This window comes from Choloepus didactylus, chromosome 5, assembly GCF_015220235.1.
Source record: "Choloepus didactylus isolate mChoDid1 chromosome 5, mChoDid1.pri, whole genome shotgun sequence".
Lineage (NCBI taxonomy): Eukaryota > Metazoa > Chordata > Mammalia > Pilosa > Megalonychidae > Choloepus > Choloepus didactylus.
Window position 1 is genome coordinate 100,722,879 of NC_051311.1, and position 72,089 is coordinate 100,794,967.

General features: G+C 35.0%; 2 long non-coding RNA genes across 2 annotated transcripts in view; both read left to right on the forward strand.

The window, feature by feature from the left end:
• Positions 1-327, forward strand: part of LOC119535091 — a 9,875-nt gene extending 9,548 nt beyond the window's left edge. Inside the window, exon 2 of the long non-coding RNA XR_005217163.1 lies at positions 265-327. This is a non-coding gene — a long non-coding RNA (uncharacterized LOC119535091). The remainder of the gene's footprint in view (positions 1-264) is intronic.
• A 33,061-nt stretch (positions 328-33,388) lies between these two features.
• LOC119535092 lies at positions 33,389-58,690 on the forward strand. The gene is made up of 3 exons (XR_005217164.1): positions 33,389-33,444; positions 34,075-34,129; positions 58,411-58,690. It is a non-coding gene; the product is annotated as an uncharacterized LOC119535092 (long non-coding RNA).
• Positions 58,691-72,089: the final 13,399 nt, after the last annotated feature.

A 72,089-nucleotide genomic window follows, 5' to 3' on the forward strand; every position in this document is an offset into this window, starting at 1 on the left:
AAAGATCAGGATATGGAGCCAGAATAATATGAAGTCCAAGCTCCAGTCACTAGCTTTGTGATCATGAGAAAATCTAGGGTCTGAGTTTCATTTTACTCATTTTTAGAATGAGAATTTTATGTGGAATAAGGAGAATAAACACTTTTTATATAGCCCAGAATAAACTGAAAAGTGCTGCAAAAATGAAAGCTGATAGGTTTTCAAAGGATGGGTATGGTGATTCTATTAATTTGTTATGATTAGAAATATATTCTTTTCTCACAGGTGTGCATGCATTTGCCAAAGAAGTGATGCTGGAGGTTGGATGAATTGCACCTGCAGGAAGCATAAAAATTGGCATTTCCAGAGAAGGAAATGTGGGAAAAGGCATGGGTATTGCTAAGTGCCCATTAAAGTTTGAGAAACATGGAGTGATTGTATTTGGCTACAGAATGTGAACCACAAAAACAGGATTAGTGGAAATCAAGTTGTAAAGACAGGCTGAGGTGGTGATGCCAGGGCCTTACAGACATGATAAAGCAATGAGAATGCAATTTTAAATATCATATGTAACTGTGAAATGGTTTGTGACATCGCCTATTCTGAATAAATGGAAGGCACACCTGATGACAGCACTAAGGGTGAACTGGAGGACAGAGCAAATAGAGGGTGGAGCAGACTGCAATCATCTGGGTGAATTTGAAATCAAGTATGATCAGTATAATCAGACAGTGACAGCGTGAGAGACACCGATGACTCTGGTTCCAAATCATTAGCTAAGACATCCCTCACTCCAGACCTCTGCACCTCTGTATTTTGCCACCAAATACAAACTTCCAACTGCTGGTCCTAAAAGCATCTCAAATTCAACAAATTAAATGTATTATCTTCTCTAGATTTGCTTCTCCTCCATGCAACTCTCTCCCCCATCTGAACCCTCCTCTCTCATTTAGGCCATGTCTTAAATTTAGGCCTTCGCCATCACCTTCCTACATTACTGCAAGTGCTTCCCTGCTTCCAGGCTCTCATCTCTCCACACCTCCCCTCTCCCCACCTCTCTCTCTCACCAGGTTTATTGAGATACAATTTATAAACAGTAAAATTGACTCCTTTTAAAAGGTCTGCAGTTCAATGAGTTTTGACAACCAAAGATAGCCACACGATCACCTCAGAAAATACAGTAAATTTCTATCAACCAGAAAGTTCGCCCATACTCCTTTGTAGTCAGCCCCACCCCTTATCCCGTCCCTGGCTTCATCTACTTTTACTAGGTCAGCAGCATTGCTGCCAAAGTGCACTTTCTAAAATGCAAATCTCTTTGCTTAGGAGTCTTTCAATGACTTCCCGTTACATAAAGATTATAGTCCCACCCCTTAGTATGTACGCTAAGAGTCTTCATGATCTGATTCCATGCTCCTCTCCAGTCTCATATTTTCCCTCCTCCATAATGTACTACCACTTTCAAACTTTAAAAATTTTTCCATTTTATCTTTCCTTTTTTTTTTACCTCTATCTCTTTTTAAATAAATATTAGATGTTCTGTGATATATATGTCTCTTACTGCAGTGTACCTTTAAATCAAGCTATACATCTTCATGTATGAGAGTGACTCCCATTTTCTCCTTTCCTGTCCTTTGTAAGTTATTGTTATATAAATTATTTCTACATATATTATTTCTATGTATATTATTTCTACATATTATTTCTATGATTATTTCTCCATATATTAACCTAAGTCCTATTATTTTTGCTTTGAACAATTATCTTTTAAAGACAATTTTTAAAATTATAAGACCATTTATGATTATATGCACATTTTCCATCCAGTGCTCACCATTCCTTTCTGTATTTGGTGTCATTTTCCTTCAACCTGAACAATTATTTTTACATTTCTTGTAGTGTAGATCAACTAAAAAATTCTCTCACTATTGCTTATCTTAAAATGTCAATTTTGCATTAATTTTTGAAGGATAGTTCTCTAAATATAGAATTCTAAGTTGAAAGCTATTTTTCTCTTTTGTCCCTTTAAAGATGACATGATGACACCCCTACCCCACCCTTTAGGTGAGGGGCTTTGCATTGTTTCTGATGGGAAATCAGTGGTATTTTTTTCTTCAGGATGCTTCTGCGATTTCCCCTTTATGATTGGCTATCAACAATTTGAATATAATGTGCCTTGGTTCAGTTTTCCTGTGTGTTTATTCTGCTTGTGTTTACTGTGGTCCTTGGATAGGTGGGTTCATATTTTTCATCAAATTTGGAAACCTCTAAGCTAATGCTGCCTCAAATATTATTTCTTCCCCCACCTCCACTATATTTTGGACTACAATTATACACACATTAAAGCACTTTATAACATCCTGCTTTTCATGGAGGCTCAGATTTTTTTCCCCCTTTCCTTTTCTCTCCATGCTTCTGTTTGCATAGCTTCTATTTTCTTTCCCTCAGGTTCACAGATTTTTTTCATGCCACATTTTTAAGTCATATATGCTACATAGAGAATAAAAATGAGAAGAATCAATTATGGAGGTAGGAGGAAGTACAAACCCTAGTGGTGGTTTTACATAATCTGTGTATTGTATATTCTTCAGAAACGTCAAATCTATGACCTCTTTTCATATTGCATTATTGGAACAGCTGGCTGTAGTTGAGTTCTTCTACATTCCAAATGCTTTCTGACTACTAAAGCTCTGGGGAGAAGCTAGAATGGCACAGCACTGAACACATATTTGTTTTAATAGTGACAGCCACACAAAGCCAGAAGAGGAGATGGGAGACAAGGTACTGCTTGTTAGTGACAGCAGCTGTTAAGAAAGGCAACATTGTGAGGAAATAGGTCAAACTTTATGGGAAAATGTTAGCATGTCCAATTCCAGTTTAACTTAAGCACTGGGATGCCTTGCACCCTGAAAGGTATGGTATTTACTTCCTAGTAATTGCCATCAAAGGTTTGCTAAAAAACCATATGCTATACATTAAAGAACTACATGTTTCAGTATTGCATTATTTTCCTTACATAAAAGAGGGTACAAGATTATGCAACTGTATTTTTATTCTATATATTTATTTATGGTCTTTAATTAGTTATTGTATTATGACAAGCTCACAAGATAAATAATGAAAAAGCCTTCCAGGAATCTCTCAAGGATTTCAATCTGATTGTTGTAAGGATGTTTTACAGCATCTTTAAGTTTTATCCATATGTGTTTGGTGAGGCTATAGAATTCATCTAAATAACACCACAGTATATATCTACATCAATTTTAGTTCTGTTTTTAATGAACTTCCAGACTTGCTAACAGATCTTAACAAAATTATACCCAAACAAAATAAATAAACTTTTTCTCTCCAATTATAGCCTTAAGAGCTTATGTTAACTCTAAATAAAAATTGCTGGTGTATAACTTGCAAGTTCCAAATTAAATAGAAATTCTTAGCAGAAAAAGAAATCCAGAATAACCCAACTTTATCCTGTTATTAAGAGAAGTACATATTGTAGACATACATATTCTTCAGTGTTTGGAGTTGAAATTTTTAAATGTAAATTAAGTGCAAAGAAACATGCAGCTAAATTTGAAAGCTGTCCTTGAATCAGAATAATCATTTTATGCCTTAGCTAAGCCTTAAACTTGGGAGGGCCTGTAGTAGATTTCCGTATGCCTGGTTTCTTTCAGATTCCTTATCAACAGTTCAATGTTCTTTTCTCCATGCATTTTCATAAGGTTATGTTTAAGTAAATAGTACTATTTATTTAATACTGTAATGGGTGGTAGGAGTTTTTATAAACACATTAAATAATATTACACTTCAAAAATATTCATTATTCTCATTTGGTGTTATACTGCTACTGTGTTATTAAGCTGGAATCATTAAGTAAGAAAACAAAAGATATTTAAATCTTCCAGGTCCAGGGACACCTCACCATTATTATATTTATGGTTCTGGCATCAATTTTTTTTTGGGTTTTTTTTTTTTTTTTTTTTTTTTTCCCATCTTCTGGAACAAGCCTATCTTTCTTTTCTTTTCTTTTTTTTTTTTAATTCATTTTATTGAGATATATTCACATACCACACAGTCATACAAAACAAATCGTACATTTGATTGTTCACAGTACCATTACATAGTTGTACATTTATTACCAAAATCAATCCCCAACACCCTCATTACCACACACACAAAAATAACCAGAATAATAATTAAAGTGAAAAAGAGCAACTAAAGTAAAAAAGAACACTGGGCACCCTTGTCTGTTTGTTTGTTTCCTTCACCCACCTTTCCACTCATCCATCCACAAACTAGACAAACAGGAGTGTGATACCTATGGCCCCCCCAATCCCACTGTCCCCCCTCATAAGCCACATTTTTATACAATTGTCTTCAAGATTCATGGGTTCTGGGTTGTAGTTTGATAGTTTCAGGTATCCACCACCAGCTACCCCAATTCATTATAACCTAAAAAGGGTTGTCTATATTGTGCATAAGAGTGCCCACCAGAGTGACCTCTCGGCTCCTTTTGGAATCTCTCTGCCACTGAAGCTTATTTCATTTCCTTTCACATCCCCCTTTTGGTCAAGAAGATGTTCTCCATCCCACGATGCCAGGTCTAGATTCCTCCCCGGGAGTCATATTCCACGGCTGGCATCAATTTTAACTATTACTTTTGTTCTTTCATAGAGAAGACATTTTGCGCATGTAAAACTTATTTTTAAATTTTCTACGACTCCATCTAAAATAAAGTCAATGTGAAATAGAGATTAAATAGTACTGCGATGAGATTTTAAAATATGAATCTCATACATTTAAAAACAATAAAACTCAATACACAAAAGGAAATAGTAAACAAAGATAAATATTTATAATTTTTCTAGAAAGCAAATACAAACCAATAGCAAGAAATATCCTTGGCTTTTATTTTTTTTTTTTTTTTTTTTTTTTGCCTTGTCTGTGGAAAGTAAAAATTATCTAATCAGTTTGCTAAACAATGATGACAATAAAGATTAAGTTACCTGTTCAAATAAGGAGCAATTTTTCCAGATTTAGCATTTTATATAAAGCCAAAGTACTGTAATAGCTATGAAATGTCACTGTTGAAAAATGATCTGGAATACCTGCTCAGCAGACAATTTTTAAAGCAAGCCAAATCAATTAGAGCAGAGTGAATTAAATTGTTACTACTTTTAGCAGTAGTGAAATGAACTATACATTTTCGTTTAACATGGCTTGTCTTTAGTTATCCATGAGGTTTAAATTTTCCAAAAATTCTCAATGGAAAATAAACATAATAATGATATTAAGGAAAGGTCAAATTTTTAACTTTTTTTGATTTTAGCATGAATGATTTCACAAAATCTTATCTATCAGTCACTCAAAAAAAGGGAGCTATGTCAGGGTGAAGTACACATCATCCCAAGGAAGCCAACTAGCAAAATGTATACACCAGCTAAATGCAGAGTAAGTATAAAGTAGAATTCTGAGTAGGCTTGAAACAGAGGTAAATTTTCCTCTTGATCTCAGCAGCCCACTGGGCGCAGCTGAGATCAGCTCCCTTTTAGATGAATTGATTAAAGAGGAGGAAAATAACAAAAGAAAACAATATTTCCTAAAAGGGCATAGTTGCCCTTATTCTATCCTATTCCATCACATCCTGACATGGATGGGGATTTCCATTCCATCCATTTTTCTTCCCTTTATATTCTCTCATCTAAAGCTGATGGTTTATACTCATGGAGTTACATTGATCTCAAAAGAAAATTTTTCCACATATCATCACAAAAACCATTAAGAGCATACTATATTTTTAATTTATAGCTATTTCTAAATACTCGTGGTCAACTTAAAAAATACAGAAATAGAAACCTCCTCAACACCACTAATTTTGTTTGCCCTATTTTGATAAATTTTCCTCTTAAATCTGAGAATCACTTAGGAGTGCTTTTATAAATTCCGTATGGATGATGTTTTTAGATGTTTTTAGTCAGTTAGATCCAGTATTTTAAATATGATTAGAGGATGCAGCTTGCGAAGTCAACAGGTTTCTTTTCCCATTAAGGTTTAATATATATTCAGATACATGTCTATTTTTGTAAATATCTGCAGACATAATGTCTATATTTGGAAGATGGAAATTCATTTTTCTATATATTTCTATTTAATTGACTTTGATGATTAAGTTCCTTAGTGCCCTTAGTTATTTTGGCAACTACATCTAAAAGAGTTATGTTTATTACATAAAGTTCTCCTCTCTAATAGATTTGCCTCATTTATTTAGCTGCTACATGGCTTCGTGTGTTCAGGCTTAAGTATGGCTGTTAGGACTTTTTCATAAATTTTTCCCTTTATCATTTATAATATTCCTCTTTTAACATTAATACATATCTTATTCAATATTAATTTTGTGACTCAATCTTATCATTGTTTACTATTTTTCTGGAATCTCTTTGCCTGGCTTTATTAAAAAAAATAAGCACATGTAAGCAACTAAGACTTTTCAAAGTCAAGCTGAAATACTCTATGTGTTAATGAAAAAAATATCAGTCCATTCACATTCAGAATGACTACATTTAATTTTATTTTTTATTTCGTTTTTTATTTAAAAAATACTTTTCTAATTTGCTAAAGATCTTCTTTCCATCCTTTTCATCTTGATCTAATGAACTTTTATATTCTATTAATAGTTCTTGTCCCTAGTGCTCATAATCAGGTATTTTTCTATTTATAAAAACAAGGTACTCATTCTTGTCTGCTGCCAAGCTGCTTTTCCTCTTTCTGCTTCCCCCACCTACCCCAAAGTCCCTTTAGAGTAACTTCACTTATGGTCTCTTCTTTCTTCTTTCCTCTCAATCACTGGAGGTGCTTAGAACATTTTAACTACCCCCTACCACCCCATCCCCAACATTCGTTTTGCTGAATTAGTTTATTAGTCTCCTGTTGGAAAGCTTTCTATTTTAAGAATTCTTAAGTAAACATTTATATTCCACATTCCCAGGTAGCTGTTTTTTTTTTTTTTTTTCAATCCAATTCATTAGGTCAATCTTCCAATTATCTAATTATTTATTTATCTGTTACAAGGTTAATGACATACCATGCATTCTTCTCTTCTTCAATCTCCTATTTTATGGTTTCTTCTATAATTCTTTGTTGTTTTGTTGGAGTCCTTTTTCAAGTATTGTCTTCAGAAATTGAAGGTGGGTGATACCTTCTAGAATCTTTGCAATACATCAACATCTATCTTTGATTCTTCAGATGAGTGATATTTTTGCCCAATATAGGAATTTGAAGTAGCTGTCATTTTTTTTCCACAGACAATACTCTTTTAGTTTCTATTGTGCAATAAGAGAATACCAAAGAAATACATAACGTATTTCTTCTTTTTCTTAGAGTTAATTAATTGTACCAGGATATGTACGGATAAATGTGTTTCTCTTGACTTGAATTACAGAACTGATTCAAGAAAATTTTCTTTGGTTATTTAATGACTGCTTTTTTCTTTTTCTTCTTCTATAACTCTTTTTACGCCTATTAAAGGCCTCCTATATCTGCTTTCTAATCTCATTTTTTCCCTGTTCCATTCCATCTCGTTATGATATTGTTTTCTTCTCTGAAATATTCCCTTCACTTGATCTTATTGGTCATATATTTAATTCTTAAGACTGATCATCCATTTTCTACTCAACTGATCTACTTTGAATTTTTTAAAATTGAAAAATTATGGCTTTTATTTTAGGAAAGGTTTTTGTGAAGTGGGTCTAAATATTTTAAAGTGCTCAAAAATATTTTATTCACATCATCATCTGTGTCTCCCAGTAGCTTTAATTCTTTGATAGAACTCATTGATCTAGTAAGTTGATCAGGTGTATCTGGTTGATATTCATTTCATATAACTATTGTATCCCATTAAATGTTTCTATCTCTGTTTGTCAAATTGTAATCTGGTTTTGGAGTACCATAACTCCAAATAGTGGTAGACAAAATTGGTCTTTGTCCCAATGAATGATGCAGGTCAGCCACCAGACTCCTGCAGAAGCACCAAAAGGAGGCCTTTGTACTCCCTCATCTCTTGGCCTCTTTCTAGGTCTTAGGAATAGAGAGGACTTGGACTGCACCCATACAGGCCTGTCTTAGCTTCTCAGCTTCCTGGGTGTCAAGGAGACCACTCCTACTCACATGAGACCTATATTGACCTCACCCTTTAGCATCCATGAACTTGCCACACTCTGGTCATCATACCAGAGCTACCCAATGCTGGTGTCTAGACTCTTGACCAGCCCATTGGGACTCAAAGAAAACCAAGGCCTCATTCCTACTTAGCTACCTGACAGCTCCAGTAGTTACTCTTGCTTTAAAGAGGCAGATGGGTTGGAGTCAGGGATAGAGGCAGGGTAAAATACATCCCAATGGACATTTCCACAGAAACCTTCTTTGATTAATTTTTAGAATAGCTTTTCTAACATAACTATGCACATATTTGTGGTGTCATAATATTTACAAACTTATTACAAACCAAATCCAAGCTACTGAATCACAGGCATCCAGAACACTTGAAGTAGATTCCCTGATTTTGAGTTAAACATCAGTCTGTCCAATAGACGAACTTATAGCAGTTATGATAAAGTCACCTAAAATTTATAAATGAAAAAATTGTTAACCATTTAAGGGAAATGGACATTTTAAATTCAAAGGAACTTTTTTATTACAGTATTTGTTTCCAAGTAAAACCATTCCTAAAAGGGTGTTGGGCATGAAGAAATAATTTTGTTTCACACTTACACATGACTTTAGCAGGTACAGGCAAGCTGGGATGCAGAATACCACACCTTGACTTTGAACAATAGTTAGCACATGTTTGCCAGCAATAGACCTCAGCACACACTGACAGACCACAGAACCCATGGCAAGTAGATGCAGCTGAAGCAAGGATTTAATTATGGGAGAAGGAGAAACTAAAAAGGCCTTTTAGGTATTAATGAGCAAAGCATTATTTACTGCCTTTAAACAGTATGGCAATTGGTCTGTATTTAATTCTTCATGCCAATGGGGAGATGGTAATTAAGTTTCAAAAATTATGGAGGTGAGAGAAAGAAACCACAAATATGACCCTATGACCGTGGCTGCAACTATTGCAAATTACTAAACTACATAAAAAGGCAATAAATGCTCTTCTCTGAGAAAGCAAGGTTTATCTACATGTAAACGGATACTTTCCCCAAATACAATAAATGAACAGTGCCAAGTTTTTCCCAACAACCTAAGTTCTGAGGTCATGGAATTTGGACAACTAGAATAAACAGCCTGGCATCCTGGTAAGACTAAACAAAAGAATATGTTCTGTATCTGCATTTCTTCTTTCCAATACCATGGAATTTTTATTGTGATCATTGGAAAACCTTTTGGGAGCAAAATACAATTTTGACAGGTATAACTGCAATTCAGATCAGGGTTGGCTTTTTTTGTTTGTTTGTTTTAATTTTTATTGGGTATAGGACCCGTGCTGTGATAATCTTATTTGTCCTATCAACTCCTTCATTCTTAAAACATAAGGCTCAAAAGAGATTTGGATCACCACTAAGAAGACTTTATCAGTAAGGCCGTTCTGGAACAAAGTTCTGTTTTTTTTTATGGTTCCTGGGCTGTAGAAACCCATCCTGCAGGAGGGACCCAGGTAACTGGGAACAGATGAGTCAGGGGTGGGGTTTCAGAGCAGAGGAATACTAGCAGTTTCTCATGGACCCATTTTTTTTTCAATTTGAAAAATATATAATTACAAAAATTTCTTCCAGTTTATGTTTTCTTCATGAAAACTTGAAATAAATCATTTCCATTTTTTCTTAATTATAAAATAAATTATCTAAAATGAATTGATATTTTGTGGGGGAAAAGAAAAGTGACAGAGAGAAATTTGGATTTGAACAAAGCTAAGCTGTGAGTTCCTGGAGGAAGTATACTTGCTCAAGAGTCAGTCCAGGTTGCTGCTAAAGGATCACCAACATTACCCATGGGTGACGGGTACTAGCTTTCCTTCAGATCAATTCTTCCTTCTTCCTCTGCTCTGCTTTGCATCTCTGCGGATGACCTTTAGAGCCTCTATTTTTCAGGCCCTATGTCAGCAGCCTTTATGCTGGTTTCCGCAGCGGGAAGCACTGGTAGAAGAGAGGGTGGGAGGGAGGAAGGCATTGGGGCGTTTTTCCTTCTGTCTGTTCCAGGGGCTTCCTAGCTGTAGCTATCTCCTCTCAGTCACTACAGTCATAGATCCAGGTTCCATCATTTTCTATCATTACAGAATAATTGATAGGTTATCTCAGACAATGATTCAAGCTTGTTCTTAGAGTTAACTTAATTGATCTGATATACTTTATTGTCTTCTATTTTAAAAAAATATCTAAACTGCCCACTTAACATCCTAAGAAGGTGGCAAGGGAGTCTATGTTTGATTTGAACAGCCTCATGAATTTGGGAGCAGTACTGTCTGATGGACTATTGATATATCCCCTGTGGTATTCTGGATCATTACTCCCAATGCTTCACACTCTGTGTGACTTTGGGAGTGTAAAGTGCTAAATGCTAAACTAAACATTCCTTATTCATTGACTTTGGGCTTTGGAGTGTGACTTGCTTTGACTTGTGGAAAGAGTGGTCATGATGCAAGCCCAGGTTTTAAGTGAGCATTCACGGTTTGGCATGGCCTCTTGAACTCCCGAGAGGAGCATGTCCCAGCGTCCGGCTGCTGCTTCAGTCTAGGATCCAGAAAAAAGAAATCTGAAATAGACCTGTAACTAACTAGAAGTGTGGAGTCCAGCCTGGGCCAACTGTGCTCCGCTTGGATTAGCCAAACCACAGCTGACTGACTTGCAGACCTAAGAGCATGTTGAAAGCCACTGAGATTTTGAGGTAATTTGCTATGTAGTGCAATGCACATCCTGAACAGTATAGTCACTACACTTGTCGACCATGGCTTTGTGGTTAAGCCCAGTGGATTAAGAAAACAAAATGATTGGGAATGTTTGAGGAGAAACTCTCTTCCCAGTCATCCCTGTTCCCAAAGCACCACTTGTCTTACTCCTTATCTTTCCCAGTAGGTGAAATGGGAGCCTGATTAGTGGGTTGCAGCCATTGATCTAGTTGTCTTTATTCAATGGAAAAAATCTATGAAAACCCCTACACAAAGTGTATCTAGTCTCTTTTGTTTTTTCTTTCTACCTGGCCAGTTAGGGGCAGCTGTTAGACAAGTTTGTCCTTGTTGCAGACTCAAAGTTCCCCCCGAGTAGGTTGTTTCATGGCCTCTGCTAGAAGCTAGGGAGGTGGCAAGCCAATTTTTCTCTAATGCCCAGATTTGTCTTCCCACCAATATTAGTCTCATTTTGAATCTCCATCTTGTAGCTGTTTTCTCATTTTTTCAATCGTTTCAGAAATTAGGTATGGAAGATGGAAGCTATTTATTAAACCCCTCAAGGGCTCCAAGAAACCAACATACTAATTGTGGATTGGATTGAGGGAAGGGGACTGAGCTCTGCTTTGATGACAATTAAAGTTTGTTTGATGGTATATAATCACAAATTCTTACTTTTTTTTCCAAACTGCCAAACCTAATTTCTTTTCTCTATCTTGCCCTACTTCTTGGAGACACTGCCCAGTTTTAGTTGAGAGGCCTTGATAAACATCAGATTTAGGGATATCACTCTGATTAACCATGCCCTAGAGTTATTTTTGCTTCCAAAGCTTTCTTTGATGTGTATTATACCAGGAACAGATGAACAAACCACATTTGGAATTGTTAAACTATTTCTCAAAATATTTTTCAAATTTTTAAAAACCAAAATGCATTCTCATAAACACTTTTCCCATTAAAGCAGTGTGTGTTCTCAGGAAACTCTTTCCATATGGTTCTGATTCATTTACACTTAACTCATCAAAAAGTTGTTTGGAGAAGAAAGAAACAACAACATGATTGCCCAGGAAATTGTTTTGATCCTTTTATCTTAAAAACAGGATGTTGTCCAAAGTAAACAAAATCCAAAGTGGACAGTTGTTTGAATTCTCTTCTGTTGTTCTAAGCTTTAGAACACTTAAGCATTCACATTACCATTCCCAGCCAAAATGCCACTGATGTATTTATAAATGTGTATTGTTGTCTAGAAAAATGTGAAGATATAGTTGATGCTCCATCTAACTCTGCTATAATAACCCCATGCTGAAAATGTAGGCTATTAAAATTTTGAATATTAGTAAAACCAGGTTCAGGATGACATTCCATGAATATTGGAATAGAAACACTGGTACAACTAGGTTCTACAGAGATTTGGAGTTGAACAGAAGGTAATCTTTGCCAAAATTATACTTACTATATATATAATATTTAATTGAGACTGAGTTAAGGTTTACTAGTGAACAAAATATGTCTTTAAGGACTTTAGCTCCCTTGAGCAACTCATAACTTGAGAATGTAAATGTTATTGAATAAGAAGTCTATATAAGACATAAACATTGGAAGATAGGCAAAACTGTGATATAATATATATCCAGAATCAATTATGATTTTAATACATTTCTGATATATGGTATCTTCTAAGTAGGTCATGTTTCAGCTTTCTTTGTGAATCCTCACAAAGAAATGTACATTATCATCACTATAATATTTTATGGATTGATTGTTATACGCTACTTAAATTTGTTATAGTGTGTACTGTCTTACCTTTTCAGAACTTTTGATTCTCAAATTAGAATAAGTTGTTTTAGCATAGATTTTAATATTTAATCCCAATTAAATAAGCCTGAGTATATAAATTTAAACCTTTAGATATAAATTGAATCAGTTCAGATATCAGTTAGATATAAATTGAATCCATTGACAATATCCAGATATTATAACACAGTACAGGCATATTACATGTAGGATATTTTTTTTTTATAATCAGGGAATTAGTAATTATATTCCTCCAGATGCTTTTTATCAATGGAGTAAGAACACCCACAGATTTGATATAGAAGCCAATGAATGAAAATTACCTCCTCCTCTGTCTCTAGATAAGTAATTTTGAGTAAAATATGTCTATAAATAAAATTTTGCCTTCCAACAGATTTCCACAGTAAAATAGAACTAAAAAATGGTTTTTACAAGTATAAATTATTGAATAATTTGGCACATTCCCAATACCTAAATTATCTCAGATTAGAAATACTGTCTTCATTTTATAGAAAGAAAAACTGAGGATCAGAGCTAACCTCACAAAGCTAGTAAGCAACAAGGTTTGCATTCAAAATGGTTCTGGCTTGTTCCAATAGTATTTTCCACTATAATATTCTTTCTCTCAAGTCTCTTAATAATAATCTGATAAAATTTTCTCTCTTGATGGGACTACTGCCTATTTTTAAAAATTACTCATAGATAAAATTCAATAATACAAATATGTTTGTAAGAGATTTTTTTAATTTAAAGAACTTTTATACTTACTTATTAATAATATATAACAAGATTGACAAATCATAGCAGGTGGTCCAAATCTAGCCCTTAGCCTCTTTTTTTGTACAGGCTGAAAGCTAAAAATGGTTTTCATATTTTTAAATGACTGAAAAAATCAATAGAATAATATTTTGTGATGTTAAAAAATTATGTAGAATTTAAATTTCAGCATCTATCCATAAAGTTTTGTTGGTAGACATCACATTCATTTGGTCATTGTCCATGCCTCCTGCTATAATGGCAGTGTCGAGTAATTGTGACATAGACACTAAAATATTTACTATCTGGCCCTTTATGGAAAAAGTTTGCTGACCCTTAATATATATTAATATAGTTATAAAATAATAGCAAAGGATCACAGTTTAAATAATGTGAACTAATTTATTTTCCTATTTTAAATGGTAAGAATAAAATTCCAAAGAATGGTCTAATTCGAATAAAACGGTAATTAAACAAAAAAATAATTACATAAGTCTCTAAGACAGTATGACATTATATGCTATTTAAATTTGTTATAGTGTGTACTGTCTTACATTTTTAGAACTTTTGATTCTCAGACATACTATATGATATAATGGTAGACTGGGTACCTTCCCAGAGAAAAATACTAATTTGGATACCCAAAAAGGTAAACCCCTCTTAGATTCAATAATAGGAAAAATGCCTTGAACCTATCTAATACAAAGGAATTCTAAGAAAATAAAATTGTCTTTAATAAGTTTTAAAATGTCAGACAAGATTTAGATTGAGCAGAAATCAAATATGTGAAATTAATGAGAAAAATATAAAAGAATAATAGACAGTACTCCAATTAGAAAATAAATACTGTGATCTTTTTTTTTTTATTATTGTATTAAAAAAACAGGTTCCTGCAGTAGGTCATCTTGCAAAAATGAAAATAATTTAATAGAAAATACTATTTTTTTGGTTAAATTGTATGCACACCAGCTTTCACAACTTCTTTGGATTATCATGATACACTACTACAAATAGTGGATGCCATATAATTCTTAGCATGAAACTATCAACTTTCACCCTCTAACTTTTATTTAGAAACCACAAATATTTACAGTTAAAATGTATGAACTGATCTAAAATCTGCTATAGTGATTTATCTAAAATTCTAGGAGGAGGCAAACATATAGCTAATGATATCAAAATACAGTGGGGTATGTTAACTTCATTTTCTATGGCTACTTGTCTGTCTACCTGTGCCCTCATATAAACTTGATTCCACTATAGCTCAGAGGCAGCTAATGATTAATTTTATCCCCTAAAAGGTTTAGATACATTTAGATCAACAAAAGTCAGACATATAGGGTTGTGATTATATTAGAATGAAAAATAAAAAGTGGTCAAAACAAATCACTGCCACACATTCATACAATGGAACTATATAGAGACAAATCTAGAAGGATAACATTAAATTGAAAGAATAAAGCAAAATGAATAATTTTTGGCATTTATGAGCATGTTCCATAATTTATAGTTACCTCCATGTAAAGCATGCCATAGTATAAGAGAATCCCATGTTTTAGAGGATTTTGTGTGTGTATGTGTGTGTGTTGGGGGGAGCATATTTCATCATACAAGAATTAAAGGAATTTTAAAACTTTTTACAGTGTAAAACATATTTTCCTCATGTTAATGCATTTATACTATATTTCTTCAATAGGAAATAACTTCTAGACATATAATATCATCCAATAATCCTGAAAAACAGTATAACAACACTTACATAAAAGAAAATGTATTTTTAATGAATATGGTATATAACAGATATCAACAAATACGCTGATAACTGAAGTCTTATTTGTAGTACTGTAAAGTAATTATCAGTACTATTTTTCATCAATACTGGCAACAAAAAGAAAATCAAAATATAAAATAAATATTAAAACCAAAATAGTACAAAATGGAGCAGTAAATATGTCAGTAAAAGTGGCCAAAAGCAACAAAATAAATTAAATTTGAACGAATTTCTTTACAGAACATAAACGATATATGTTGAAAAATATGTCAGTAAAAATAAGCACAAACCACATAGAATAAGCCTGAACATCTCCAAATGACATGGTCATACATGAAGTAAAAACAAATAATTCATTAAATATTCACAGCAAGAAACAAGAAAAATAAATGAATTATAATAGAAACTAGTTTAAACCTAATGCTAGCACAGTGCTCCATCATTTTTGCACTATGGATTATGGTTCTATTAAACTGACCTCTAAAGCTATCATAGTGTAGAACCTACTTCTCCTCAGTTGATGTGAGATAATAATCATTTTTCCATGCTTATCTTTCCCCTAAGTTTATACTCTTCCTCTTTCTTTCTACTCTTTGTAATTCACATAGAGTCAGATTATCTATGACATTTATATATTCAGCAATCATTGTTTCACTGAGTGCCTTTTCTAGCCAAAATAAAGCAGAAGAGTTAGAAAATGTAGGACCTTCTTACAATTTAGGAGCTTAGGATATGATTGAGGATACGACAAACAGTAAGTACCTTAAAAAGTTGCTGAAGGCAAGGAAAACAATGCATACCATTATACAAATAATACAAGGTAATTTATATATAAATAATAATGCAACACAAATAGGGTATTATGAGAAACTACATGCACACACGATATAACAATCTAGAAATACCTTGCATTTGAGATTTGAGTTTCATTTTTTCATTAAATGTTTCTGGACACTTACTTTGTCCTCATGGAATGTGAAATATATTACATGAAATAGGAAAAACACATATAATTTATAAACTACATATTTGTGGAAGGAATAAATATTATGAACAAAAAATAAAGCAGAGTAATGAGATAGGATGTGACTGTGGTGGGAGTGGGGGCTCATATTAAGTTAGAAAGGTGATATTTGAGCAAAGACTTGATTGATGAGCTACAGCCAACTGTTGAAAGCTCTGGAGGAAGAGGATTCCAGGTAAATGAATAGCCTGTGTAAAGGCACTATACAGGAATGAACTTGCCACATCTGAAAAACAGCAAAAAGGCCAGGGAATTAAAAAAAAGGAAGGGAGTAAAACAGAACATTAGAAGTGGTAATTGTAGGAAAGCAAGGATGAAAATCACATGGTCAGTTAGATCTCAATGGACCAAAAACAGATGAGGTTGTCTTAAAATTCAGTGGTTGACAACTGAGCTCCTGAGTGGTCAAAGTCAGGATACAGCTGGAAAATACAGGCTTGTCGGTGGATTGAAGGGATATGTGCAGCAAAGGAAGGAATCAACAGTTTTTGTAGTTTTTTGAGCTCAATAACTGGTGAATGAAGATGTTTCCCTTTATTGATATCTGGAAGAATAGGCAGGGGGTGGGTTTGTTTGGACAAAGAAATAAAAAATCTAATTTTAGACATGCAAAATTCAGGATGCCCAATGGATATGCAAGTGCAGATATATATTAGACGGTTGGATATACGAATCTGAGTTCAGGGAAGAGGTTAGAAGAGTAGAGATGGTATTTAAAACCATGGGGAGTAACTCAGGATTAGTACAGATGGAGAAGAGACGAGAGCACAGGCTGAACTCCAACACTTAGTGGTAAGGTGGAAGAGCTACAGCCAGAAAAGGAGAATGTGATCAGTGAGTTAATTGCTTTATGATTGTTTCTGCCTTTCTTGTTTCATAATAAACACATTTAAAGCTCTAAATTTCCCTCTCAGGACTACTTTATATTGTCTCACAGATAATGATATGTCATTTGTTTATTATCATCCAGTTTTAAGTAGGTTGTATTTTCCCTTTTCTTTTTAACCCAAAGTTTAAATAAAACTGTAATTTAAATTTCAGAATGGTGGTTTATTGACATTTCACTGTGTAATTGACTTCCAGTTGTGCTATATTAGGTTAAAGAACATATGTGGTATGATACTGATTGTCTAGGATTTATTGAGACTTTTTGTGACCTAGTAGCACAGTCAAGTTTTATAAATATCTAATATATGCATAAAAAATTGTGGTTTTGCTTTGTTATATAAAGCATATGATACAGATCTAAAAGCTCAAGCTTATTAATTCTATTATTTTATCTCCTCTATCTCTATAAACTTTATATCTTCTTGAGCTCTCAGTTTTCTCAAGTGTTTGCTAATGCTAACAACCCCAATTGTTGACTTATATGTTTTTGTCTGAATTATATTAGTTGTTGGTTTATATATTTTGAAACTACATTTAAGTTGATGATGAATATATCCTCTATATTTTTACCCTATTCTCCTTTTAACAGTGTATCATGATCCTGTTTTATTTTTGTTTGTTTTGTTTTGTTTTGTTTTTGTTTTTTTGTTTTTTGTTTTTGTATTTTTGGCTTGGTTTGGTTTTTTTTGGCCTTGAATTCTCATGTGGGATATTAAGTTTCAACCCTTGCTTCTTTCAGTTCTCACTACACTGGCTTACCTTTTCCACTCTTTCGTGTTCAACCTTTCTCCACACTTTGTTTACAAATAATATCTCTTATACATAGCAGACAACTCTATTTTTTTTTAAATTCAGTGTATCTAATTTTTAATTAATGAATTTAACCCACATATGTGTATTGTCATTACTTCAGGTGATTGCTTATTTCTACCACTCTCATATTTTGCATTTACTGCATTTTCCATCTTTTTTTTCCCCTCCTTTCCTGTTTCCAATAAGGAAATAAAATTTCCCTCTGCCACTTAAATTTACTTGGTATTTATGGTATTACTCAGAATGTTTTAAAATTTTATCATCTATGTTTTCCCACAATTATTTTAGCATTCATGTTTCTTTTCTCTCTCCATTTCCATTACCATGTTTATATTTTCTAGAGATTTTATGGGTAATTACAAACTAATCATATGACCAGATTTACAATTTGAATTTGATATTGATTTATTGCTAAACTTTAATTTTTAGAGCAGTTTTCAATTTACAGAAAAATTGCAAAGACAGTAAAGAGCATTTCCGTATACCCCACACCCAGTTTCCCCTATTTTTAACATATTAGTATGGCATATTTTTTTACAGTTAATGAACCAATATCAAACACTATTATGAACTGAAGTCCACAGTTTATTCAGATTTCCACAGTTTTTATCTGATTTGCTTTTTATGTTCCAGGATCTTAACCAGGATACCACATTGCATTTAGTTGTCATGTCTGCTTAGGCTCTTTTTGGCTCTAACAGTGTTTCAGATTTTCCTTGTTTTCGATGACAATAATTTTGAGGAAGACTGGTCAGGAGTTTTGTCGACCGTCTCTTAATCAGGATTTGTCTTCTGTTTTTCTCATGGTTATGCTGAGGTTATAGGATTTTGGTTGGCAAAATATAAAGTGCCATTTTATCACATTACTAAAGATACATGCTAAAGGCATGACTCACCACTAATGATGGTAATCTTAATCACCTGGGTGAGCCAGTATTTGTTACGTTTGTCCACTGTAAAGTTATTTTTCCCAATTTCCATACTGTACTCTTTGGAAGAAAGTTGTTATGTGTAGCTCATACATAAGGAGTGGGTAGTAATATTCCACCTCATAGGGATGAGTATCTATCTAAGTTATGTGGAATTCTTCTGCAAGGGAGATGTTGCTTCTCCCCCATTTATTTATTCAGTCATTTATTTATATCAGAATGGACTCATGGATATCTAATTTATACATTCTGGTATAACCAAATTATGTAACTATCCCTTTTTTTTTTTCCATCTTTAGGCATTGAGAGCTCTTTCATTTGGCTCCCCTATCCCTTTCATGTGCTTCCATTACTGTAATGGAGTTGTTTCTTTTTTTTTTTTTTTTTAATCTTCCTTAATTTCTGGGTAGATGTGCTCACTGCTACTCAGATGTCATTGCTTGTAGACACTCTCAGCTGACAGAACAAGGAAATAAATGTTTGTATGCTAAGCCTTGTATATACACATACATATTTCTATATGCAACCATCTGTATCTATATTAAAATGAGCATGAGTTCATCCTGACGTCTGCAACTCTAATCCATTACCACATGGACCATTCTAACTTCCTCCTTTTGCTTCTGTAACATGAGTGTAGTCCTTTTTTTTAATAGAGAATAATCTGGGCATATTTCCCAGTGGTTACTCTTCCCTCTCCCCTGCCAGAGCCAAGAGGAGATCTTATGTGATTCTTCAATGTGAGAACCTGGTGGGATTCCTAGGGATAAAACCCACAAAAGCAGAGGGGTTACCCCTAAGACTACAACTCCAAGGAATTTCTAATTCTCAAGCTAGTCCACACTTAGCTTCTAAAATCAATAATCTAAGCTTCCAGTTTAGGAAATTAGAGAAAAAAAGTGAAATTTAAGCCTAAAGCAAGAGGAATAAAGAAATAATATTCTTGCAGATTTCATTAAAACTGAAATCAGCCTCTAGCAAGTCATCAAAATTACCATTAAGTATTCCTGGCAGTTTATGGATCAAGGAGCTTCTGTGTGAAATAAGCAAAAACCTAGCATTGACTCTCTCTATTCACCTGTTGCTTCAGATTTCAGGATGGCAGTTAACTCAGCAAACTTAGTCCTCTTTTAAGTCTAAGTAATTGATTTTCAGCTCATTTAGCTTTCTGTGTGTGTGTGTGTGTGTGTGTGTGTGTGTGTGTGTGTGTGTATGTGAGGACTGGAGTGACAACTTCACATATTCTACATTTTGGAGCTGAAATCAGAACTGATTTATTTTTAATGACAATTAAATTGATCAGGCTGTTTTTAGTTGACCCAATTTACTGAGTCTAGTAAATTAAACTAGAGAAATTCTTTGCTCTTCTTCAAAATCTAAGCATTTTAAATAACAAGAGAGTCAGAGAAAGAAAGAATCACTTCTTAACTGCTTCAAGTTCAGTTTCAAGAGGGGTAAAACCGTAGTGTGTCTTGCTTTCCCCTTTCAAATAGCCAAAAATATCTTGATAAATGTTCATGTAGCCTCTGCAAGAGGAGAGAATAACAAATGTTACCTAATTGTTAAGGAGTGCCCGAAGTTAAAAAGGTCTCTACATTGCATTTTACTTTAGCAACCAAGAATGAATTAACAGTATTTTAAGTTTCTATTAGAGTCTCTTGATGAATATAAAAAGGGATACAAGTAATAGCATACAACAAAAGTCCATATAAACTTGTTTTTGTCCATCTTTCTCATTCTTCTACATTTCTTACATCAACTTCAAAGATTTTTTTTAACTGACAAATCCTTTCTTCCAAAAGTCATCCCACACAGCAGATTCCAGTTTGCTTTTTTTCCCCATCCTCACTCCCCCTTTGCCTTGTGTCCCTATTATACCTTAGTCCTGTCCGTAGTACTTTCATTTTTTCCAACAAATGATAATTTTACTTTTCCATTTCTATTTCTTCCAATTTGGGGAGTGTTTCAGTTTGCTAAAACTGCCAGAATGCAATATACCAGAAATAGGTTGGCTTTTACAATGGGGATTTATTAGTTTACAAATTTACAGTTCTAAGGCCATGAAAATGTCCAAATTAAGGCATCAAGAGAAAGGTAGGCCGCTGGCATCCTGGATCCCTCTATCACATGGGAAGACACAGGGCTGGCATCTATCTGCTTGTCCTTCTCTTCCAGGTTTTGTCGCTTTCATCTCCTGGTTCCAGTGGCCTCCTCTCTCCGCTTCCATGGATCCTCTCTTAACATCTCCTGGGCTTTTCTCTCTAAGCTCTCTTGTCTTTTTCTGCCTTTTATCCTCTCATAAAGGACTCCAATAAAGGATTCAGACCCACCTTGAATTGGGTGGGTCACATCTCAATTGAAACAACCTAACCAAAATCTCCCACCCACAATAGGTTTGCACCCACAAGAAGAGATTAAAAAGACATGGCCTTTTCTGGGGTACATAACAGCTTTAAGCCAGCAGGGAGTAACAAGGAGCCCCCAAACCATTACTGTATTTTCTATTTCTTTATATTCTTTAAGGAAGTTAATTCTACTCTTTAAATAATAATGACATAATTTTACAACCATAAATCAGCAAATAATATTTCAGTGTCAATATCAATAGTTCCATGATGAAAATTGAGGCTCAACTTGACAGTATTAAATTACTCCAGGAAATAAATCAATTCACCTAGTTACCTAGAATACAGTTTAGGGACCTTTTTCTGGCTTACCTTTTAGGAAGAATGTGACTCAACAGAATCCATCTGTTCTGTTATACTCAAATAGGACAACTGGGAAATCACTCTTGCATTTTTCAATATCAAATTGACAACATGATTTTTGTTTATCCTGCATCTTTTGCTCTGGTTTCTTGATCCTGTATCCATTGTTGTCTCCACCTATATGCCAGTTTCTCCTGTAGTCTCCAACAGAAGCAAAATGTATGGCAATTACCTCTGATTTGGCACCCACATGTTTCTGCTCCAATTTCTGTAGTATCTAAATTTCAATTCTCCTTGGGCTTTAGTGAGCCCTAGATGACTGCATATAGTCCTTAAGCAGACTTTGAATACACTCCACATTTGTCCAGTACCCAGGATTGAGTTTCTGTTTACATTTTTCCCCATGGTACCATCTAATACATCGGCTTCCCTTTTCTAATAGTCCTGGAACCCCTCCTTGACATTCCACTCATTTTTGAATCATTGGTGCCCTGATTGGCTTTGGCAAATTGCTTTCTATGGAAATAAAAATGGTTCTGGATCAAGAGCCATCCTGCCAGATTTCCGCATATTTACTTTGACCCGTACCGTACTACCATGCCTCGGGCTATATATAAAGTATTTCTACAATGCTCCATTTTGTTGCTTTCTGTGGGCTTAGACAAAATGCTTTTATGTGCCAGAGGCAAAACTGAAGTCCCTTTATAATTTTGATCGTACCCAAAAATTTGTTATAATTGATTTTCTAGAAATCCCTAGCTTCAGGAGAGAAATACTGTCATATAATAATTCTAAAGTCCAGGGAGTAATCTAACTTATCAATAGCAGAATATTGATTAAAGTATTACTTAGAAATCATACTGGAAATCATACAGCCATTACAAGTTATATAGCATATTAATTGCCATTGAAAGAGTCACAATACATGGTTAAATGATAAAAGCAGATTACAAAAACATGTACACAATGTAGGATTTTTGCTTGTTCAAACAAAAAATATATAGGAATAAACCCATGGTAGTGATCTTCCAGGAACACATGCATGAGAATCCTCTGTGTTGCTAGTTTAAAATACTGTCCTGAGCCTTGCTCCAAGCCTGCTGAATAATTACCTTAGGGCTGGAGTCCACAAAACTTCATCTTTTCTATATATTTTTTACACTCACTATACTTTGAAAACAAGTAGCCTAGGGAATGAAGAGCAAAGATTTGAAGAAAGTATCATATATTATTTTTATTTTCAATTAAATAGATATATACTTATTATTTTCATTATCGCAGAAGTGTTTATGAAAACTTTCAAACTTCAGATGAGTTAAAAAATCTTCTATTCTTTAGAAGTCCAGAAATATACTATTTTTTTAAAAAGTGAAAAGTTGAGAAAAATTGGTAAAATATGTACAAATATATTAACCTGCAAGTGAAACCAAACTAACAAATATTTGTATCAACTCAGTCTTCCTTTTTAATCTTAATATTTTTGTAAAATAGGTTATATTTCTGCTACCCATTATACAGACACACACGCATAACACACACAAGTTATTTTTACTCTCTCACCTGTATATGTTGTTATATCAATTTTACAACTAAAGTCTGATAAATTTACAATAGCTCTCTTGCCTTGCCCATATGGAATTAGTGAATTAGCAAATGTTTTTAATTGTAACTACTTTAAACCTCTTCTATCACAACTTAAGAGACATTTTCCTCAACAACAAATATTAATGACCTCCCGGTTTAATGAAAATTAATTGCTATCCCACTTTGACAATTATATTGTGATCGATCAAGTTTAAAGGACCTGCAAAGGTCATTTGCTGTAATCCTATTGCAATCCATTAAATCTGCAGCAGATGATAACCTTTAACTTACTCACATATTAGGGAATTCCAATAGCAACTCTAGATGTCACTGCTTATTCAAAAAGTGATACATCAAATTGACTCTTTTTCTTAGCTCAATTAAAGGTTTTTCTTTACTGATATGAAACATTTCCAATTCCACTACAGTACTCTTATAGCTGAAACATTTACACTGCATTTTTTATTCAAGCAACCAACAATGATTAAGTAATATTAATACCAGTGTGCTGCCAAGCTAAAACAAATACATTAAAAAAAATTAATAGTGCTATGTAATGAATTTTTTCCATAATATAATATTATGGATTATCATTCCAAACATAATCCAAGCAAGGTTCTTTATATAAACTGATTTAAAATTGATATGGAAAAGTAAAGGGGCTATGATAGCCAGAACAATTTCGAACCATTAGCTTTACAAGTGATGAAGACAGTGTAGTATTGGCATAAGGATAGACATGTAGACAAATGAAACAAAATAGAGAGCCCAGAAATAAACCTAGATATGTATGGTCAGTTTGTTTTTGAGAAAGGTGTGAAGGTAATTCAACTGGGTGAACAATATTTTTTTTCAATAAATGGTAATAAAACAACTGGATATCTATATGGAGAAATTAGCATTGCCCCTTTCCTTATACCATACACAAAATAAACTAGAAATATATCATAAACCTAAATTGAAGCACAAAACTTACAAAACTTTTAGGAAAAAAATAAGAAAATCTTTGCAATTTGGAGGTAAGCAAAGATTTCTTAGAAAAAACATATAAAACACACCAAAAAAAACATATGGATAAATTAGGCTTCAACAAAATTTAAAATTCTGCTCTTTGAAAGACACTTTAAAAATGAAAAGGCAAGCCATAGACTGGGAGAGAATAATCACTGTCCATATGTCTCACAATAAAGATCTGTTAAAACACATAAAAAATTACAAACTTAAAAAATAACAAACAACTCAATTCAAAAGTAGAAATGATGGTTGTACAGTCATTTCACAAAATCAGATATATAAATAGCCATTAGGCACACTAAAAGTTGCTGAGCATCATTACACTTCAGAGAAATGCAAATTAAAACCTCAATAAGAAACCACTACATACCCAATAGAATGGTTAATATTAAAAAGACTGATAATATTAACATATATACATAAAAGGCTGGAGAATTACTTCAGGTTAAAGAAAAATGAAAAAACAGCAACCAAATGCAATGTGTGATTCTTAAATATATTCTGGTTCAAAGACAAAACAAAATATGTATAGCTATAAAAGCAAGTTTTGTACAACTGGGGAATTTAATGGTATTACTGAAACAATGCTAAATTTCTAGAGTGTGGTAAGATTACTCTGTAAATGGATATCTTCATTCTTGTACTTCTTGCTCAAGTATTTAGGGATGAGGCATGATTTTGGAACTCATTTTCAAAGAGTATAGCAAAAAGTGTGCATAATAAGATTAAACAACATGGCAAATGGCAAAATGTTATCCAAGTGGAGGTATAAGGGGTAGTCGTTGTACTATTTTTCAACTTCTCTGTGACTTTAAAATTTTCAAAATAAAAAGCAAATATGGAAAGTATTAGCTGATGCTCCATCTGGGTACTTGGTACAAGATGATCTATTAATTATTCTCCTCTCAGTGTTTATTTGCAAGTTTACAATATTAAAAATAAAGTGATTAATCTAATAAAAATGTTTAACTTCATAGGTATAGCTAATTTTATTTTTAAAACTTTATTTTATAATTAAATGCTATATTCATGAATAGAATAATTATTTTATAGGTACTTAATACTTAAAACGTTCCTTAAATTAATAACCATTATGTTTTGTTATGGCAATAAATAACTTGTTTATATACAGCCTAATAAATCAGTCACATTCTATAAACTGCAACCAGTCCTAAGTGTCTGTTACTTCCCATCTTATCACAACTATAAGTATGCTGAGATGGAAAACTTCAATAGCTTTGAAATTTAGACATTCCTTGATCTCTATTCAGATTCTGAGATTATTATATCAGATTAAATCCCATGACACTCTAAAACAACATTCTATTGCACTCTTGCCAGAGATAAAGCCATTCATTACTCAGTAAAAATTGATCTATCCTCATTTTAATCACAAAGCAATACCTTTCTTCTTTACTGTTATTGTCTTTCATCTGAGTAACTCAAAATGTTTTGCAAAAGACAGTAATATTATCCATTATAAAGAAAAGAGAAAGGAGGTGGTGATGGGCTTACTCAGTTTCAGAGTCACACTTGCAAGGACTGAAACAGCAACTGGAGAATTCAACAATCTAAAACTTCTCTGAAGTGGTGCAAAGTTACAGTCACTCAAACACAATGCCCATTGTGGGTTAGTATTCATGTTTCAGTAAAGTTTCTCTTAAGTTTATTTTCTACCAAGTCAAATACCAATCATCTTTCACAGGACATTATGTTTTTCAAAAGTGAGCTTTTAAACCTTGATATGAGAACTGTGATAACTTTTAGTGATCTGTCAGTGTTGAAGCACACATTAAGGGAAAAGAAGTGTGGGAAAAGCACACTGATAATTGTAAACAGGTAACAGTGTGCCCAGCAATCTCCAAATCAAAGCCATTCACTTAGAAATGATCATGTTTCACGAACTGAAGATAAACAGAAAACTCCGAAGTGGATATAAATTGTATGCTGGGCCATTTGAAATCTTTGGAATATAGGCCAACTGCAATTATAAAGGAGTACGTTTCTAAAATTTCTTTGTAAATCCTTTGTAATACAGAAGGAATTTCACTGCAAAAGTCATATTACTCATGATGCTTGGAAATCTAGGTTTCAGGGCAAGAACACAGCAATCTCTTTCACCTACAAATGGGCCAGGAGTGTGGTTGGTACTTCCTCCTACCTTTTCCTCTGCCACTTGACCAAACACATAATCCCTCTGAGGCTTTCTTACACTGTTATTGCTGGAAACAGTGGAAAGCTGAGCCTGAAAAACTACCACACCCTATAAAGTGGTCACATAAGGGTCAGAATGTGACTTTATGGCAGAAATACCCGTGGTGAGGTTGGAGGTAAATGTTTCAGATCCAGTTCCCACAAAGCCCTGAGTTCATGGTTCTCATTCCAGCATGGGTACGGTCTATATTACATTTTTTTTTCAATTGTCCCAATAATGTCCTTTTGGGCATTTTCTCCTCCATTATTAGATCCAAATCCAGGATCATATATTGCATTTAATTGTCATTGTCTCTTTAGTCTTTCTCTCTCTTTTTTAAATTGGGGAAATATATATACAACATAAAATTTCCTATCTCAATTGCTCCCAAGCATACACTTCAGTGGGATTAATCACATTCAAAATGTTGTGCTATCCTCACAACCAGTCATTACCAAAATTTTTCCATCATCCCAAATAGAAACCCTGTACCAATTATGCTTTAACTCCACATTCCCTCCTCCACACCCCTGGTAGCCTGTATTCTAGTTTCTGTATCTGTGAATTTGCACATTCTAGTTGTTTCATATAAGTGGAATCATACAATATCTGTCCTTTTGTGTCTGACTTATTTCATTCAACTTGATATCTTCAAGTTTCATCCATGCCATGTTGTAGCATGCATCAGAACTTCATTCACATTTTAATGTCTGAATAACATTTCATTGCATTTAAGATACCAGATTTGTTTATCCATTCATCTGCTGATGGATGTTTGAGTTGCTTCCACCTTTTGCTATTGTGAATACTGCTGCTATGAATACTGCTATATAATTATCCCTTTGGGTCCATGTTTTCAACTCCTATGGGTGGAACTGACCTGCCACAGGGTAAGTCTATGGTTAACTTTTAGGGAAACTGCCAAACTGTTTTCCACAGAGGCTGTACCATTTTACATTTCCACCAACAATATATTAGGGTTCCTATTTCTCCACATTCTCATCAGCATTTGTTATTTTCCTTTTTTTAAAAAAATAACAACATTCTGTTGGGTATGAGGTGGTGTCTCATTTTGGTTTTGATTTGTATGTCCCTAATGGCTAATGACGTTGAGTATCTTTTCATGTACTCATTAGCCATTTGTATGTTTTGGAAAATGTCTATTCAAGTCCTTTGTCCAATTTTTAATTGGGTTGTTTGTCTTTTGGTAATTGAGTTGAAGGAGTTATTTATATACATTCTGGATATTAAGCGCTTATCAGATATATGGTTTCCAAATATTTTCTCCTGTTCTATTGGTTGTCTTTTCATTTTCTTGATAATTTTCTTTGGATTCACAATGGTTTTTAATTTTGAGTAAACCAATTTTTTTTCTTTTTTTCTTTTGTTGACTCTGTTTTTGGTGTAAAGTCTAAAAAATCATTGCATAATACAAGGACCTGAAGATATTTCCCTATGTTTTCTTCTAAGAGTTTTATAGATTCACCTCTTATATTTAGGTTTTTCATCCATTAATTTTTGTATATTGTGTGAGGTTGGGGTTCACTTTCATTCTTTTGCATGTGGATATTGAGTTTTCCCAGCACTATTTGTTGAAAGACTATTCTTTCCCCACTGAGTAGACTTGACACCCTTGTCATAAATCAGTTGGCCACTCTCTCTCTAGCTAAGCCAACTTGGCAGGTGAAATCACTGCCCCCCTCCCCCCCTCCCCGACGTGGGATCTGACACCCAGGGGAGTAAATCTCCCTGGCAACATGGAACATGACTCTTGGGGAGGAATCTAGACCTGGCATCGTGGGATGGAGAACATCTTCTTGACCAAAAGGGGGACGTGAAAGGAAATGAAATAAATTTCAGTGGCTGAGAGATTCCAAAGGAGCCAAGAGGTCACTCTGGTGGGCACTCTTACACACAATATAGATAACCCTTTTTAGGTTCTAATGAATTGGAATAGCTAGCAATAAATACCTAAAACTATCAAACTACAACCCAGAACCCCTGAATCTTGCAGATGATTGTATAAAAATGTAGCTATGAAGGGTGACAATGTGATTGGGAAAGCCAGGTGGATCGCACTCCCCTTTGTCCAGTGTATGGATGGATGAGTAGGAAAACGAGGAGAAAAAAAAAAAAAAGCACCCAGTATTCTTTTTTACTTTGCTATTTTTCACTTTGATTTTTTATTCTTATTACTTTTGTGGGTGGTAATAAAAATGTTTAGAAATTAATTTTGGTGATGGATGTATAACTATATGGTGGTACTGTGAAGAATAAATTGTACACTTTGTATGACTGCATGGTATGTAAATATCTTTCAATAAAATTGAATTATTAAAAAAAATAAATATCTAAACAGCACATTGGGGCAGCTTGGCCAGGCCGGGCCATGCCTTAAAGGAAGGCGGCCGCCTTTGGCCCACTAGGACAGTCACCCCTCATGGCAGCCCCAGCCATACAGGGGACATGCCTTGGCTGCATTGGATGACAAAACCTGATGTCCATGAAAATCTCTGTTTCCCAGTGCCTAGGGACCATGGCAATCAGGCAGAGAACACAGGCAGGAGACCAAGAAAGGAAAATGCCTCTTGGGGCAGTTTTCCCCGCACAAGGGGTGGGTGCCCACAAGAAATGTCCCAATCGTCTTCCAACGATGGGCCCCCTGGAGACCCCCGACACACCTCCCAGGCCACACATGGCTGAGGGTCTGCGGGCAGGGATTGGACATGGTCCCTCCAGCTGAGAGTAGAACTGGACAGACAGAAAGTTCCAGCAACCACTCCCTGTTTCCCCAATTGCAGAACTGTGCAGATGCAGCTTTTATCATTGGGAGAGCTTTGCATCAGCATCTGAAGTCAGACAGAGAGACAAAGAGAGGGAGGAGAGGAGACAGGGTTATATACAGAGAGAGAAAGAGGGGGAGAGACACAGAGAGAAGACAGACCTCTAACTCTCAGAGCAAAGGCAGCTCCCACCTGACCCCTGACCCCTGAGTCGCTGTCCTGTCGATCAGACCCTCCCCGCGGAGAACAGAAGCTGCCCCACCAAGGCCCCACCCCTCAGCTGACCGCACCCAGGAGTTCTTCCTGGACCACCTTCTCTCCAAATGGAGTTGACCCCAAGAGTCACACTGATGTCCCAGGGAGACTGAAAGCAGCTGCTAGCCATCTCTTTAACCTTGGGGTGCACTATGAAAGGAGATTGTCAATAAAACCATGACTATTTTGTAATTAAAAAAAAAAATCAGTTGGCCAAAGTTGTGTGGGTTTCTTTCCAAACTCTCAACTTTATTCCATTGGTCTCTATGTCTATCCTTGTGCCAGTTCCATACTGTTTTGATTACTGTGGCTTTGTAATTTGTTTTGAAATCTGAAAATGTGACTCCTCCAACTTTGTTTCCCTTTCCCTTTCTCAAGATGGTTTTGGCTGTTTGGGGTCCTTTGCCCTTCCAAATAAATTTGATGATTAGCTTTTGCATTTCTGCAAAGAAGGCTGTTTTAATTTGATTGGGACTGTGTTGGATCTATAAATTGCTTTGAGTAAGGACATCTTAACAATATTAAGTCTTCCAAACGGTGAGCACAGAATATCTTTCCATTTATCTTGGCCTTCTTTAATATTTTTCAGTAATGATTTATTGTTTTCTGTTTAAAAGTGCTTTGCATCCTTAGCTAACTTTATTCCTAGATATTTTATTCTTTTAGTTGACATTTTAAATGGAATTGTGTTTTTTGTTTTTTATTTAATTTCCTTTTCAGATTGTTCATAGCTGGCGCATAAAAATAGCACTGATTTTTCGCACATTGATCTTGTATCTCACCTTTTTGCTGATTTTTTCATCAAGTTTTGATATGATAGCAATTGAAAGAATTAGGATTTGGAACCCACCTCTTGGACAGGGCATCAATGAGGAAATGCTAACGTTTACCCTATTCATGTTTTGTGACAGCACAAAAATGACAGCTGCATGAGGAAGAAAAATATTTCTGCCAATACAAAAGTATGTTTAGAAACATCTATGACTGATAAATATACACTGACTGGGAGCAAACAGAAAAACAGACTAATATTAGATAGAACAATGGTACTCAGGAGCAAAATTATTCCAGTGGTCGTGGAAATAGTGATAGGAATGTTTTCTGTCCATTTTCCATTTTTTTAAAGAAAATACTGGTTAGATACATGAAAAATAAAGGGAACTATGGGATGCTTAGTCACAATATGAATACCTCATCTCCAATACTTGCTAGCCCAGTGAACTTTCTGTAACTGCCCCCCCACCCCGTTTTAAGAGTTCTTTCAAATGAGAAACATTTGTCTGTCTAGTAGCATGTTTTCCCAGGAATGCTGATATGAACTCCAGCCAAGTGAACAGTAACTGCTGCTTCCCCCATTCCCAGCTCTTGTGCAAATAACATTTCCAACATAGGAATTACATGTGTATAAGGTTATTATGGTTTGAGAGGAGCAATACATAATACCTCAATTTTCCCAGCCTGAGTTCTGAAACAATTAAGGTAAGCAGAGAAATAAGAAGAAAATAAATAAAAATTCCAGCTTATATTTAATGGAGCAGATATAGATCATGGTTTAGCTGGGCAGCATCTTAATCCTTACGTATGGATCTCCTAATCTGTACCCTAGAATCATCCACAAAGACTCATCCACACAGTCACAGGCAGAACCCCAGAACCACATGCTTCACCCTGCTGGCTTTTACTGCCAACTTTATCGCATGTACAAAAGACCAGAACCCTGTTCTATACTGGAAGAGCTACCAAAATGAGGTGAGTGAGAAAGTGACTGATAACACGAGTCCAGTTCCCACTCCCAAATTGACTCCTTGGCTTCTGGGAAGGCACAAATGGGATGTGGAGAGAGGTCAGAAAGATTTTGTTCATGGACATTTCCCCACATGGAAAGAAACATTAGGACTGGGGAATTAATATTCTTCTAAAAAAAAGCAATTTGAGTAGTATTTTAAAATGGACACAATGATCAAGCACTAAGACACAAAAATTGCTAATCCTTCAACTCATTCAGAAAACATTTACTGAGTATCTGCTTTATGACAAGTGCTATGTTAAGATCTGAAATGCAAAACATGTAATACTTGATGACTAATCACAGTTTACATGCTATAACTGTGCAATATATTCAACATAAATATTCAAATGAAAATTTAAAAACAAAGTGAGGTATTCAACACAAATAAGAGATCTACAGTGGGTTATTAGAATCTATGGATATTATTTAAACTGTGAAATCAACAACATGATTTTACAGACAAAATATAGTGAATAACAATGGATGATTTTAAATTCAAACAGCTTCAATAATTCAATTCTTATGAGATATTTTACATTCTCAATACTTTCAAGACAAAACTCTGAAGCTTTTGTGTTTTAATAACAAGGATTCTAAATTTTACTATCTAGACATGTGATGTTTCCCTATCAATGCCTGTTCTCCATTTTGTAACATAAATACTTTAAGAGTTCTGTAAAAGTGAAGAATAGTATTTTGTTCCATTATCCTCTCAAAGATGGACTTCATTAAAACATGATTCTTTGGATCTTTGCCAAGTGGCTGAGATCGAGATAACATAGTATAACAAGAACCTTCTGGTTCTTTCAATAACAAGCACCAATCAATAGGATTATGCAAAATTTCATGCTATAGCAGGTCATATTTTATCAAGGTTCCACTGAATTTACAATGAACAACAGCCCACTATGTAGATCCCTTTATTAACCCTTACACTAGCATTTAGGTCTGGAAAACTTCCCCCTCCAACCTTTCAGTATAAATGGTGAAAATATGAATTTATTAATAAGTAAAAATGAGATTATTTTCATGTAACTTCTCAAAGAGGTTGACAAGTAATTATCATTAGAAAATAAAAAATTTAATCCTGAAAAACGATTATTTTTATATAAAAGCAGATATAAAAATTGCTAATATTTATTCAGTGTTGGCTAATGGCCAGCCTCTGAGTTTAAAGGCATTGCATATATTACCTCATATATTCATTTCATCATATAGCTATGAAATAATTACTATTATCTCTGTTTCATACATGAAGAAACTGAAGTATAAAGGAATCAAAATATCAGCAAAAACTAAAATATTTAGGTAATTGCTCAAAATCATAGCTAATAAGTATATGTATTCCTGTATATGATAATAAGATATCCTGCCTCTAATAATCCAACTAAATACCTGGAGATATATCTATATAAAGTTTCTCATATACTATTAAATACCAATATAAGTAATATTTCATATAAATTAATACTGTTTTTAGATATTATATAAATTATATATTTATGTAGTAAGCACTGAATTATTAATCTGCATATATAACTATGCATATATAAATTATACTCTTGCCTAATTTATAGATATTCATACGGATGGATTTGAAATGTACATCTCTCTATATTCTTTTATCAACTTAGATTTTACTGGATGCCTACTTATTCCATATAAATCTAATCAACCTCACTTTAAAAAATAAAAGCCTAATAACGTAAAGATTTATACCAGCAAACCCAAAGATACTTGAAAGAAATTACATCATAATATATATACATATGTGTGTATATAAGTATACATATAAGTATACATATATAAATAAAAATAAAAATATTTATATAAATTTATGCATACATACATATCTCTTTGCTAATATGCGTGATGAAATAAATAAAAAAGTCAAAACCTTGCCATGAGGTAGAGCCTGTTAGAACTGGCATGAAGTATGAAGGTATAAAGAATATATTCCTTTAAAAAATTAATTAGAAAATAAATATCCAGTATAGTTTTGTTTTGTTTTTTTACTTCCCATCTGAAAAGTAGGCAAAGAATATCAATCCTTAACTGGGTTCTTTGGGTTTACTGTGGTTAACAAACTTTGGTTTTAGTGCACATCAGAATCCCCTAGAGAACTTGTTGAACTACAGGTTTCTGGAGCAAACCTCCGTGTTTCTTATTCAATAGGTCTGGATTGGGTCTGAGAATGTGCATTTCCATCTTGTTCCCAGGTGATGCTAACCATGCTGGCCCAGGAACTACACTTTAAGAAACACTCTTAAGAACTTCAAAGGTAAAATGTCAACCCTTGGCCCCTCCTCTTATCCTTATCTGTGGTGGATCAAATCCCTGGCCATCAGCTACTGTTTCCGGACTTGAACAGGTGAGGGATTGCCTGTCAACAAGTAGTTGTAATAAAGTTGTTCACAGTACTCATAATACATGAGAATCATCTGGGGAGCTTTTAAAATTCCTGCCTTTCAGGTCCCATCCCTTACTAATTAAACCACAATCTCTGGGTATGGGGCTCAGGCATCAGTAATTTTAAAGCAGCCCAGGTGATTCCAGTGGGCAGCAAAATTTGAGGATAACAGATGGTGAGACCAATTCAGCAAACTTCCCCTTGCCCAGTGGTGACAAGCAGCTGCCTCCACATTATAGATCTCAAGGACACTAGGATTGGAAGTACATTGTCAATCTTAGGTTATTCACTATATATTTGTGTTCTATCAAATGGGTAAAATTTTATAGTTAAATATAACTGTAAAATAAATATATTTTAGTTTTTATAAATACAAAAGATATTTATAATATAGTTCCAATTTCCCTGTTAACCCCTGTCTATCAATTGATCAATCTATCTATATCTATCTATGTATCTACTATCTATCTGTCTAACTACCAACTTTTGCATTTTTCCTAGTTCTTGAGAAGTAGCCCAGAACTAAGAAATGTTGAGATGCAGGATGATATAAGAGGTAAGTTGGAAAGCTGTGCATACCCGTTTAACAGACAGAATCTAACATCTGACATCAAGGGTTCAAACCTTGGGCTCACACTTGTTAGCTTTGCGAATTTAGGTAAGGTCCACAACTTCTCAGAGCCTCCTTCCTCTTATCTGTAAGGAGGCTAATGACATACCTGCTTCCTATGACTGCTGTGGAAATTGAATGAAATAATTGAGCCAATTAATACAAAGGAAGTCCTCAATAGACTTAAGCTGTTTCATTATATTCCGTCTTTTCATAACTGATGTTTCACTTACTTTGGTTAAAAACAAGAAAACAAAACAAAAGCTTTTCAACAGTTTTATCTGAAATCTATGACTGGAATATTTGATTGGTCCATCTGTGTTCAGTTTTTTTGTGTGTGTGTTTTTTATGTTTGTTTTAATAAAGACCAAAAACTCAAGTTGTTGCCTTTAAATGTTATATGAATTCAGCGATGAAAGTGGGAATGATTTTGGGAAAGGCAGACTCAAGTCAGCCTACATAAGAAACTCAGCTATAGAGGAGGGAATGGGAAACTTCTTCAGGAGATACTATGAAAAAGGCACTCTAAAAGCAAGATAAAATGAATACTTCAGGCATTGCAGGACCTGTATAGTCTCTGTCACTTATTCTTTGTCTTCTTTTTGTTTGTCTGTTTCTACTGTTTTGTTTTAACAACTTTTACAAATGTAAAAAACCATTCTTAATTCAAGAGTTGTACCAAAATATTCTGTGGGCTGGATTTGACTGTGGGCTGTAGTCTGTCGACTCCTGACCTAAAATACTTCTAGAGAACATTACTATAATATGATGTAGTTTTTTTGAACCGAGATTTGAGTAATACCATCTGCCAATTTTCAGCCACGTTTAGAGAACATCCATGAAAGTGATCAAGAATTGAAAATGGTTACAAGTCTGCATAATCAACCCAGAATTGTGGACACACAATGATTCAGCCATAATAACCCTACTAGCAAAAACATTAAGAAAACCTAAATAGAGACAGCTGTGCATGATTTTACTTTTAGCTATAAAATTCAATATCATGTGGCAAGAATCTGAATTATGAGGCAAGGAGTAAAAAGGCACAGACATGTAGTAATGAACTGTCACCCACAGAAGAGGAAAATGAATGCAAACATTACATAGACTTGAGTAGGGACAATATTCAGTAACATAGGATGCAATTATTTGTTCATGAATCCATGTCTCAAAACATGAGCATAGTTACTTCTTTTTCAAGGACATGCATAATGAATCCTATTTTTATGCTGGAAACATTTCTCATGCTCTCAAAATATGCATCTTAAAATATAAATTTTCATTATTTGGGATAAATTAAAACTTACACTGTATTGCGATAATATAAACATAGCTTACGTACTTGGTAGCATTACATTAATAATGTTCTCATTGGGCCAGTCAAAAACAGCTTAGCTACCTTTTTTTTTTTTTTTTTTTTAAGTGTTTTTGTTTGTTATCGTTACTCTTTGGGGGAAAAAAACTTTTGAGATAGCAATCATATGACATAGATATAATTCATCATTTGTATATTTTAAGAATCACAGGGCTTGAAATAGTTTTTATCCTAAAAGACTGTTTTTACTTTTGCCTGGAATCTTTAATAGACATTATCAGTTTTCTAACCTAAGGAGAAAACAAAATCATACTAGAAGAACTATTTCAAGACCACCTGACTTTATAGTCTGCCAGCAATTTTGCAGAATTGCTTGGTAGATGAAGCAGAAAGAAGCTGCAGAGAAAGCGCAGTAGGAATCCATCCATAAAGAAATTAATATGAATTAAACCATGTCATTTTGGTGTATTACAAGAATCAGTGAGCAAGGCTGTGAGGAAGTATGCAACAGTGACCAAGTCTTAATTGGAAAAAAAGAAGGGGGTACACATCTGTCATTTGATGGAGACAGTTCATATTACACATTTATAATTAATATATGTAATGCCTTATATTTATTATAATAAATTATATTAAAATATTTTGCATATATATGTGCACAAATGTAAAATGTATATAGATTTACTTATAGAGAGAGAGATTGGTATTTCCTGTCTTGGAAAAAATTGCTACTCATTTTAGTTCTATTCAAAAATTTATTTAATTGGAGAAAATGAATCTTATTGTTAGTTAAAACATGATCAGTAACAGAGTTTAGTGTGTGGAACTCACTAAATTAATGTCCTACTTAGACACGAGGAAACAGAAAAAAAAGGTCCTGAGAGAAGGACGTCTGTGCCCCCCAAATATTCTGTAATCAGGATCACTTATTTTACAGAAAGATTAACAAGAGGTGGCACCTAAGCAGTGTTGGTGATTAAGGGGAAAAAAATGCAGTTGTGCATTTAAGCAGTGAACATCTACTTCCTCACTCCTGCTATGTGAGATCTGTCAGCCTATGCTTCCCATAGGTTTCCTTACACAAAACACCTACCTAAATGGTAAAATAAACATATTTTAAAATTTAAAATGAATCTTTCTTTTTTACTTGTTATTGTCATATACATGCTACCCAACACCCTCACTAAGGAAATTTCAAGTCAGTTTTCAGGCTACGGCAGCATTGGGCTTATAGGACTGCTGTTTGGTAAAGAAGCTCCTCCAACCAATTATTTTCATTTGTGCCATCATTTGTTAATTGTATCAGCAAACACATAGCTGCTAAATAGTCTGCTAAGATCTGTGAAGAAAAATGGGAAAATTTTCCTGCTTTCAAGGAACTGGGGAGAAAGGCATGCAAATGGCTATGAGAATGTAGGAGTTGCTAAAATAGAAGTATTAAGACAGGGAAGGAATAAGGAATGTAAATGATAAATTCAACCTGTATTGAGTAGTACAAACTTTGGAGAGAAGATGATGCTTCACAATAATCTTTAAAATTGGAAGGTGTTTCCAGATAGAAAACGGGAGGAATGGAAGAGAGATTGTGGTTGAGAAATTTTAGAGGACTACTATATTTGGCTAGAAAGAAATAGAAGTATAATGAGGAAAGATCCTCTTGATGTGTTGGGAGTTAGATTTAAGTGTCTAGAGCAGTTGTCAAATTTTTTGATCACTCCAACATCAATCAAAAATGCTTCTAGAATAAAAGACTTCTTGGAAGATGGCAGAATAGGAGAGGCACAGAAAACTTCTCCCCAATGGAATAACTAGAGAAAAGGCAGAAAATGACCAGGACAGTGGTTCCAGGTACAAGCAGCCAGAGAAAGACCTCTACAATATATAGCAGGGACCTGGATGAAAAAGCAAAGAAATTATGACTGAAAGGACAGGATGAGTTTCTTCAGTCAAGACTGCCACTGTGGCTGCCAGCTATGTGCAGAGCAGAGCAGGAGAGGGAGCAGCTCTGCACTCATGCACTCCCATTACAGCAACCAGCTGGGGAGATAGCCTTTCTTAGCCCCACAGCTGGGAGCACCCATCAGGGAACTCAGGAACCAGGAGACTTGTGTTGGCCATACACAGAAACCTAGGTGTCGTGTGCAGTGCCTACCCGCCCCCCTCCCAGCCCTGAGGCAGGCTGCTGTGGGGGCCCGGCTCAGGGGAGAACTGGAGAGGCCTCTCTCAGGAGATGAAGGGATGCAGAGCTGAGTAGAGTCAATCCAACAATCGGCAGTTGAGAAAGACAGTCTGTTCCAGTGCCTGTGTCTGTTCTCCCTGGAGGCTCACGGTGTGCATGGGTGGAGAAGCAGGGACAAGGGAGGGCACGGATCTTGTGAGCCAACTAAAAGCACACCTCTGAGCTGCCTGAGGGCTGGGGAAGGTGAAACTTGTATCCTCATAGCCAGGGACGGATCCCCTTGGAGGCCTGGGAATCACCAAACTGTGCCCTTATGTGGATTCTTCATTGAACTGCACAATGCCTACCCCCTACCCCCTGAGCTGGTAGTCCTGGGCATGGAGAACTGCTGTGCTGACTGGATTTCCACCTGGTTTGGACCCCATCCAGTGTGTAGCTGCAGTTAGGGAAAAGCAGGCTTGAGGGGAAGAGAGGGCCCAAGTGTGCCATCTGCTGGGAAGACTGGGAAAGTGCACTCTGGCAAGTTTTGGTTCTTTCAAATTTTATAGAGATGTCCTAATAGACTTGCATTTCTCAAAAGAACCTTACCAAGATAAGCAAATGCCAAGAAATCAACAGAAACTCACAAGACATATGAAGATCCAAAAAGACATGGACAAGCTAAATAATCAAATTAAAAAACCAGAGGAGACACAGAACTTGGAACAACTAATCAAAGTTCATACACATCTCCAAAACAACTTCAGTGGGTTGGCTAAAGACACAAAGGACATCAGGAAGACACTAGAAGAGCATTTAGAAGAATTTGAAAGAGTAAATAGAAAAATAGCAGATCTTATGAAAGATAGATACTGTAGAATGAATTTAAAATATACTAGAGACACACAACAGCAGATATAAAGAGGCAGAAGAAATAATAAGTTAACTAGAGGACAGGGCAAATGAATGCAAATGCACAAAGGAACAAGTGGTGAAAAAGATCCCAAAATTTGAAATGGATCACAGGGAAATGATGGAAAATCTGAAGCCCACAAATATAAGTACCATTGGTGCCCCAAAAGAAGAAGAGGATGGTAAAGGGCTAGGAAGAGTATTTGAGGAGATAGTTGAGGAAAACTTCCCAGCCCTTATAAAAGACATAAATATGCAATAAAAGAAGCCCAATGAACTCCAAATAGAACAAATCCAAATAGACCACTCTGAGACACATACTAATTAGACTGTCAAATGCTGAAGAGAGGGAGGAAGTTCTGCAATGAGCAAGAGAGAAGTGATTCACCACATACAAGGGAAACCATATAAGACTAAATGATGACTACTTGACAGGCACTGTGGAGATAAGAAAGCAGTGGTATGACATATTTAAGATTCTGAAAGAGAAAAATTGCCAGCCAAGAACACTTTATACAGCAAAGCTGTTCAAAATTGAGGAAGATGGGGGAGTGGGTCTCCCTGGTGACTTGGGACATGACTCCCAGGAATGAGCCTGGCCCTGGAAGTGAGGGATTAAAAATGCCTACTTGACCAGGGATGGTGGGGGGGGGAGAAAGGTAAGAAGCTGAGGTTATAGTGACTGAGAAATCCTGTATAATGTCAAGAGGCTATCCTGGAGTTTTCTTTTATGTAAGCTCCAGCTAGACATCCCAAATGGCCACAGTATGCCATGCCCTTACCAAAAGTAGTCCCCAAATACATAGGTGCCTACCTGATATTCCATAAAGGATTCACTCACTAAGTTTTTAATTTTATTTATTTTTATTTTTTTTCACTCACTAAGTTTTATCTCTCAGAAACTTAAATCCACCAGAGTGTTCCTATGCCAGATAAGTCCTAACACCCAGAGGCAATACCCTCTTAAAGAACAACAGAGGCAGCCCCCTTCCCCATACTGTCAACACCCCCTTTCAATATGAACAAGTTAGGGTGCTCCCTGCCTAGACACCCCTGAAGATGGAGAAAGAGATTAAGTGAGAGGAAGGGATAAAAACAAACAAGATAAGATTTAACAAAGTTCTATGAATACTGAAGCTTTATATAAATACATATATTTGTTTGGATGCTGAGGTATTGAAATAGCTGAACAGAGGGAGATGACATGGTGGAACTGAACTCTATGGCATCCTTTTAAATTTGCTCTATAGCTACATGTTGAATTGTGTTTTGAAAGTCTTCACCTTTCTGTATATACCCTATATTGTATAATAAGGAAAGAACTGAAAATGTGGAACTGTAATCCATAACAATTTTTTACATTACTTATATAACTACTTGTTGGGCTGTACATCAAAAGTTGACACCTTTCTCTATATATGTTATATATATGGAAGTAGCTGAAGTTGTGGAACTGTGCCCCATGACAGTCTTTGAAATTTGCTCTCTATTTGTTAAATCATACTTTGAAAATTATCACCGTTATGTAAATACGTTAAAGATCACAATTTGAAAAAGTGCAAAAATTTAAAAAGAAAAAAAGCAAAAACAAAACAAAACACACTGTGACCAAAACAAACAAACAAAAAAAAGTGAAGGAGAGTTTAAAATTTTCACAGACAAACAAATGCTGGGAGAATTTTTTAAAAAGAGACCTCCCCTTCAAGAAATACTAAAGGGAGTTGCCCACTGGGGGGTGAAAAAAAAAAGAAAGGAGAGAGGTCTGGAGAAGAACACAGAACTGAAGAGTATTAGTAATAGTAACTTAAAGGAAAGAAAGGGTGGAAAAATAGACCTGACAAAAACCAAAGGATAAGATGGTTGGTTCAAGAATTGCCTTTACGGTAATAACTTTGAATGTGAATGGATTAAACTCCCCAATTAAAAGATACAGACTGATAGAATGGATTAAAAAGTATGATCCATCAATATGATCTTTATAAGAGACTCATCTTAGACCCAGTGACACAAAGAGATTGAAAGTGAAAGGGGTGGAAAAAATATTCCACACAAGTTGTAACCAAAAGAAAGCAGGGGTAGCTATACTAATATCATAAAAAATAGACTTTAAATGCAAAGATATCATAAGAGACAAAGAAGGATATATTAATAAAAGGGATGATTCACCAAGAAGAAATAACAATCATAGATGTTTATGCACCCAATTGTGGTGCTCCTAAGTACATGAGACAAACATTGGCAAAACTGAAGATGTTTCTGCAATAAACATGGGAAATTTCAATACACCACTCTCTCCTGTAGATAGATCAGCAAGACAGAGAACCAATAAGGAAACTGAGAACCTAAACAATGTGATAAATGTAGTAGATCTAACACACACAGATAGATCACTGTATCCCAAAACACCAGGATATACTTTCTTCTCAAGTGTTCATGGAATGTTCTCCACCATAGATCATATGCTGGGACACAAAACAGATTTCAATAAATTTAAAAATATTGAAGTTATTCAGAGCACTTTCTCTGACCATAATGGAATGCATCTGGAAATCAATAACCACCAAAGAACCAGAACTTTCACAAATATATGTTGGTTAAACAACACATTCTTAAAAAACCAGTGGGTCAAAGAAGACATCGCAAAAGAAATTGGTAAATATCTGGAGATGAGTGAAAAAAGAGACCACACTATATCAAAACCTATGGTATGCAGTGAAGGCGGTGCTGAGGGGGAAATTTATAGTTCTAAATGCATATATTAAAAAGGAAGAAAGAACTAAAACCAAAGACATAACTGCACACTGAAGAAGCTGGGGAGGGGAAAGAACAGCAAACTAGCCCTAAAGCAAGTAGAAGAAAAGAAATAAAGATTAAAGTGGAATAAATGATCTGGAGAATCAAAAACAATAGAGAGAATAAATAAACCAAAAGTTGGTTCTTTGAGAAGACTGACAAGATTGACAAACCCTTAACTAGACTGACAAAGTCAAAATGAGAGAAGACCCAAATAAAATTAGAAATGAAAGGGGAATATTACCATCAATCTCAAAGAAATTTTAAAAAAAATCATAAGGGGATACTGTGAACAATGGCATGCCAACAAACTAGATAACTTAGAGGAAATGGATAATTTCCTTGAAGCACAAGAACAACCTAGACTGACTTGAGAAGGAATATAAGACCTCAACAAACCAATCACAAGAAATCCAGTCACCAAATATCTTCCTACAAAGAAAAGCCCAGGACCAGATGGCTTCACAGGGGAATTTTAGCAAACATTCAAAAAATAATTAAACCATTCCTGCTCAAACTCTTTTCAAAAAAAATTGAAGAAAAAGGAACATTACTTAACTCATTTTATGAGGCTAAAATCACTCTAATACCAAAACTAGGTAAAGATACTACCAGAAAGGAAAACTACAGGTCAATCTCCCTAATGAATATCAATGCAAAAATTCTCAACAAAATACTTGCAAATCAAATACAAAGACACATTAAAAGAATTATACACCATTACCAAGAAGAAATAACAATCATAGATGTTTATGCACCCAATTGTGGTGCTCCTAAGTACATGAGACAAACATTGGCAAAACTGAAGATGTTTCTACAATAAACATGGGAAATTTCAATACACCACTCTCTCCTATTCATTCAAGGGTATCTCAACATAAGAAAATCAATCAATGTAATACAACACATTAAATCATATGGGAAAAATCAAGTGATCATCTCAACAGATGCTGAAAAAGCATTCCACAAAATTCTGCATTTTTTTTTTTTTTTGATAAAAAACACTTCAAAAGGTAGAAATCAGAGGAAACTTACTCAATATGATAAAGGGCATGTCTGAAAAACCCACAGACAGCATAGGACTCAATAATGAGAGACTGAAAGCATTCCCCCTATGACTGGGAATGAGACAAGGATGCCTGCTGTCACCACTTTTATTCAACATTGTGCTAGAAGTTCTAGCCAGAGCAATTAGGCAAGAAAAAGAAATAAAGTCACCTGAATTGGAAAGGAAAAAGTAAAACTTTCATTAGTTGCAGATGATATGATCCTATATTTTGAAACTCCTGAGAAATCAATGACAAAGCTACTTGAGCTAATAAACAAATTCAGCAAAGTGATGGGATACAAAATTATTGTGCAAAAATCAGTAATGTTTCCATACATTAGTAATCAACTGAAGAGGCAATCAAAAAAAAATTCCACTCACAATAGCAACTAAACGAATGAAGTATCTAGGAATAAACTTAACCAAGGATGTAAAAGACCTCTACACAGAAAATTACAAAAATTTACTAAAAGAAATTGAAGAGAACCTAAATAAGTGGAAAAATATTCTGTGTTCACGGATAGGAAGGCTAAACATTGTCAAGATGCCAATTCTACCTAAATTGATTCACAGATTCAATGCAATTCCAATCAAAATTCTCATAACCTACTTTGCAGGCTTGGAAAAGGTGGTTATAAAATTTATTTGGAAGAGAAAGAGGCCCTTAATTGCCAAAAATATCTGAAAAAAAAAGAAGAATGAAGTGGGAGGGCCTATACTTTCTGACTTTAAAGCCGACTATAAATCCACAGTGGTCAAAACAGCATGGTACTGGCACAAAGGCAAACACATTGATCAATGGAATTGAATTGAGAGTTTGAAAATAGACCCCAGATACATGGTCAATTGATTTTTGACAAGGCCCCCAAATCCAATGAACTGGGACAGAATGGTCTCTTCAACAAATGAGGCTGGGAGAACTGGATATCCATATCCAGAAGTAGGAAAAAAGACCCCAACCTCACACCCTATACACAAATTAACTCAAAGTGCATCAAAGACCTAACTATAAGAGCCAGTACCATAAAACTCATAGAAGATGATATAGGGAAACATCCTCAGGACCTAGTAAGTAATAGGAGGTAACTTCTTAAGAGCTTACACCCAAAGCACAAGCAATGATAGAAGAAATAGATAAATGGGAACTCCCTAACATCAAACACTTCTGTGATTCAAAGGACTTTGTCAAAAAGTTGAAGAGGCAGTCAATTCAATGGGAGAAAATATTTGGAAACCATATATCTGATAAGGGACTGATATCCAGCATTTAGAAAGAATTCCTACAACTCAACGACTAAAGTACAAACAACCCAATTATAAAATGGGCAAAAGATATGACAAGACATCTTTCCAAAGAGGAAATACAAATAGCTAGAAATCACATGGAAAATGTTCATCTTCATTAGCTTTTAAGAAATGCCAATCAAAACCACAATGAGATATCATCTCACACCAGTACAGATGGCTGCCACTGAACAAATAGCAAACTACAAATGCTGGAGAGGATGTGGAAAAATTGGAACACTTATCCACTCCTGTTGGAAATGTCTAATGGTAGAGACATTGCAAAGACAGTTTGGTGGTTCCTCTGAAAACTAAATATCAAGTTATCCTATGTCCTGGCAATTCCACTACTCGATATATACCCAGAAGATCTGAAAGCAGTAATTCAAACAGACATTTGCACACTGATGTTCATAGCGGCATTATTCACAATTGTGAAAAGATTGAAACAATCCAACTGTCCTTCAACAGACAAGTGGATAAATAAAATATGGCATAAACCTATGATAGACTACTATGCAGCAGTAAGAAGGATTGAGGTCCTGAAACATGTGACAACATGGATGAACCTTGATGACATAAGCCTGAGTGAAATAAGCCAGACACAAAGGAGAGATATTGTATGTTACCACTAATGTGAACTCTGTGAAGAATGTAAAATAAGTATCTTAGAATCTGTAATATAAGGGACCCAGAGATAGACAGAAGCTAGAGAAGGGGAAGTGATTACCTAATATATAGAGGCTTGCTAATTAGGTCGAACTTAAAGTTTTGGGAATAGACAGGGGTGATGAAAGTTTGTCAGTGGGATTATAAGTATCAGTGCCATACTGAAGGTTAATGTGATTGAAAGGGGTTGTTTAAAGTTATGTATCTCACATATTAGCACTATAAATATAAATAAGTTCTTGCATGATCTATTTCTAAGGTATGACACTTGTACAAAGAGTTAACAACAGAGTGGTATATGGGAAAACTACCTATTATATACTATGGACTATATTTAATAGGAATGCCTTACTAATACCACACCAATACTAGGGGTTAAATAATTGGGGAGGGGGGTAGGGGGTGGATAAGAGGTATAGGTGTTTGGGTTATGATAATTGTCTAAAACTTAGAGTGAAGATGATTGTACAACTAAGTGAGGATAATGTGAGAGGTTGATTGTTTATTTTGGACAGAATATACTATGCGAAATTAGGGACCCACTAATTAATAAGTGAAACTCTTGATCTTGAGGCTTGCTTTTAAGAAACTTACTGTTGGAAAGGGGAGGCTAAGCCCACCTATAATTATGCCTAGGAGTCACTTCTAGAGAACCTCTTTTGTTGCTCAGACGTGGCCTCTCTCTGTCTAAGCCTAACTCTGAAAATAAATTCATTACTCTCCTCCCTATATGGGCCATGACTCCCAGGAGTGTGCGCCTCCTTGATGATGTGTGGTATGACTCCCAGGAAAGAGCTTGGCCCTGGCACTGTGAGATTGAAGACGCCCTCCTGACCAAAAGGGGGAAAAGAAATGAAAACAAAATAAGATTTCAGTGGCTAAGAGATTTCAAATAGAGTTGAGAGGCTATCCTGAAGGTTACTCTTTTGCAAGCTTCAGCTAGATATTGTAAATTGTTGAAGTATGCCAAGCCCAAACCAACAGTATTCCTGAAAATACAAAGGAATGTCCAGGTCTCTATTTGAGACTCTATAAAAGTTTCACTCACTAAGTTTATTTTTCAGAAACTTAAAACCTCCAGATTGTTCCTATGACAAATAGGTCCCCAAACCCAGCAGCACCAGTCTCTTCAAGAACATCAATCAATTGCATCTTCTTTCCCCATAATGTTGACAGCCCTTTTCAATATGAACAAGTAAGAGTGGTCATTGCCTAGATATCCCTAAAGATTGAGACAGTGATCAAATAAGAGGAGCAAGTAGAAACAGACAAGATAGGATTTAAAAAAGGATTATGACTACTACTGAATCATTATGCATTTTTTTTTTTTTTGGTCTCTAGTGCATTAGATCAGCTGGAAGGAAATAACCAAAATTGTGGAACTATAACCAATACCATACCATGCTTTGAAATTTGCTCTATAACTTGTTTTACTACACTTTGAAAGTTATCACTTTTCTGTATATATATTATATTTCACAATAAAAATGTTTTTAAAAATGCTTCTAATATATGTCTATTTAGTAATAATTTATTTAGTAATAATTTTTATCTTTTAATAACAGACATAGACATTCATTACTTGCATTTTGGTGGATTACATCCAGATTGATCCTGGTGAAGAAAATAAGTAATATGTTGACGATTCATTTAAAAAAAAAGTTTCAAAAACCATTAATAATTTTACTAAAAAATTAAGAAATATTTGGAAGCCAAAAAATGGAATGGAAATAAGGATCCAGATTATTATTTGGAGAACTGAAACCAGCTTTTGACTTAAGGTTGTTTGCTTAACAAACTTAAGGTTGTTTGCTTAACCTCACAAATTTAAGCTTACATTTTTAATCTTATAAATAGTGGGATCAAAACAGGTAAGTCCATGTCCTGTGCAACGTGGGGAGTCTGGTAAAAGATACTTGGCACATAATTTTGGAATCCCAAAAGGTAAACATTCTCAGTATAACCATAAACATGATTTTCCAGAGAAAGAGAATTCTGAAAATTTAAAACACTAAGATAGCCCCTACATGGATTTGCAGCCTGAATTCACACTAAGGCATGGAAAACCCTAAAATAAGAATTTAGTTTCTAACAGTCCTTAATTAGTAGTATCAACTGACTGGAAGATGAAAGCCAAATCCTCTCTGGCAGAACTTTCCCTAAACCAGCCTTCAAAGAATTCTCAGAGAGAAAGACAAAGTAAAAAATTACAATACCCATGACTTAACAAGGTACTTTAAGTGAAAACCAGTAGAAACAGAGCAATCAGACCTGCAAATACTTTGAATATTACTTTGAATATATGATTAAAAGACACAGAATGGTTTAAAAAGTTTAATATTTTTAAAGAAATAAAGGTTGGCATTGAAAGGTTGATAAAAGAAGGGGATGATAAAAGATGACCAAGGAGATTTTTAAATGAACTAAATAAGGGAAAGTATATTAAAATTGAAATAAAACCATGGTGAATGTGTTTAACTGAAAACAGAATTAGTGAACTGTGATATCTGAAAAATTTTATAGATTGCCTAAGAGACAAAGAGATGAACAACATGGAAGAGAAATTAAGATACATGAACAAAAGAGTGATCAGTTGAACATACAACTAATCAGTTACAGAAGGAGAGGAGAGAGAATGAGGCAGAGGAAATATTTTAAAGAGATAACAGATAATAAAATAAGAAAACTGAGGAAAGACACCAACCTACAAGATGTTCAATAAATCCTGATCAAGAAAAAAAATAGTAAATCCACACATTTACACAAATAAGAAAACTATAAACAACAATTACAAAGAGATGTTAAAAGCAGCCAGAAAGAAAGACAGGTTATATTCAAATAGATAAGTATTTGACTAACAGTTTACTTTTCCGTAACAAGGATGGAAATCAGAAGACAGTGAATATTATTTTCAGTGAGCTAAGAGAACCACAATTATCAAGATGTAAATATATACCCAGGGAAAAATAGCATTATAAGGACAAAATATATTTTCAGACTAAATAAAAATTTAAAAAGTTTACCTCCAATAAACCCTTATGAAAAAAAAAATCTAAAAATCTAAAGGATATTATGTAGAAGGAAACTAATCTCAAATGAAGGTACAGAGAACAAAGAACAATAATAATTAAATTAATTCGTAAATATGTAGGTGAATTTTTGTAAATAATGATGTATAAACCAATAAACATAATGATCAACGTATGGGAAAATTACCACCGAGATAGGAAATCACCAACAATAACGATTTTTTGGGAAGTGATGACCAGGGTTAAGTTCCTTCTGTTATATGGGAGAAAAGTAAACATAGAGATTGATAATCAAGTATGACATGTTGTTTAGGTATGCTAAAATTTCTTATATAAACAGTAAAAAAAGAGATACAGAGAGTATAATTCCCAAACTTGTTAAAAATGTAAATAGTGTATCTATGGGAACACTGTAAATTCTGCATGACTTATCTGTAAACCCACAACTTGTCTAGTTGAAAAAAAAAGTAAATGGGCAGCTGACCCACACATTAGGCTTTCTGGAACATCATAGATTGGGGAAAGTAATAAAGACTCTAGCTGCAGCACATACATGGTCCCCTGTTGTCTAGTACACACTGAGACAGCACGAGGGGATCTTGTAGGACTGGGTATCTGACTCCATGAAGGGCACTCCACAGCCTTGGCCTATGAGACTTCTAAACTGCATGATTAGGGAAGCACTAGCCTCCGTGGTGTGTTCAGCAGCTAGAGCCCAAGGGCTCATGAACTGAGCCATAGTGTTCTGCCCACTTCAGAATTCATTATGTGGGAAAGCCGAAGCCCATCCCCTGACATAATCTGAAGCATTAGATCCAAACTAACCAACTACAAAATGCAACATGGCAGAAATTTGGGCCCAGCTTTGAGCTGCTACCTTAGCATTCATAACTGTAGGGACAACAGGATCTCTCTTGGTATGATCGGAGGCCAGAGCAATTCAGCTTTTATCAACAGTCTGATATGACATATCAACATTCACCAAGATTGATTTCCTTATGAATTCATATGTGGCTCTGGATCATTGCAAGAGGTCATCTCTCACTAGAAGAAGCAAACACAAGTGTCTTAAAACAGCAAATATCTTCTCACAAGTCTGGATAGGCTGGGTTTTGTCTGATCTTCAGCAGGGAAGATCTGCTTTAGGTGACAGTAATGAGGCAGCCCTTCTCACTGCATGTTTGTGGCTTGGCCCTGTTCCACATATCTCTCATCCTCCTCCTCTAGCCAGTTGGCTAGCCAAGGCATGTTCTCCAATATAGTAATGGCAGAAGCACAAGAGAGGGCATGTTCTACTACACAGGGCTTTATAAGTCCCTACTTACTTCATCACTACTCATGTCATGTTGGCTAATGCAAGACACATGGCTGAGACTGGAATCAGGAGGTATGAAAGCATGCTCTTCCCTTAGAGACAGGATTGGAGAAAAAAGGGCATGACTACAGGTCAGTATGAAAAATTGGAGTAAAAATGTAATCTACCAAAATAGCATTGGCTGTCATCACCTCAGACTATATTTCAAGTCAGCTTCTTAAATGTAAAGACATAGACATTATAAAAAGATTATTCAAAAGATACAAGTATTTTATCTTAAAAAAAAAATGTCCATTTAAAGGGAACTTCTGGTCAACCAAGGTGGTGGCATAAGATGCCCATAGTGCCATGCCCCCACAGAATTCTTGAACAATTAGCACAAAAACCATCAGAGCCATCTTCATCAGAATTCCAGAAAACAGTTAAAGGGTTGTAGTAACTGAGCAAGTACTGAATAAAGAAAACTCAGCTTGTAAAATGGTAGGTCAATCTCGTGATGCACTTGCTGGGCCCTTTGTCAACCCCTCCCTAGAACTCCTGCACTCCCACTGTGGGTCCCTGTCCCTGTCCCAGATGGAACAGAGTAACCGCTATGAGCATAATGGGGTGCCTACATAGCAGTGCCATTCAATTGCCAGGAAACCTGTCTCAGGCTCATACTTCCAGAATTTGTCATAAGCAGAGAAGCAGCTTGCAGAGAGCTAAAGCAGTGTAGGAAATAATTAATTCACTGTGGCCTGGAGCAAAGGATTACCTGCATTAAGTCATGCAATGGAACACCCAGGAGGGGTGAAAGCCTATGTCAGAGAAAGTAGAGGGGGTGTTCTAATTTCTATAATGGGGGAGTTCCTAAGGCCTTGAGCAAGCACAAGCACAGGACAAGATTCAGGGTGCATGCAGGCTCAGATAAGAGAGAGAGGACCCTGCACTTCACGTTTATCTCAGGCTGATCTTCCTGGTAGGAGGTAAGCTCTGAAGAGTTCCACCAGCCAAAGCAGAGCTAATTTTCAAAGACTGAGAAAAGTCTTTGTACAGTGTGTAACAAAATATTACAAGACAAGAAAAGAAAGAGGAAATTATGACCCATTCAAAAGAACAAGATAAAAATCCATACACCATCAGTGAAGAACACCAGACTTTTTGGACATACCAGTGAAAGACTTAAAAAAAAAAAAAAAATCCTCAGTATGCCTAAGAAGATACAGAAAAACACAGAGACACAGAGAAAGAACTAAAAGATATGAAGAAAACAATGAATGAACATTATATGAATACTGATAGAGATAAAAATTTTACAAAGGAACCAAACAGAAACACTGGAGTTGAAGACCACAACTGAAATTAAAAAAATCCCTAGGGGGTTTTGACAGCATATTGGAAGTCACAGAATAATTAGTGAACTCAAAGATAAGCCAATTGAAATGATTCAGGTTGAGGAGTAGAAAGAAAAAGATATGAAAAAGACTGGACCGAAGAACCTAAGAGACCTGTGGGACACCATCAAGTGTACCAATATATGCATTATGCTAAAGAGGGTTCTTTAAAAGGACACTAGACAGTGCATCAAAGTGGCATAAAAAAATAAAGACCTCAGGTAACATTAACGCTATTGCTAACTATAAATGCCAGTATTATTGTATTTTATTGGAATGTATGTAACTCTACATTTTACTTCTTAGAGTTCCTAAAATGCAAATGCATAAAAAGTAATGTCTATGGTTTGTGACATACAATGTATAAAAATATACATTTTTATATTTATATATAAACATGTGAGCTGACAAAATATAACAAGTATAATAAACAAGTGAGCTGACAAAGGGGTATAGGAACAATGTATGTGTATGCTATCAAAATTAAGTAGGTATCAAATCATGTGTGACATATATTTAAGATTTAAAATTAAATAACTACAAAGAAAATACGTGAAGACATATGCAAAAAAATGAGAAGGGAATCAAAATGGTACAGTACAAAAAATCAAACAAATATGAAAGTAGGCATTAATGGAAGAATTCAGGGGATAAAAGGTATAAGACTTACAAGAAAAACAGCAAAATGACAGAAGACAGTCTTGCATTATCAGTAACTACTTTTAATGTAAATGGATTAAACACTCCAATCAAAAGGCACAGATTGGCAGAATGGATAAAAAAGCAGATCTCAAGACAGTTCTCAATAAATTAAAAAATGTTGTAATCACATAATGTATATTCTCCAACTACAAAGGAGTAAAGCCAGAGATCAGTAACAGAGGGAGAACTGGAAAATTCACAAATATGTGGATATTAAGCAATGTACTCTTTTTTTTTTTTTTCTTGGTATTAATGATGTCTTTTTATTTAGGTAAACCTTGAAGGTTTTAGCACTGCCTACCACCGACATCAGGCCCCTAAATACCACAGGCATTCTTTGACCAGAGTCTTCCTTTCCTAGAATTTTTTTTTTAATATTCATTTTATTGAGATATATTCACATACCACAGTCATATAAAACAAATCATACATTCGATTGTTCACAGTACTGTTACATAGGTGTACATTCATCACCAAAATCAATCCCCAACACCCTCATTACCACATGCACAAAAATAACCAGAATAATAATTAAAGTGAAAAAGTGTGCTTCAGGTTTTAAAGCAGGGAAGGATAGTGAGGCATTTGCCTTGGGCCCCAAATTTAAGGGGCACCAAAAAACTCAGGAAATAGTATTTGAATGCAAGGTTTTAAAAAATCAAAAGTAATGCAAAAAGTCCATGGTGAACAAAATATCAAAATTTCAAATACAGATAACATTGGTAATGGTGCCATGCCAAGCCATTTAAGAGCATGATGCAAAGGTAGAATATCAACAATACTAATTTTTTTTTTTTTTTAGAGATAACAGTAAAAATAATGTTTATTGTTTATTTTCTGATTACAACACAAATATAAAGCAATGTACTCTTAAACAACCAATGGATAAAGAACAAAACACAATGGAAATTAGCAAATACTGTGAGGCAAATAAAAATGAAAACACAATGTAGCAAATGCAGTGCTTAGAAGGAAATTCATAGCTCTAAATGAAAAAGAAGAAAAATCTCAAATCAGGGAGGAAGAAAATAACAAAGATTAAAGTAGAGATAAATGGAATAAAAAAAAATAATAGAGAGAATCAATGAAACCAAGTTCTTTGAAAAGATCAATAGAATTGATAAAACTTTAGTAAACTGAAAAGGAAAAAAGAAGATTGACAAGGAAAAAAGAAGATAGAAATAAATAAAATCATAAATGAAACGGGGGACTGCTCTAGTTTGCTAATGCTGTCAGAATGCAAAACATCAGAAATGGATTGGCTTTCATAAAAGGGGGTTTATTTGGTTACAGTTACAGTCTTAAGGCCATAAAGTGTCCAAGGTAATGCATCAACAATCAGATACCTTCACTAGAGGATGGCCAATGGCATCCAGAAAACCTCTGTTAGCTGGGAAGGCACGTGGCTAGTGTCTGCTCCAACTTCTGGTTTCAAAATGGCTTTCTCCCAGGACGTTCCTCTCTAGGCTTCAGCTCCTCAAAAATGTCACTCATAGTTGCTCCTGGGGTGTTTGTTCTCTCTTAGCTTCTCTGGAGCAAAAATATGCTTTCAAAGGCCGTCTCCAAAATGTCTCTGTAAGCTGAAGCTCCTTTCTCAGTTCCAGTGCATTCTTCAAAGTGTCCCTTTTGGCTGTAGCAAGCTCACTCCTTCTATCCTCCAGTAAACTAAGGAAGGCCCCTGCTGAATGGACAGGGCCACACCTCCACAGAAACTATCCAATAAGAGTCATCACCCACAGTTGGGTGGGGTGCATCTCCATGGAAACACTCAAAGAATTACAATCTAATTAACACTGATACATCCACCCACACAAGATTACATCAAAGATAATGACATTTTGGGGGACATAATACATTCAAACCAGCACAGGGACCTTACTCATGACCACACAAAATAAAAAGGTTTATAAGAGGATACTATGAACAACTACATGTCAACTAGTTAAACTAGATGAAATGGATAAATTCTTAGAAGCATACAAACTCCCTACATTAACTCAAGAAGAAAGAGAAGATGTCTATTAAAGAGATCAAATCAGTAATAAAAATCTTCCAATGAAGAAATATCCAGGACCAGATGACTTCACTGGTGAATTTTACCAGACATTCCAAGAAAATGAATGCAAATCTTACTCAAACTCTTCCAAAAAATTGGAGAGGAGGGAACATTCACTAACTCTTTCTATGAAGCGACCATCATTCTAACACTGTGGCCAGATAAAGATATCACAAGAAAATAAAATTAAAGACCAATATCCCTTATGAATATAGACACAAAAATTCTCAACAAAATACTAGCAGATTGAATCCAACAGAACATGAGAGGAATTATTCACCATAATCAAGTCAGATTTACCCAAGGTGTGCAAGAGTGGCTCAACATAAGAAAATTAATTAAAGTAATATACCACATTAACAGAATGAAGGAATACAAACACAAGACCATCTCAATTGATGAAGAAAAAGCACTTGACAAAATCTAGCACCTCTTCTTGATAACAACATTTATAAAACAAGGAATAAAAGAAAACATCTTCAACATGATAAAGGGTATATTTAAAAACCTGTAGCTCATATAATACTTGATGATGAAAGACTGAAAGCTTTCCCCCTAAGATCAGGAAGAAGACAAGGATAACAACTGCCACCTCTGTCATTCAATATTGAACTTAAAGTTCTAGCCAGAGTAATCGGGCAAGAAAAAGAAAAAAAAGTCACCCAAATTGCAAAGTAAGAAGTAAAACTTTCCCTATTTACAGATGATACAATTCTATATACAGAAAATACCAAAAATCTACAACAAAGCTACTAGAGTTAAAAAATGACTTTAGCTAAGTGGTGATTTACAAGATCAACATACAAAAATCAGTTGTATTTCTATACACTAACAACAAATAATCTGAAGAGGAGATCAAGAAAAAACAAAATTAGCTTAACAGTTTTCTTTGCAGAAATATAAAAGCCAATCATAAAATTTACATGGAAGGGTAAGGGGTTCTAAATAACCAAAACCATCTTGAAAAAAGAAGAAAGAAGTTGGAGGGCTCACACTTCCCAATATGAAAACTTATTACATATCTACAGTAATCAAAACAGCATGGTGCTGGCCCAAGGACAAACTCTAAGACCAATGGAATCAAATTAAGAGTTCACAAATAAACCCCCACATATATGGGCAACTGATTTTCAACAAGGGTACCAAGTCCACACAATTGGGAAAGAATAGTCTCTTCAACAGTTGGCACCTTTTAAGTAGATGTCCATTTGGAAAAGAATGAAGGTGAACCCTTACTTCACACCATTTACAGAAATAAACTCAAAATGGATCAAAGACCTAAATATAAGAACCCAAACTATCGAACTCCTAGAAGAAAATATAGGGAAGTATCTTCTGGACCTTATGTTAGCCAATGATTTCTTATACTTTACACCCAAAGCAGAAGTAACAAAAGAAAACAGATACATCAGTCTAATCAAAATTAAAGACATTGTGCATCAAAGGACTTCAACATGAAAGTTAAAAGACAACCTACCGAATGGGAGAAAATAAAAACCACATGTCCAATACGAGTTTAATATCCAGAATATATAAAGAAATCCTGCAACTCAACAAAAAGACAAACAACCTGTGGTAGTTTGGAGCTGTATGTACTCCAGAAAATCATGTTCTTAAAGCTAATCCATTCCTGTGCATGTAAACCTATTGTAAGTAGGACTTTTTGATGAGGTTATTTCAGTTAAGGTATGGCCCAGGGTGGGCATTACTCCTCCTACTGGAAAATTCAAACAAAGAGAGAGAAAGCCACGGAAGCAAGAAGCTGAAAGCAAGCAAACCTGGGAGAGAAGGGAGAGAGCAGCAGATGCCACCATGTGCCTTGCCATGTGGCAGAGGAGCCAAGGATCACCAGCAGCCAGTCTTTGAGAATAATTCATTGCCTTGATTTGGACATTTTTCTCAGTCTCAAAACCATATGCTGACAAATTCCCATTGTTAAGCCATAGTATCTGCTTTTAGTAGACTGGCAAACTAAAACACGACCCAATTAAATAATGGGCTTAATGGAAAAAGATTTGAATAGAAATTTATCCAAATAGATATACAGATGGCCAAAAAAGCACATGTAAAGATGCTCAACACCATTAGCCATTACAGAAATGCAAATCAAAACATTTGAGAAACCATTTCACATCCATTAGATTGGCTGCTATTTTACAAAAAGGAAAACAAGTTGTGCCGGTTTGGGTATATTATGTCCCCCACAAAAGCCATGATCTTTTAACCCAATCTCCTTGGGTGGAACCTCTTGATTGAGTGTTTCCAGGGAGATGTGACTCACCCAACTGTGGGTGATACCTTTGATTAAATTATTTCCATGAAGGTGTGGATCCTGCCCACTCAGTGTAGGTCTTGATTGATTCACTGGATTACTTAAGAGAACTCAAGAGCTGACACAGATGCTTGCTGACTCTTGGAGATACTAGGAGATGCGGGCAGAAGAATGTCTGGAGATGCTAAGCTAAGAGATGAAGCCCAGAGTTTGCCCCAGAGAAGCTGAGAGAGGAACCCTAGACACTGAGAGAGAAACATCCTGGGAGAAAAAAGGAAGGATGCAGAGGAGCTGAGAGAGGAGCTAAGACAGACACCCAGAGACATTTTGTAGAAAGCCATTTTGAAACACAACCCGGGAGCAGAGGATCAGCAGACACTAGCTGTATGCCTTCCCAGCTGACAGAGGTGTTCTGGACGCCACCAGCCATTCTTCAGTGAAGATATTCTCTTGTTGATGCCTTAGTTTGGACACTTTTATGGCCTTAGAACAATAAATTTGTAACCCAATATATCTTAGAAAAAATGATCTCTCATTGCAGAATAACTATTATATGACTAGGTAAAATTTCTAATTTATGTTCTCTTAACAACCTTGAATTAAAATAAGAATTTCATATTTATTTTTTCCTTCTCAGTTTATGAAATAATAACATCCTGTTTCTAAATCTTCTGCCTCTGGATTTAAATGACCCCAATTCCTATTTAAACTTTTACGTTTGAAACTTTGTTATATATTAGAATCACCTGGGTAACTTTTAAAAAACACTGATGCCCATGGTGAACCCCTATTAATTCTTATTTAATTGGTTTGGGTGGGACTTTGAGCATTGGTATTATTTCAAATCCTTCTGGGTTATTCTAATGAACCACCAGAATTGAGAACTAATGGTTTAAACTCAAATTCTGCATGCACGTCCTGGTTGCAAGTAGACAACAAGACTTACAGCAGAGTTGCCAAGTTAAAGAGAAAAGGGAACTTAATATTTTGAGTCCGAATAGTCCAGGGGTAGTTTTGTATTCCATTCTGGCAGATGAAGGGCTCAAATACTGTGCCCAGTCCCCACCTCTCTGATCTCTTTCCTCTGTGTGGGTTACCTTCTTTCTCTGTCTCTTCCCTCACGATTATAAGATGACTGCAAGCAGCTCCTGGAATGGAACTATATGGAAAAAAGTACAGTGCTTCATTTAAAGCACATGCCCTTCCCTAAATAAATCACTGTGGTCAAAGAGATGTAATTATGTATCTTAATTTAGGCCTAGAGCAGAAGTCTTACCCAAGAACTGAAAGTGAAAGTAATCTCCCCTTAAATACATAGGTGAACAAAGTTCGATTTTCTGGATCCCTCAGATAAGATTATGGAGAGTGATCTAAGAACAGAAAGTAGTCTTTATATTCCTTATATTCACATTTGTAATGAAAGGGGGTTGGGGGGAGTGTTTCAATGTCGCTATAGAATTTTTAAAATACAAGTACATCACTCTAAATAGGAAAACAGAATAATATTAGAATATGCAGCAATGAAATTGTCATTATCATTATCAAAGTATTAACCCCAAATATTCAGTAACTTAAAAGAAAGTCAAGTAAACTTAATTTTGCCTCTTCTAGACATCAGTAGAACATATTATTCAAAAACTTTGTAAAAAGATAAAAATCTAATTGGATATATTTTCTAATTTTTGTCAAAATATTTATAGCTGGTAAGCTATGCAGTTCAAAACAGAGTGTGAGTACTGTTGATTGACTGCTGTAATGGAATTCCCAAATTAGAGATAACCAGGAAAAATAAAATCAGATTTAGCATGTATGCTTCCTAATGTACAAATCTGGCAGCTTTCAAATTGTTTTACTACATGAATATAAATAAGAAAATTATGGCTAATTTGACAGTCACTATGAATTCCACAAACATGATTTGAAGAGAATGTAAATATATGACTAATCAGGATACAAGTGTCCAATTAATTGATAATTCCTATTGTTCTAAGAATCAAAACTACAAAAAATGATTTTAATGGATTTAGTCTAGGCTTGATTGACCCAAGTGCAGAAAAAAATATATAGCTAATTGTTTTTATTTTACTTTAGTTATATATTGTATAGGAAGACTTTTATATTTAAAATGGCTAGGTGTATTTTCTCAGTGTCCAACTTAATAGTAAAATAATCAATGCAATAAGAATATGAAAATTATATCTATTTATAAATCTTTGCACTGGCAGGTATCATGTAAGAATTGGATACTTTTTGAATATTTAAAAATTAACCATTTGTAAATTACACAACTCTTCATTTATTTGAGCTTAATGAGGATATATATATATTCATAAATTGTATTTCTGAATATTTAATTTAAATTAATGATTTTTAGTTAATTTCCCTAATCAAAGTTTTACAATTTTAAGAAATGCTAAAATAAAAATTCTGGAAAAGAGTAGACAATGTTAACCAAATATCAGAGAAATAAATCAAATGTATTACAAGAGTGGAATGAAACTCTGAGCAATAAAGTTGATGAAGATAAGCAAAAGTGCACAGTATTTCTTGTGGACCAAATGGCCACAGCAGACTGTGGTCTGGTAGGAGCTTTGTTGGAGAAACCTCATCTGAGAGGAATGACTGGCTCTTGGATTGTGCTGACCCAACAGAACCAGCTGGGGAAGTAGGGGAACTAGAAGGGGTCAGACAACAAGTGTAACACCCAGCACCAGGGAGAGAGCAACAGTCAGAATCCAAGAACACTGGAAGATAAGTCTGCCTCTCCTCTGATCTGTCTCTTCCTTCCCATTTCACCATCTTTGGGACACCAAAAAGCAGCAGAATGAGTGGTGAGGAGAGAGGAGCTGGAGAAAGAGGAGGAAAAGAAAGTTGCACATTCCCCATAGCCGAAAGGCAAAGGAGTCAACTTGAGCTGCTCTAAATTGGATGTAAAATGGAAGTTTTTATTTTAATGGTACTTTTTAATAAGTAAAAATTAGTCTGTTAATATCCCCAAATCCCCGAAACCTATGAAGTCCAATGGACAGTAAAGAGAGATTCTAGAGGGTTTATAGAGGGAAACATTGAAAGGAAAAGGGAAAAGAAAGTGCTTTCTAATTGTACTTTTCCAAGTTCAGACTATAAAATAAATGGCTACATTAGTCGCATATTGGTCTTTTATATGTGAATAAATAATTTCTTTATTTCCCCATTAAAACAATAAGTGTGTTGACTGAGTGCCTCATACTATGTATAAACTACCTTAGCAGTATGGATCACTTCTGATCACCATGTTCTTTCTCCATCCTTTCCTCTTCAGACTGATACCAGAGAAGCCAACTCCCTGATTTCACAGAAAGAAGTTCATCAATGGAGAATCTTCCTCCAAATTGAAGGAAATATACGAGACATATTTCCCTATACCTCAAACTACCCCAAACTCACACTACATACGCTCAGGGTATAATGAAAAATATGCTGAAAATGCTGAAACTTCCCCAAGAATAGCTATGAATACAACTAAAAAAAGAAGAAATAAAAGATTTTTTTTTCCCACTCAAATCTGTAGCATCAAACATCAGAGAAAAAATTTTTCCAGATATGGGGAAGGCTTCAATCTGCAGCCATTCTCTGTGGAGCAGTGCCTGTCTGGATAGATACGGACTGGAACACACAGAAAAATAGTAAAAATGTATCTTCATGCAGCAGAAATTATCAAAATAAGCCTCACTGGCGAGTTGTGTGATTCGGAGAATGCAGCTGCCCATCCTGCCACTAACCCAAGAACGGTGGCCCAAGTGTTTCCCGTGAAGAACCGCAACAGTGGGAGAGCTGTTCTCAGGGAGACGTGATGATTACTTGCCCTTGTTTTGGGTTGTGTGTAGGCCCACACACAAACCAACTTAAACAGAACCTCCAAGGGCAGCATTTGTGTGCCATGGTATTTTCAAAAATCTTAGCTAATTCCCTAAAGTAATACACCATTCATGAAATTATTCTAAATAGAACAGTACTACTACATTTTCTTTTTAGAAAGATGACTTCCAAAATGTTTACTGGCCTCTACCCCAAGTCGTTTAAACAGTTGTCCATTTTCTCTAAATTAACTGTAAAAGATTTTGACTTTTTCCCTGAATACATTTAGAAGTAAAACTTAAAGGAATCAGGACTGCTTCAACTGATGGCAGTTTGTGCATGTGCCTAACTCATTCTTCAGTATATGATGAGCCATTTTCTTTGAATATTTACTGTTCTCTCATTCCTATTTACGCAAATAAAATTTGGGTTCTATTTTAATTCATAAAATGTCTTTTAAAAGAAGAAAACATCTTTCTTTCTGGGAAGAATAAAATGCTTCAGTATAAAAATGGAAACTTAACAATGCCAAAAAGGGAACAGGGCTGTTCTTTGGCTTGTTAAACCCTTGTTTAAAATATTTCCATGATTTTCCATCACCCATAGGAGAAAGTTCAAACACTTTCAGGGAATAAAACAACTCATTCCCACATCTTCAACCACATCTCCAATAACCTGCTTAAAACGTCATCTTGCAGTTTTCTAAATTTGTAAGTTTGTGTATTCTTCTGCAGCTTGGCAGATGCAATGTCCTCTGCCAGTATTAAATGCCTTTCTGCAAACTCCATTCCACCTAGCAAACTTCTGCTCATTTTTGAAGATGCACTTGAAATTTCACTTTAAGTAAGTCTTTCTTGAGTAATGTTATGAAGAGATCCTGATCATCACTTAAGGTTTTTCAAACACTTCTAATGTCCTATCACACCATCTAACAGATCGATCATGAGTGTGTCTTTTTCCTGTGGACTGCGAATTATCTGAAGACGAGACTTTGCCATATGAATATCTATATTCTGAGGGCCTAATATATTGATTTCTGGTCGTATAATAAGCATTAAGTAAATATTTCCTGTATTAATGAAAACATTAATGGGTCAATGAGTCAAACTTTTCATGTTTTGGGTCAGTCATAAGATGCGGCATCTGGGCCTACAGTCTGCTAGGACCGTGCGCCTGTGATCAGGTCTTGAAGCAGAAGATAGCCAGGCTTTTCGGTTGATGTAGCCCCTCACCAAGTGCAAATCTAAAGTGGACTGCTCTAGAGCATCTCCCTGTTCCACTGCTTTCCTTCTTTTCACTTGCCTCATTTCTTTCATCTATCATCTATTAATGTAAACTCTGTGTAAACAGTACAAAAGTATATTGTTACTGGCCCTTCTCGTCTCCAGCCCCTTAGTTCAGTTAATGCAAATTCTACATCTTCATTGTAATGTCAACACAGTATGGCGATGCATACAGAGGCATGTCTCCTGTAACCAGGATTAACATTCAGTGTCTATTCTTCCACATCTTTTTCATTGCATATATGTGTGTGTGTGCAGGTGCAGTGATTTTTTTGTTTGTTTTTTTAATGATATGGGAGATCAAACCTTATTATGTATGTTTCTTTTTATATTTTACTTTTCTCCCTGTTTCCATTTTTTTTACCAAACTATGAAACAGGTCAGCACTAGAATCCCTAGAGGGGAGTAACTGCTAGAAGGCTTTCTTCCTCTTTCATTGAACGCTGAATGTGACATATTTTGCCCCACCTTACAGCCCTTCAGTCAAACAGGAAACCAAATAGGATTATAATCTCTGCACTTCAAAGGATGCCAATTTACACAGTAACAGCTTGCAACACCCAGAGAGGAATGATTAGGTTTCTTGCTTCTTTCCCTCCCTTCCACCCCTCTCTCTCATGTACACACACACACAAAACCCCCCAGAGGTTGAACCAATACATCTATTTGGAATTTCACTCTTCTTCTATTTTGAATTTTTTTCCAAAATATTTCTGATTTAGGAAGTTTTTCTTCAGTGAAGTGGAGCTGACTAACTCATTCAGCACAGGGACCATGCTCTAACATGTGAGCCCAACATAGAGCATTCAGCATATTTCAGGTACCTAAGAAATATTTGTTTGAAATGAATGAGTGAATTTCTCACTGCTTCTATCCTATTTCATCTTTTTAAGTTACGAAGTCCATGGCATTCTGATAGATCTATATTTTCCTCCTTTGATGATGATCTTCAAGGTTGAAGTTCTCCTTATGAGATAGGTAATATTTTTGCAGCTCTACTGTACGTTTAAAATGTTTCAAAATAAAGTTAAAAACAGAACAAAAGAATAGAAACACAAAAACCTGAAGGCTTTGGATGATAAACAAAGCAGGCAGATTCTGAAGGGGAGTAAAAACCTGGTATATGGGACCAGATCAGGGTGAGTTATTTCTGTTTGTGGTTTTAAGTTAAAAACTGCAAGAGAAAATCCAACATATATTCTTCTTCCTAGCTAAAAGAAAAAAGGATAGTGTTAGAGCAACCACAGCCACTGAAACATTGAAGGGGTCATCCTGAAAAGGAGAGACACAGCTATGGGCAGCCCTAAATCTCTGTGCATAAACTGCTCAAATCTATTCCTAACCCCTGAACCATGCTTATGTAGGGCATAGTGGAAAGTGACAGATTTTGCAGTTTGAATCCATTCAACTTAATTGCTTATTTTTTAAAAAGCCAAATACCAACACTATTAGAAGGAATGTAGTAGAATCCAGAGTCTCCAAAACAAAGCAAATCACAGTAGTCTAGGATACAATCCAAAATTATTTGGCATATGAAGAAATAAGAGGATATAATTGCATCAAGTGAATAAAACTTAGATGTTAGAATTATCAAAAAAAACTTTTCAAAGCAGCCATTATAACCATGCTCAATGAAGTAAAAAAAAAAACAAAAAACTATGCTTGTTGGGCTAAAAATGCAGGAAATCTCAACAGAGTAATCGGAACTATGAAAAGAATGAAGTGGAAATTCTAGAATTAAAAAATGAAATATATGAAAATTTTAAAAATCTCTTAATGAGCTTAACAATACAAAGGAGATGTCAGAAGAATAATTCAGTAACTTCAATGTGGGTTTTAAAAAAATCTAATCTGAAGAATTAAAAAAAAAAAAAGATAAAAAAAATTAGAGTGGCATAGGGACCTGTGGGACAATATGAGAATGTCTAACAAACATGTAACTGTGGTCCCAGAAGAAGAAAGAGATAAATGGGCAGAAAAGTATATTTGGATACATAATTATTGAATAATTACCAAATTTAATCAAAGACCTAAATTTATAGATCCAAGAAGTATAGTAAACCTAACGTAGGATAAATAAGATAATTGTTCCAAGGCACATCACTATAAAACTGATAAAAATCAAAGACAAAGAGTCTTTTGAAAGAAGCCAGAGGGAAAAAATATTGCCAGAGCAATAATTTGAACAATCATTGATTTTTTCATCAGAAATTTTCGAGGCTAGAATATAATGGAACAACTTTTTTCTAGTCCTTATAGAAAAACCCGTCAACCTAAAATTCTTAATCCAAAATAATATCTTCAAGGATGAAAGTGGAATAAATATATGTTTTACATACATTTTCACATAGATAAAGACTAAGAGAAGTTGTCACCAGAAGATCTATATTAAAAGAAATGATAAAGGAAGAACCGTAGGCTGAAGGGAAATTACACCAAATGTATACTTAATTGTTTAGGAGGTAAAGAAGAGTGGTTGGAGTGGGAAATTTTGAAGTCATTATAAGAGATTATTTTTTACTCTTACTTTCTTTAAAATGCATATGACTGCGTAAAAGAAATTTTATAACATTTTCTTGTGGTGTTTATAATGCATGTAGGTATAATATATTTGACAACTATCATAATTGATGAAGTAAAAGAAAATGGATCTATATGGGTACAAGTTTCAATATTTTACATGAAGTTGTACAGTATTAACTCTAAGAAGATTGTGAAAAGTTAAGGGTCTATTGTATATCCTTATATAATAGAGCAACTAAATCAACTGCTAAAAGAATTAGACAAATAGGTATACTTAAAAAATCCAAAAGACAAATTGAACTGCAATTTTAAATAATATTCAAATAATCAAAAGATAACAGGTGAAGAGGAAAAGAGAAACAACAATAAGAAAACAGACATGATAAATAGAAATTAACTAATAAAATAAATCTTAACCTAACTATATCAATAGTTAATGTTACTGAACTAAGAACTCCACCTAAAAACAAAGAAAGCATAATAGAGCAGGACCCAATTATTTTCTATCTCCAAAAGTTTCATTTCAAAATTAAAAGCACTAAAAGGCTGAAAGTAAATGGATAGAAAAACATATTCCATGAAAACAGCAAGCATAAGAAAATTGGATTTGGACATATCAGGTAAAATCACATTCAAGATAGAGAGTATTACACTAGAGATACAGAGTTACATTTCATAATGATAGAAAGGTCATTAGAAAGATATATCAATCACAAGTGTATATGTACCTAAAAACAGGGCTTCAATATACAGGAAGCAAAAATCTGACAGAAATAGGAGAAATAGACAGTTCCATAATCAGAGCTGAAGATTTTAATATCCTCTCCCAGCATTTGATAGAATAGGCCAAAAAAAAAAAAAAAAAAAAAATCAGTGAAGACATAGATAATCTGAACAACTGTATCAACACCTTATTCTGTTATTTATAGAACAGTATAGCCAACCACTGCAGAATATACTTTATTTTTCAAGTGAGCATGGTATATTCACCAAGAAAGATCATGTGCTGGGCCATAAAACCAATCTCAATAAATTAAAGAACAATGCAATTCAGAAGAGTTTTCCCTGGCCACAAATTAAATTAGAAATCAAACAGTAAAATATATAATTTTTTCTTTTGAATAATGCATTCCTCCTGAATGACATATTATTCTAAATAATTGTATGAATTCCAGGTGGGAATAATGGCTATGAGGAATGAGAGTTGGGTTAAACTTGAAATTATTTTTAGAACTTCCTTATAAAATTTCATTTTGTAATACAATTTGGCTTGTTACTTTCTTCTTAGTTGGAACTACTGAGGCTCAGGTTATATTCAAAGATAAATATAGAATTGAAGCCATTTTCTTGGAAATTAAGATTTGGTAAAGATCTTATGTTTGATAATTTTCAGTTCTTCAGTTTATGTTATATGTGTCTTACACTCATATCTGTGCATATAAGTGTGTATACATATACATGTTAAAAATCAAGTAATTAGTCTTTTAAGAAATTTTAATGAAAATCAGTCAGAACAGTAAAATTTGTGATTGTATAATCTTTTCACAAGACAACTTGTGGATACGATATATTCAGCATTGTATTTAATAGCACAACAAGATCATGTCACCTAAACAGTTTTAAAAATATGAATCTAAAAACAGTTGTATAAAGGGTATTTTCCAAAATGAGTTTTAGATGGTTGTATGCCAGCAGAGAATGCAGCAGCCTAAAATAATTCTTCACTGATTCACTAAAACCTATTATATTTTAAACTTTATAAATTCTTTATTCTTAATCATGTAGTTAGCTTATGAATCCATAGATAATAACATTTTTTAAAACATGTAACACCTAACTGTCCTTTTCTTCACACATTGCTAAAAAAGTCATTTATGGAAAAATAAAGTGCTGTGGCAGAAAAAGTTCTTAATCCCTGCAGAATCAGGTCACCTAAGTTGTCATGTTTCTGGTCATGTTGCGAAATATCATCACGGTTTTTAAAAAATGGAATTTAAAAGAAAATATCTATAGTACAATTTCCTTTCAATACTCATGTGTATCAGTTCTGAGAACATGTCAAGTAAAAGTATCCCAAAAATATGAGTTTAAAATTCCTATAATTATGGTAATTCTTGATATGCTTATTCAAAATTAATCCAATCAAATAACAAATGGATATGATTTTTAAAAATTACTCTCCTCCCAATTTGCTGTTGTTATTCCAACAACAGCTGTTACAAAATTTATCAGAAAAGAAGCACCTCACAGTATTGAATGCAAAAGTTTTTCATTTGCTCTGTCTGAACTGTGGTTGGGGGTACTGTTTAACATTTAAAAATGAGAGTTATCATCCCTCGCCTAACTCTCATTCTTAGGATGAATCCCCTCCAGCTATCTGGGCATTTCTAAATGGCTTCAATTTGCATTTAACTGTTTTCCATATAGAAATGGAAGTATGAGAGCTATTATTTTCTTCACAATATAAAATCTACTTGCGTGATTAAATTGATAATACCCGACAAAATTTTAAAGTCCCAAACATGAGAAACCTCTACTCTTAGAGTTTCAATGTAATTAATCATATCTGTGCTGTATTATAAAATGCTTCTAGATCCTGCTAGACTTTTATTGCCATCTGTAAGGTACAGTAGTGCCTTAAACGTCAGATCGGATTTAACTAAAATATATAATTCTACCAATATATCAGCCTGGAAGGATAGGCTTTATTCTTCAATTTATAAATTAGATCATATTTCTGCAAAGACCAAAGTTTTATTTCTACACATTTGCCAACATATGAATTATTGAAATATATTTTAAAAGACTTGAAGTGCAAAAAGAAAGTTTTCTGGTTTTACTACAAAAATGGTAAGGAAATCACTGCTTTTCCAATCAAACTTAATGGCTCAGCATGAACAGTGTTTCAGGCAAGAGTTTATCTGAAGAAACAGCCCCCTGATTGGGGCAGCAGTGATAAATCAGCTATCGGTGTTCTCAGTGCAAGGCCCTGGTTTAGTTACTCAAACAAATGGAAACCCCATTAGACTTGAAGTACTAGTGAATGGTACAGTGAAAGGGAGTTTTGAAATCCTCAGAGTTCAAAGTATTTGTGAATATTTTATTTCTTTTTTCTACAGCTTTTAAAATAGTTCCTTCCCAAAAGTTTTCAACAAAGGACTTGAAGTTCATACAAACACACAATATCTGATTTGAAAAATTTATAAATTTATTGTTTTGCAACAGAATCCAAATGATCTTCCAATGGGAAACAATCACAGAAAATCTTTTGGCTGAACTAAACAAATCAAGCAATGTCTACACTTATAAATGGAAGTAAAACAATTAAGGAAATTATCCAGGTAATCTTTAAATTTTTTAATTGCCTGACAATTTATTTTGTGTTGTGTGTGTGTGTGTGTGTGTGTGTGTGTGTGTATACACATGAGATAATTCCTTTTTAAGAAACACGGGGAGATAACAAAATTTATAGCTGTTTCTCATTATGAAATAAAGTTGATAAGTGACTCATTTACTTCATTTTAATATTATAATAAAATGCTTCATATTAGAAATTGACTTTCTCTTTCAAAGTTTTGTGCTTAACTCCTTACTGATTTACAAAGTTATCCATTAACAAGTCTGTGATTGTTGCCTCCATAGAAAAGTGAAGCTATTAAGTTTAGTGCCGCAGAAGACACTCCTCTGCAGGAGGGCGTGGCAGAATCCCTCTCCTCTCCATGATCTCCTCATCTGCCTATCACAGGTTCCTACCACAACTTCCATCAGCCTCACTCATGACCCATCTTCTAAATGAGACATATACAGTTTAACTGATGAAGAATGACGTTTTCAGGGCAAAATAAAATCTTGATAGGAATTTGGTTACGGTGTTTATATATTGAAAAGTAAATCTTTAAAAACTGTAGCAGTATGTTATGATGTGGAAAGGGATCAGAAAAGATCAGCTCACGGGCAGACTCTAGTCCATCAAGGACAGAATGAGAAAATTGGGCACCCAGGTCAAAGCAATAGGATATTAAAGGAATCAATTCCCAAAGGAGAAAAACTCTTCCTTCTCCAAAATGACTGGAGTTTGCTTTATACCATATGAAGTAACAGTGAATACATGACTGAATAGGGTTGGGGAATGCCCAAGAGACTGTTAGAGAGAAACAGTAATTACTCAGCACAGGCTGTTCTGCTCCTGCTAGGAAATTTGCATAAATCTTTTTTTTCTAAACTCTTGTTACAACCTTGACATTTAATAATTTTTGTTATTTTACAGATTAGAAAAATTGACACCAGAAATATTATGACTATAAAAATTTCAGTTAGTCATAGTGAGTGCAGATCTTTGTGACTCCAAAGCCCACGCACTTTCTTATATAATATGTGGACAAGTAGCAGACTGTGGTTGACATCTCTGTGTCCTCCTGCCCTGCATTAATTCTCTTCTCTTCTGGTAACCACAACTGGAGTGTTTCTTTGGTGAACCTTCCTCCTCATGCATGAACTTTTATGACAAGTTCTATTAGCACTCTTTGGCTTCACCATTTCATAGCTGTTGGGTGGGGAGAGATGGTGAGGGGTGACACAACAAGGTAAAAAGTTGGAGTGGATTGACCTAGACACAGTCCCTGAGAGGCCACTCCTCAGACCTTGAAAGCTGATTTTGTGTCTGCTCTTTCCAAGTACTGGTTCATTGGCTTTTCCTTTCATTTTGTGAATGCCTGTTTTCTTCCAGTAATTAAAATTTCCCATTCACTTAGCCGAAGCTGGTTTCTGTGCTAGTAATCAAAGAATCATATGTGGTATATGTGGTAACAGAAAGGGAGATTACAGCTCGTGTTTGCTAGGTGCAATCCTGGTTCACACTTGAGGTCCTGGTTTAATTATTAATGGCACCCACTTTAACTCTCAGAGTGACCTGGTTTGGATGATAAATTGGACAACTCCGGTTAGAGATAAAAAATCAAGGCCATTTATCAACTGGGGTCAGGATTTAGACTGAAGATATGGTCAGACAAGTAGAAGTCAAGCCAGTCTTAGCAGTACTATGTTGGGGTGGCAAGAGTCTCCTCTGAAAGTTGCCCTGACTGTTCCAGTGGCCTTTCCAGGCATATAATGGAAGTTCATGAGCATAAAGAGAATGCTCACTTTGTTGGTAGGATCACACTCTGTAGATGAATTTGGGGCTCAGTTAATGGTATAAATTTCCCTACTGTGAGGGAGAAAAAATTGATGAACTATTTAAAAACAGGCATTGAAATCAGACTTTTAGTTTAACATGTCAGGTCAAAGAAAGATTCCATATTTAAATGTTTGATATTTTTAATAAATTATAAAAGAATCTGTTCTTCATAAAGATATAAAATTAATAATTATTTAGTAAAATCTACATGGAAAAAATGGCTACATATTATTCTCTTAACTGTCTCTTTCCATTCTGACTTGTCCTCCATCTCAGTTCTCCCCAATCTGTGGCACTGAAAAGGCCAAAGACATTTGCTATATGTGATATTGCATTCTTTTAAAGAGAGCCCCAAACTGCACAAGACTAGGGCTCCACAAAATCTAGATTTTACTTCTGGTTTCCAGACATAGTTACAATTATTTCTGTATACCAGCCCAATTGAGCTAATGCTCTTTGAATGGAAACTGCCTGTTTGCTTTTACACTGCTAAAGCTGATTTAAATCTCCTCCTCATGTCCCAAGTTAAATGAACATATCTTTCTTAGAAGAACCATCATAGTACTTCATCCATAGTGGTTTTTTTCTCTAACTTACAAAATTATGTATTTTCTGTAGAAAATATCTCAGTGTAATTAATCATTTTATTCTTCATAGCACCTAGTAGAGTAACTGACACATGGTTAGATACTCAACAAGTATTTGTTGAAAAACTGAAATAAATGTATTTTCATAGGTTTGATTCAGGGTCTGTAGGACTTTACCAGATTATTCTAATAACAAACTTAGCAATTCTGGGACCCCTGATTCTTTTTTCCCCTCAGCCATGATAGAACTTTCATTACAGCCTACAAGTGGGCCAAGTCAATTTGTTTGTTAAGTAAACTTTTCCTTTTTCTTTCCTTTTATGTGAGTCTATACAATGAAATAAACATTGCATTAACTATTGATTTAGCAAAAATAATTTGGACAATTACTGATCTCATGTCCTAGGAAATTTTATAAATTGTCCAAAAATTTTAGAAATTGTCTGATTATGTGATCCTAAAGAGATGTGCTCAGGTACATAAATGCCCAGAGGACAGGTGCTTGACATAGGTGCATGCCTATGTGAGGGATGTTTCAGGAATGACTCCCTAGAAAAGGAGACATTTGAACTAAATCAGTATCTAACCATCAAACTTATCCATTTACCAGCCACTAAGCCCCTATGTGCTGACTTCCAGCCCGACAATATGGATGAAATTTCTGGGCTCCTTTCTAGAGGCAATTGCTCACTTGTGCATTAATTTCATCCCCCTCACTGATTCAAAGATACTTCTCTAGCAATTCTCCCCTCATAACCCAGTCATATCTAGTTTAGCTGCTCTACTGGATCATTCCTATATGCATGTAAACAAGGTATAATATCTCCCATCTTTGAAAGACTTCTCTTAAACCCACCTCCTCTTTCAGCTACCACTTCATTTCTCTGCAAAGCTCCATAAAAGTCTCCAATTCCTTTCTCCGCATTCCAATCAGCCTTTCGTTCTCACTACTCTAAAATTGCTCCTGTCAGGATCACCCATGACCTTCTGATTGCGCAATCCATGATCATTTCTCTGGTCATATCTATGCTAAGCGGAATTCTGAGTTGACCATAAGATTCTCATCCCCTCAAGTACCCAACCTCTATACTCCTGTTCCCTTGAGAGTGGGCAGGGCTGTGAATATGATGATTAGGTTACATATATGACAAAGGTGAAGGGATAATGCAATGTAAATAAGGCCCCAATTAATTGACTTTGAATTAATTGAAAGGGAGATTATCCTGGGTGGGCCTGAACTAATCAGGTGAAAGCATAAAAGGGACTGGGTCCTTCCTGTAAGAACAGATTGAAGTCATGAGGCAGCCTATGGAGACAGCCATGTCAAATGAACCTGAGAATGACCTCTACAAGCTCAGAGCAGTCCTTCACCAACACCTAACAGAAAAGCAGGGGCTTCGGTCACATAGCTATAAGGAAATGGATTTCGCCAAGTACCTGAGGGAACTTGAAAGCAGATCCTTCCCTAGTTGAGCCTCCAGATAAGGACACAGCCAGATGACACATTGATTTAATCCTTGTGAAACCCTGAGAAGACAACCCAGTTAAAGCTTTACCAGACTCTTGATTGATGGCTAAGTTTGTGGCAACTTATTGTATAGCAATATAAAAGAAATACAGCATCTTACATCACAAAAAAGCCAATTAGACCATTTTTTATTTTTCATCCATAATACACACCTTTCTTCACTTGGCTTCTGCTTGAATGTACTCTCTTGGACTCCTCCCACTCCTACCTACCTCCTTGACTATTTCTTCTCAACCTACTTGGCTGAAATTCCTCTTCTTAATATTGGAATACCCCAGGCTCAATATTTATTCCTCTTCTCTGTATTGACAAAAAATTGCCTTAATAATCACATCCAGTCTCATTTTGTACAATACTATACATAAGGCAATGACTCACCAAATTTTATTACCAGCCTAGACATTTCCCTTTAACTCCAGTCTTGTATTTCCCACAGCTTCCTCAATACCTCTTAAAAATACCTCAAATTCAACATAAACAGGACTGCACTCAGTATCCTTCCATCATGACCTGCTCTACCCACACTGTTTCCCACCTTAGAGTAACTCCATCTTTCCAAGTACTCGGGATGAAAACTTTGGAGTCACCCTTGACTCCTATCTTCTCCAAGTATGTATATCAGTGAATCTTACTAGCTCTACATTCAAAATATAGTTTGACCTTGTCTACTTCCCATCACCTCCACTGTGACCACCTGCTCTGGATGACAGTAGTAGTTCCCTAATAGCATCCTTGCTTCTGCCCCAGTCCACTCCATAGTCTATTTTCAAAACAGCAGCTAGAGTGATCCTTTCAATAAATGAGACAACCATGCCACTTCTATACTCAAAACTTTAAAATAATTACTGATTTCATCCAAAAGCCAATCTCCTTACAATGATTCCCAGTAGTCTGTATTATCTGTTACCATGTTATCTCTATGACCCATCATCTCCTACTCTTTGACTTGCTCACATTGCCTGGCTACAACAGCCCCCTTGCCATTCCTCAGACATGCCAGGTACACTCTTACCTTAGGACACCTGTACTGATGTGTTCCTCATACTGGAAGAAACTTCTACCAGATTGCCACATGGCAAACTCCCATACACACTTAAAATCTTTGCTCAAATATGATCTTATCAATCGACCTAAATGGAGCACCATTTTAAAATTTGCAAAGTGCCTCCTTGCCCCCTCTGACACTGCTTTATTTCCCTTAACCTGCCCTGTTATTTTTTACTTGTTTGTTTTTTATTGTTGTGGCTGTTTTGTATTAACCCCATAGCAGTTATTACTCACAGGTATGCAAATAATTTACTTATTTATTCTGTTTAATGTTTATTGTCTGTCTCCTCCCACTAGAATAAAAGCTGTACAAGGCAGGGATTTATATTGTGTTAACTTACTAATACATCTTAAGTCTGTAGTGTATTTCCTAGAACAAAGCATATACTCAGTAAATATTTTAAGAATAAATATTAATTTAGAAGCCTCTACAGATGGGTAAATTAATCAAAGTGGACAAAGAAAAAAAGTGTATTCCAGGTAAAAGAAATAATTTGTGTTGATAAACACACAGATATGAGAAACAATGTAATATTAAAAAAATCAAAATTTGTTTGTTTTTTTATGACCAGAATGACAAAATGTAAGACCAGAAAATTAGATATAGCGTTCAGACCCTAACAGTATTATGTGAAGGCTCTAAGGAGTCTAGATTCTATCCTGAAGGCTATGGAGAGAATGGAGGAAAAGAGCAGTAGGTTGTCTGTTGGACGACAGCAACTTTCCCAGCACTGCTGGCTTCCCCTCTCCTTACTGGGAGGACTGCCCATCTTCTCAATTTCCTACAAAATCTATTGATCCAATAAACACAGGCATCCAGCCACAAGGCATTTGTTTTAAATGCCCTGAGCAGTTGCTATCTAAATTCAGATCGTTTAATTTCTCTAGCTGCAAGGCCTCACTCACACCAGGTTAGAGGCTGAGGGAGTAGACAGGAGTTCAGTTTTGAATTTTCTGACACATTTGAATGTCTGATAAATTGGAAGAACCCAATCAATATAT